The sequence below is a fragment of the Bactrocera dorsalis genome, unplaced genomic scaffold (genome assembly GCF_023373825.1).
Source record: "Bactrocera dorsalis isolate Fly_Bdor unplaced genomic scaffold, ASM2337382v1 BdCtg008, whole genome shotgun sequence".
Lineage (NCBI taxonomy): Eukaryota > Metazoa > Arthropoda > Insecta > Diptera > Tephritidae > Bactrocera > Bactrocera dorsalis.
Window position 1 is genome coordinate 247621 of NW_026038059.1, and position 72089 is coordinate 319709.

At 39.6% G+C, this 72089-nt stretch overlaps 1 protein-coding gene and 2 pseudogenes across 1 annotated transcript; all 3 read left to right on the forward strand.

Moving 5' to 3' along the window:
• Positions 1-22163: 22163 nt before the first annotated feature.
• Positions 22164-25754, forward strand: LOC125779930 (uncharacterized). Its single transcript, XM_049461131.1, has 2 exons — positions 22164-24725; positions 24817-25754. The coding sequence occupies exons 1-2, from the start codon at positions 24552-24554 to the stop codon at positions 25330-25332; spliced, it is 690 nt and encodes a 229-aa protein (XP_049317088.1). The 5' UTR covers positions 22164-24551; the 3' UTR covers positions 25333-25754.
• On the forward strand, positions 22229-22311 carry LOC125779934 (small nucleolar RNA U3; annotated as a pseudogene).
• Positions 22954-23156, forward strand: LOC125779933 (small nucleolar RNA U3; annotated as a pseudogene).
• Positions 25755-72089: the final 46335 nt, after the last annotated feature.

Here is a 72089-nt window from a genome sequence, read left to right on the forward strand (position 1 = left end):
AAGAAGACTTGACCGAATCTTTTCGTAAACTATTATTTCATCCTTAAGCTGTTCGATGTTTCTAGCTTGATACAAATTACTTTTCCCTACCCTGGTATCCGGTATACCTTCAATAAAATATTCCATTAGACTGGGTTCATCGAGGTCAGTTGGGGAACCTAGTTTCATTAACTTATACAAATATTCGCGGTAACCCCCATTACTTCGTTTGCGCCGGTTACGTAACTGTCTATGCACCTCCGCTGATGAAACCCTTTCTCCGAATTCTTTAAACAGTAGATCCTTTAAGGAAGACCAACTGCTGATACCCGTCTGACTTCTTACAAAAACTTTTGCCGCTCCTTTTAAAAGTTGCTTGGCATATAAAAACTTCTGAATATCCGACCATTTAACCGCGAGTGCATTTTCCTCAAATTCGGTAACCCAATCTTTTACTGTCGGCTGACCTACTCCACTGAAATGACTCAACGATTCCTCAATGTCACGTAACGTGAAAGACGTGTGATTCACTAGTGTCTGTCTTGCTCCACTGTCCACTACAGAGGATGCATCCTTAAAATCTGAAACGTCATCTACTCCCAATCCAAAATGTTCGCACAATCTGTCCTGTAAAGTGGCCTTGCGCCCTCTTGTAGGAAGCCCCAGCTCTACAAGCTTCTCCTTTAGTTCGTTCATTGTCCAACTAAAAATTTGTTCACGGTCCATGTTAGTCAGTTACGCGCGCAGCAATTACAAATTCAAAATATTTTATAAACGTATAAATACAAAATACGAGGGCTGTCCGATAAATAACCGACCTCAACGTGAAGCTAGCGGCACATCTGAAAAAAAAGTTTCTACTTCAAATTGTGCATATTATAATAGCTACTCGCCAAAATTTCAGAAATTTATCTTGCGCAATTATCTGTTGACAGTCGTTTTTGTGAGTCTATTTCGGTGATTTCCTCAAAATGGAAAAAAATTGAATATCGAGCTGTAATTAAATTTTTATTTTTGAAAGGCAATACGCCTTCACAAATCAAAGATGAGTTGGACTCTGTGTATGGTGGACTCTGCACCATCGTTTACCACCGTAAAATTTTGGGCAACTGAATTTAAACGTGGTCGCAGGAGCTTGGAAGATGATGAACGTCCTGGGCGTCCAAAAACTGTAACCACTAACGATAACATCGCTAAAGTTCATCAATTGGTACTAGACGACCGCCGGATTAAAGTTAGGGAAATAGCTGAGATTATGAAGATGTCAAAACAAACTGTTTGTCACATATTAAACCAAGATTTGGGCATGAGAAAGCTGTCCGCGCGTTGGGTGCCGCGTTTGCTTACGCTAGACCACAAACGTGCGCGCATGAACATTTCCAGCGCTCTGTTGGCTCAGTTTAGAGGCAATAAGACCAAGTTTTGGCGCCGATTGATAACTGTAGACGAAACTTGGATTCATCATTATACGCCCGAAACAAAAATCCAATCTAAACAGTGGATTGAAAAGGGGGAACCAGCCCCAAAAAAACCTAAAGCTGTGTATTCGGCTGGGAAAGTGATGGCGAGTGTTTTTTGGGACAGCCATGGAATTATTTTTATCGACTATCTTGAAAAAGGAAAAACTATAACTGGAGCATACTACGCATCATTATTGGACAAGCTAAAGGAAGAAATTTCGAAAAATCGGCCACATTTGCAAAAAAAGAAAGTCTTGTTCCACCAAGACAACGCACCATCTCACACCTCAACAGTCGCCATGGCGAAAATCCACGAATTGCGGTTCGAACTGCTTGACCATCCACCTTATTCACCGGATCTAGCACCAAGCGACCTTTTGTTGTTTCCTCAACTTAAAACTGCGCTCGGCGGCCAGAGATTTTCGTCAAATGAGGAGGAAATCTCTTTCGTGAACTCATATTTTGCAGACAAAGACGCCAAGTACTATTTGTAAGGGTTGCAGAGATGGGAGCATCGCTGGGAGAAGTGTGTGGAGTTACAAGGAGACTATGTAGAAAAAAAAAAAAAAAAATTGAAAAAGTCGCGTGCATCATGGTTAGGTCAGTTATTTATCGGACAGCCCTCGTATATACTTATGTGACTACTTTACAAAAAACTTTAAATTTAATTATTTAATGAAAATTATTTTACAGTATTTCATAAAGTTAAAGACTAACTACTCTTAGTAACTTATCTGTACAATGAACTCCAACGCTTAACGCCACCTCTGCTTGGTCTAAGTCCAACGATGTCCCTCGTAGTTACCACGTTGTCTGGATTTATTTGGCCGCCACTGTACGCACTTGTTGCCTTCACATATGCAGCCACCCCTGTTGTATACTCTGCTTCGCGCAGATTTTGCAGCCACAACTGCTTAACACTTCTGAGTCGCACTCAGATTACTCAAACTGAAGTTCTCTGTCACCACTGCATTGCGCTGTTCGGATCGCAAGCAGACTTTGCAGCCACCACTGCTTAACACTTCTGAGTCGCACTCAGATTACTCAAAATGAAGTTCTCTGTCATCACTGCAATGCGCTGTTCGGATCGCAAGCAGACTTTGCAGCCACCACTGCTTAACACTTCTGAGTCGCACTCAGATTACTCAAAATGAAACTCTCTGCCACCACTGCTCGCAAGCAGATTTTGCAGCCACCACTGCTTAACATTTCTGAGTCGCACTCAGATTATTGAAACTGAAGTTCTCTGTTACCACTGCTTTGCGCTGTTCGGATCGCAAGCAGACTTTGCAGCCACCACTGCTTAACACGTCTGAGTCGCACTCAGATTACTCAAACTGAAGTTCTCTGTCACCACTGCATTGCGCTGTTCGGATCGCAAGCAGACTTTGCAGCCACCACTGCTTAACACTTCTGAGTCGCACTCAGATAACTCAAAATGAAGTTCTCTGTCACCACTGCATTGCGCTGTTCGGATCGCAAGCAGACTTTGCAGCCACCACTGCTTAACACTTCTGAGTCGCACTCAGATTATTCAAACTGAAGTTCTCTGTTTTGCTGCTTCGCACTGTTCGAGTCGCGCGCAGCTTTTATGAAACGAATTTTCTGTCACTCTGCTTTGCGCTCTTCGAGTCGCACTCAGATTTTATAAAAACGAATTTGTAGTCACCACTTGCTTTGCATTTGTCTGAGTCGCACTCAGATTTTATAAAAACGAATTTTCTGCCACCACTTGCTTTGCGCTCTTCGAGTCGCATTCAGATTTTATAAAACGAATTTGTAGTCACCACTGCTTTGCGTTTGTCTGAGTCGCACTCAGATTTTATAAAAACGAATTTTCTGCCACCACTTGCTTTGCGCTCTTCGAGTCGCATTCAGATTTTATAAAACGAATTTGTAGTCACCACTGCTTTGCGTTTGTCTGAGTCGCACTCAGATTTTATAAAAACGAATTTTCTGTCACCACTTGCTTTGCGTTTGTCTGAGTCGCACTCAGATTTTATAAAACGAATTTGTAGTCACCACTGCTTTGCGTTTGTCTGAGTCGCACTCAGATTTTATAAAACGAATTTTCTGTCACCACTGCTTTGCGTTTGTCTTACTTTAAAGCGGTACTTAAATAACGGTTCTAACGGTCCACTGCGCGTCTGTACAGTTTTCCAGAAATTTCGGAACTTCTAAGGACTGTACTTTTCACCACGTGCTTGCACAACCGTTAGTCTTTGACGTACTTTTTAACACAATTTTTAACGCAATTACAGTTTTCCTTCAAAAGGAAAAACCCGCACTTTCCACTTCTGACACCAATTTGTGGGGTTCGCTACCCTCTTTAGTCCACTATGTTCAAAATAAATACGCTCTTTTAGTTTGAAAATTCATTAATTTAATTAAAACACTTCTTATTAATCGTTAGCGGTTTTTTACATATTAGTTTAAACACTTCTTTAGTTATAATTAAATTAATTCTTTAATTATAAAATATTACTTCTTAACTTTTTAATTGAAACACTTCTTATTAACACTCTTCAATAATACAACGTTAATTCTTTTCTTTGCCGCGCACGTCCGTTTGTTCGGTTTAGTGACCGGTGACTTTTAACTTCCGCGCACGTCCGGTCGGTTTGGTGACTCGTATCTGATTCCAACTCTTTTTGCTCATCGCAGTCGGAGCAACCCACGCTATATCGTTTCTATGTTGTCCCTTTTCCTATTTTTCCTTTTCTGCCAGGGATGCCATCCCACATATATATATATATGTTCAGGTGTGTTGTTAGTTTTGTTCCCGCGTTGATAATTGTTGTTTGTATGTTTTATGTTGGTTTAGTTTCGCGCCCGTTTTCTTTTATTATATTTTTTTTGTGTTTATCGCGACCGTTTTAAGTATTTGCTTTAATTTTTCTAACCCGTTTGTTAGTACTTATATATATTGTTACAAAAAGTAGTATTAAGTTTTATTTGTATTGCTATATGCATCCCTGATTATGAACAATAGCTGTAGGTATATAGAATAGCATTTGTCTTGTTGTAGACATCTGGCGCCGCACTGTCTGCTTGTCTAGTTAAACAATTGCTGAGTCTGGCGCCGCGACTGTCTGCTTGCGTCTGGCGCCGTATAGCCGTATGTTCTGGTAATTTCCAGACGCGATATTCTAGAAGGACACGTCGGCATCAGCGAGAAGTGCGTGGCTATAGCCGTATGTTCTGGTAATTTCCAGACGCGATATTCTAGAAGGACACGTCGGCATCAGCGAGAAGTGCGTGGCTATATAAGCCGTGGCAGCGCCAACGTAATCAATCAGTGCTAAGAGTAAACTGCTATAGTGTAGACGAGTCGTGAAATAAAGAGTTGTTGAATTAAATTAAATAGTGTTGATTTTATTTGTCAATCCAGAGATACGAACCTAACAAAGTAAACTAGCAAGAGTAAATTCGTAACAATATGTATGTATATATTTTTTTATTATGTAAATTTGCGCACTCCAATTTCACCTCACTTTACTTGTTTTTTTAGCTCACTTCACTATGTACATATACATACATACATATGTGCTTGTGTGCTATTTTCCGCCAATTTTTTTTTTCTTTTTGCACTTTTGTTCACTTTAATTATTGATTTATATATATATATATTTTTTGTTTTTGGCACTACCGGTACCTTGGTTTTGCCACCAACGGCTTTTGGTTTTCACTGACACCACCGTTGTTTTATGGTTTTGCTTTACAAAAATTTTTTTTTTTTGGTTTTTTTTTTCTTCCACTAACGGCCTTTTTTGTTCACTTTGCCACAACCAATTTTTTTTTTTTCCAAACAAATTTTTTCACATTTTATATTTTATATTTTATTTTGTTTTTTTTTTTCTTGCCACAAATGGTTTGTTTTCCTGTTTTTGTTCACTTAGTCACCTCCTTTTTTTTGTTTTTTCTTCACAAAAATTTTATTTTTATTTGTTTTATTAATTAGTATCACCACTTGTGCCGTCCGTTACGGCTCGAAGGACCATGATTTCTTTAGTTAGTTATGAAGCACTTTAAGCGGCACTTACCTTACACGGGAATAAATGCGTTCAAAAAGGCGAGTAACTCTGCGGGAAAACGTGGCGATGCTTGCGCGTTCGTAGCGATCATGCGAAAGAGGCTGGTGCCTTGTCCGTCCGTCCCTTTTGTTCCTTTTTTTTTTGGTATGTTGAAATCGTGATGTTGTAGTATTTGTGAGCGTGTGATGTGGAATGTAATGATGATGTGGTGTGTAATTAAGATATGGTGGTGAATGACGATGTGGTGTATGTAATGTGTGTGGTGTGGGAGTGTAATATTGTGAGGGGGTCGGTGACTCATTTAGCCATCCCGGCCACAATCGCCCATCCCGGCCCCACTAGGCAATCCGGCTCGAAGGACCATGATTTCTTTAGTTAGTTATGAAGCACTTTAAGCGGCACTTACTTTACACGGGAATAAATGCGTTCAAAAAGGCGGAACGAAAAAAGGCGAGTAACTCTGCGGGAAAACGTGGCGATGCTTACGCGTTCGTAGAGATCATGCGAAAGAGGCTGGTGCCTTGTCCGTCCGTCCCTTTTGTTCCTTTTTTTTTCAATAAAATTGTATAACTACAAAATTTTTTGCACTAAATTTTTGGGTCGTTAAAAAATAAAATAAATAGTCATTTTGTTGCCAGATCTCTCTGCCGTTTCTAAAACCTCCACATCAGTGACTATAGTGTTTTCTGTTTCAGCAGGTCAGTTACGCGCGCAGCAATTACAAATTCAAAATATTTTATAAACGTATAAATACAAAATACGAGGGCTGTCCGATAAATAACCGACCTCAACGTGAAGCTAGCGGCACATCTGAAAAAAAAGTTTCTACTTCAAATTGTGCATATTATAATAGCTACTCGCCAAAATTTCAGAAATTTATCTTGCGCAATTATCTGTTGACAGTCGTTTTTTTGAGTCTATTTCGGTGATTTCCTCAAAATGGAAAAAAATTGAATATCGAGCTGTAATTAAATTTTTATTTTTGAAAGGCAATACGCCTTCACAAATCAAAGATGAGTTGGACTCTGTGTATGGTGGACTCTGCACCATCGTTTACCACCGTAAAATTTTGGGCAACTGAATTTAAACGTGGTCGCAGGAGCTTGGAAGATGATGAACGTCCTGGGCGTCCAAAAACTGTAAACACTAACGATAACATCGCTAAAGTTCATCAATTGGTACTAGACGACCGCCGGATTAAAGTTAGGGAAATAGCTGAGATTATGAAGATGTCAAAACAAACTGTTTGTCACATATTAAACCAAGATTTGGGCATGAGAAAGCTGTCCGCGCGTTGGGTGCCGCGTTTGCTTACGCTACACCACAAACGTGCGCGCATGAACATTTCCAGCGCGCTGTTGGCTCAGTTTAGAGGCAATAAGACCAAGTTTTGGCGCCGATTGATAACTGTAGACGAAACTTGGATTCATCATTATACGCCCGAAACAAAAATCCAATCTAAACAGTGGATTGAAAAGGGGGAACCAGCGCCAAAAAAACCTAAAGCTGTGTATTCGGCTGGGAAAGTGATGGCGAGTGTTTTTTGGGACAGCCATGGAATTATTTTTATCGACTATCTTGAAAAAGGAAAAACTATAACTGGAGCATACTACGCATCATTATTGGACAAGCTAAAGGAAGAAATTTCGAAAAATCGGCCACATTTGCAAAAAAAGAAAGTCTTGTTCCACCAAGACAACGCACCATCTCACACCTCAACAGTCGCCATGGCGAAAATCCACGAATTGCGGTTCAAACTGCTTGACCATCCACCTTATTCACCGGATCTAGCACCAAGCGACCTTTTGTTGTTTCCTCAACTTAAAACTGCGCTCGGCGGCCAGAGATTTTCGTCAAATGAGGAGGAAATCTCTTTCGTGAACTCATATTTTGCAGACAAAGACGCCAAGTACTATTTGTAAGGGTTGCAGAGATGGGAGCATCGCTGGGAGAAGTGTGTGGAGTTACAAGGAGACTATGTAGAAAAAAAAAAAAAATTTGAAAAAGTCGCGTGCATCATGGTTAGGTCGGTTATTTATCGGACAGCCCTCGTATATACTTATGTGACTACTTTACAAAAAACTTTAAATTTAATTATTTAATGAAAATTATTTTACAGTATTTCATAAAGTTAAAGACTAACTACTCTTAGTAACTTATCTGTACAATGAACTCCAACGCTTAACGCCACCTCTGCTTGGTCTAAGTCCAACGATGTCCCTCGTAGTTACCACGTTGTCTGGATTTATTTGGCCGCCACTGTACGCACTTGTTGCCTTCACATATGCAGCCACCCCTGTTGTATACTCTGCTTCGCGCAGATTTTGCAGCCACAACTGCTTAACACTTCTGAGTCGCACTCAGATTACTCAAACTGAAGTTCTCTGTCACCACTGCATTGCGCTGTTCGGATCGCAAGCAGACTTTGCAGCCACCACTGCTTAACACTTCTGAGTCGCACTCAGATTACTCAAAATGAAGTTCTCTGTCACCACTGCATTGCGCTGTTCGGATCGCAAGCAGACTTTGCAGCCACCACTGCTTAACACTTCTGAGTCGCACTCAGATTATTCAAACTGAAGTTCTCTGTTTTGCTGCTTCGCACTGTTCGAGTCGCGCGCAGCTTTTATGAAACGAATTTTCTGTCACTCTGCTTTGCATTTGTCTGAGTCGCACTCAGATTTTATAAAAACGAATTTTCTGTCACCACTTGCTTTGCATTTGTCTGAGTCGCACTCAGATTTTATAAAACGAATTTGTAGTCACCACTGCTTTGCGTTTGTCTGAGTCGCACTCAGATTTTATAAAAACGAATTTTCTGTCACCACTTGCTTTGCGTTTGTCTGAGTCGCACTCAGATTTTATAAAACGAATTTGTAGTCACCACTGCTTTGCGTTTGTCTGAGTCGCACTCAGATTTTATAAAACGAATTTTCTGTCACCACTGCTTTACGTTTGTCTTACTTTAAAGCGGTACTTAAATAACGGTTCTAACGGTCCACTGCGCGTCTGTACAGTTTTCCAGAAATTTCGGAACTTCTAAGGACTGTACTTTTCACCACGTGCTTGCACAACCGTTAGTCTTTGACGTACTTTTTAACACAATTTTTAACGCAATTACAGTTTTCCTTCAAAAGGAAAAACCCGCACTTTCCACTTCTGACACCAATTTGTGGGGTTCGCTACCCTCTTTAGTCCACTATGTTCAAAATAAATACGCTCTTTTAGTTTAAAAATTCATTAATTTAATTAAAACACTTCTTATTAATCGTTAGCGGTTTTTTACATATTAGTTTAAACACTTCTTTAGTTATAATTAAATTAATTCTTTAATTATAAAATATTACTTCTTAACTTTTTAATTGAAACACTTCTTATTAACACTCTTCAATAATACAACGTTAATTCTTTTCTTTGCCGCGCACGTCCGTTTGTTCGGTTTAGTGACCGGTGACTTTTAACTTCCGCGCACGTCCGGTCGGTTTGGTGACTCGTATCTGATTCCAACTCTTTTTGCTCATCGCAGTCGGAGCAACCCACGCTATATCGTTTCTATGTTGTCCCTTTTCCTATTTTTCCTTTTCTGCCAGGGATGCCATCCCACATATATATATATATGTTCAGGTGTGTTGTTAGTTTTGTTCCCGCGTTGATAATTGTTGTTTGTATGTTTTATGTTGGTTTAGTTTCGCGCCCGTTTTCTTTTATTATATTTTTTTTGTGTTTATCGCGACCGTTTTAAGTATTTGCTTTAATTTTTCTAACCCGTTTGTTAGTACTTATATATATGTATGTATATATTTTTTTATTATGTAAATTTGCGCACTCCAATTTCACCTCACTTTACTTGTTTTTTAGCTCACTTCACTATGTACATATACATACATACATATGTGCTTGTGTGCTATTTTCCGCCAATTTTTTTTTTCTTTTTGCACTTTTGTTCACTTTAATTATTGATTTATATATATATATATTTTTTTTTTTGGCACTACCGGTACCTTGGTTTTGCCACCAACGGCTTTTAGTTTTCACTGACACCACCGTTGTTTTATGGTTTTGCTTTACAAATTTTTTTTTTTTTTGGTTTTTTTTTTCTTCCACTAACGGCCTTTTTTGTTCACTTTGCCACAACCAAATTTTTTTTTTTCCAAACAAATTTTTTCACATTTTATATTTTATATTTTATTTTGTTTTTTGTTTTTTTTTTTCTTGCCACAAATGGTTTGTTTTCCTGTTTTTGTTCACTTAGTCACCTCCTTTTTTTTGTTTTTTCTTCACAAAAATTTTATTTTTATTTGTTTTATTAATTAGTATCACCACTTGTGCCGTCCGTTACGGCTCGAAGGACCATGATTTCTTTAGTTAGTTATGAAGCACTTTAAGCGGCGCTTACCTTACACGGGAATAAATGCGTTCAAAAAGGCGAGTAACTCTGCGGGAAAACGTGGCGATGCTTGCGCGTTCGTAGCGATCATGCGAAAGAGGCTGGTGCCTTGTCCGTCCGTCCCTTTTGTTCCTTTTTTTTTTGGTATGTTGAAATCGTGATGTTGTAGTATTTGTGAGCGTGTGATGTGGAATGTAATGATGATGTAGTGTGTAATTAAGATATGGTGGTGAATGACGATGTGGTGTATGTAATGTGTGTGGTGTGGGAGTGTAATATTGTGAGGGGGGTCGGTGACTCATTTAGCCATCCCGGCCACAATCGCCCATCCCGGCCCCACTAGGCAATCCGGCTCGAAGGACCATGATTTCTTTAGTTAGTTATGAAGCACTTTAAGCGGCACTTACTTTACACGGGAATAAATGCGTTCAAAAAGGCGGAACGAAAAAAGGCGAGTAACTCTGCGGGAAAACGTGGCGATGCTTACGCGTTCGTAGAGATCATGCGAAAGAGGCTGGTGCCTTGTCCGTCCGTCCCTTTTGTTCCTTTTTTTTTCAATAAAATTGTATAACTACAAAATTTTTTGCACTAAATTTTTGGGTCGTTAAAAAATAAAATAAATAGTCATTTTGTTGCCAGATCTCTCTGCCGTTTCTAAAACCTCCACATCAGTGACTATAGTGTTTTCTGTTTCAGCAGGTTCCTGCATGCTAGCCGTTCGGTTCTCTAGGGGCTGTGCGGGGAATTACCAGCTTTAAGCATCACCCCATGGGTTTTCGTCGATTTTGCACAGAGTTTACTTTTTTTAATTGCTTTTTTAAGATCGCTTCGTTTGCTTTTAAAGTATGCGCGTAATTGCGTTTGTTCCGTGAGTCCCCGACTCTTTTCGCACCTCCTTCTCACTTTGTGGCATTCCTTCCTTAATATGTTGATCTCCTCACTCCATCAGTAAACAGGCTTTCTATGGGCGCCATTTTTTTTCCTACTCATAAAAGCGTCGCATGTTTCACTAATGTGCCTCATCAGGATCTCCGCTAGCCGATCTATGTTTTCCTGAAATGTTAGATTACCATCTAACAGGAGCTTAAAGTGTTCGACGTCAAGGGTTTCTATTTTCCACCCTCTCTTTTGTACCGTCTTAGCGGGCATACTCCTTCGGTTGTTCGCTGAGTGTTCGATTTCAAACATAATTGCTTAATGGTCACTATATATGTAAAGGGCGCACACCTGCCAATTTGTTGTCCGCGTCAGAGAGCTGGTAGCGAAGGTTATATCGATAACGGAACCCCGGCCGTTCTTCTCGAAGGTGTTCTGGTTACCGATGTTCAGTAACACAATGTCTAGCGACAAGAATGCCTTTAGGAGGGCATCTCCACGCCTATTTGTACAGATGCTACCCCACTCCATCGCCCATGCATTGAAATCGACTGCGACCCCATTCCTCGTAGTTGAGGACCAGCTCGTCCAGAATTTTATTAAAATCACTCTGCGATATGCTTGGTGGTACGTAACAACTGTAAAAATTGATTCCAGAGATTTTCGGTCGAGTGTAGGATTTCCCTAGTAGCGGTTCGTCTTGAAACATTTTCCCTCCACATGCCTATATGGCAGCTTTGTTCGTATTGTCAGAGATCCATGACGCTTGTATTTTTATACTGTTCACTTAGTATAGCTATGTCAACCTTTTCCTCATCTACCGTCTGCTTAAGAAGCTCTTGTGCAGCCTCACAGTGATTGAGGTTGAGTTGTATGACTCTCATTTTTTGGTGATTTTACATGCTTCTTGATACAACGGACACCTTTTACCACCAATTTGGTGGTCGGTATTTTCCCTGCCTTTTTTTTACATGCACTACACTACGGGTTCTTTTCGCATGACTTCGCAAAGTGTCCAGTTTCTCCACACTTGGCACAGCACTGGCTCCTATCATCGGGATTGTGGCATGTTTTCGCCAGATGGCCGTACTCAAGACATCTAAAACATCTCCTGAGACTTTTCTTCGCTCTTATTCTGCACACTACCCAATCTATTTTGATGTTGTGTGCACCCTGAAGTATTCTTGGCTCCAACGCGGGTAGGCTTACCACTGTAGTTTAGGTTCCTAAGTAGGCTGGCCTGATGCTCTTAATCGAATTTTCATCAAAATTACTCAATTCATTTATTTGTAGTCGTATAGCCTCGGCAATGTTCTCTTTAGTCGTGATTTCGTCAAGGTCTCGTATTTCTAGCATGACCTCGTGAGTTAAGGCTTTTATCTGCGCCTTTTCGCCTAGTACTCTGCTTATTTCGGTCTTGAAGGTGCCTCTGCTTTTCATTTGTGCCTCTTTCAACTCGAGCCGTCTTTCTGATCTTTGTTACGTTTTCCCCTAGTTTCTGCAGGGTATCATTTTTCCTCACAGTCCTTAGAATGTCGCTATATGACATGTCACCTGTTTTTTTTAATGACTATTGCATTAGGTCGAGGAGGCGGCCTATGTGGTGCCTTCTTTTGTGGCTTACGTTTGACTGCGATCCAACCACCTTGTTTTCCCATTTTTTATCATTGACTTTGATGAGATTATCACACTTTGCTTCTTTGTTTAGGGGAACTTCAGATCTGTTCAGTCATTCCCTATGGTTGGTTTTAGTCTTTTTCGGTGGTGTTCTTCGCTTTGGTTAAACTTCGTCGCGAGGCCTCTTTGGCGTATTCTCTCCAGCTGTTGGTATGACAAGAAAACTTCGTCGTGCTTCCTTATTGGCAGTGTGCTCTTCCTGAGCACTTACATGTAATTCCGCTATCACACCGAGAAGATCTCTCATGGTGTTGTTAATTGACCGCTGGGGTGGGCGCATTGCCTCAATCAGCATTCCCTAGTTCAGCCCTACAGTCTCCACTAGGTTGTATCGCATTTGCCAGGGGAGTGGTCTCGCCCAACGCTGGTGGTGATGGAATCCCTCTTATAGGTTTGATGCCCTCTTAAACGGATCTGCTTCCGCATAAGTCGTACTTCGGGAGAGTTTTGCACTATATTACTACCATCGCTCAGGCTTCCAGTGCTGCTGCCTCCTATAATTCCAAAAAATGTTGCTGCTGTTGTTATTAGTGTTTTTGTTTCTCGTGTTATTCTCCATATGTTTTGTTTTACCAGCGCATCGTGTGCAGGGGGGCGGGCCGAAATAAACAGGAACGGGTGTACCCTCGGGGACACTGCCCCTACCCCAGTTCCATGAAGCCAGTCCTTCGCTTTACCAGTCCCGGAAAACACGGACGAACCGGCGCTCGCCCGGGTCAACGTAGGCTACAACTCCTGCGTCCAATGCACACTTCTTGGCCCGAAGGGACACATCGGCAGAGCATGCTCACATCACGCTCTCCATCCCGCTAGCAGAGAAATCGCTGTCAGAACTTTGAGGGACACCCAGTGCGCCGCGCTGTGTATCGGTCGATTTTTGATGACAGCCGCACCTAACATGGTGAAACAGACGCTGACCAGGAAGCCGCCCATTGTGAGTCAGACGTGCCTGGATTTTTATTGTTTGAGGGGGACACGTATTTCTATGGGGCGGTGTCGATTCGCCGCAGTCACAGAAGCTTCAACGGATCTGCTAGCTTTTATGCCGCATCCTCCACTTCTGCCGCTCATCGTCGGGGATTGCTTATTCGTTTAAACTTGTTTCGCAACTGACCTGCTACTACAGGCCGTTCGGCTATCCGCGACCTGCCGACCCACCCGGTAGCTTAGAGCCCATCGCGGACGAACAATGGCAAGTGTTAAGGGGGGAGCCTGCTTTAGAGGCTTCAAAAATCGATTTTTTTTAAGATTTTTTTGGAAGGGAAAGAATTATTTAATTCAAGCAAAATTTCTAGGCTTTATAGTTATATATTTGAACATCTTTAACAAATTTTTACGTGAACCGTCTTTAAAATCGCGCCGAAACATACGGGTACCAGGTTTGAAAATTGGACCGTAACAAAAAGGTCTATATCATCGTACCTTAATAATTAAAAAACTATTAGTGTTAGAAACAAAGATGTGGTGTGAATGTTTCGCTCATATTGTCAGCTCGCTGTTGTGACATTGAGTTCGTGTCGCGGTCGAGCGGGGCGGCGGGGGAGGCATACGCCGTTAACTGTTCGAAACCGGCGCTCTCGCTTATTTCTATTCAGTGTAGCTCGTGACTCCGACTTTATAGCGCGTGATTCTTTCGTGTGTTTGTCAAGTTTATTTACACCGATTGATTTATACAAAAATAAGTGTAATTTGGACAGTATTTATATTTAAAATAACCAGAAAGTGATAATAAATTTATAAACTTTTGCTATGTCGGCCTCAGCTCGTGCAATAGCCAGCCAGAAATATAAATTACGGCTATCGTTACAAAGAGGGGGCTATGGGCCACGCATAGGTACCCAAATGCGAGTACCTCGCGACTACCACTGGAATACCTATACTTATGGACGTAACGAATGAACAGACGATCGATATATCTATTGGATCTGCCACGGAACTGAGAGATGTCAATATCAGTAGAAGTGAAGCAATGTAAAATCATTGGCATTTAGCGGACAAACGCTTTAAAACGGTATTTGAAGCCAATCCGTTTGGTTTATCTTGCAGCGTTTGTGATCGTTTTTGGTTTCGAAAGAGACTTAAAGAAAGTGAAACATCGCAACATTTATTTCCTTCAAACAAAATTACCCGATGAAAATGTAACGGAATTTCGCTTATGCAGTACCTGTAGCAAATCGATAGATGCCAATAAAATCCCAACGCTGTCGTGCTCAAACGGTTTCCGTTATCCTCCAAAGCCGAGCGGACTGCTGCTGCTTGACCCGATCAGCATTCGATTGATTTCACCACGGTTACCATTTATGCAAATTCGTCGATTACGCTACGAAGGTAACTATGCTATAGTCGGCCATTGGTTGCCCATGCAGGAGATATTGAAAACGATAATATGTATATTGATGAACTCTGATTATATGGCGAGACTTGGATGAAATGCGCGAACACCGTGATAATCAATGATTTCGAACTAAGAGGAAGTAATAACACCGCACTTGAACATCGTACAGATTGTCCGTCTACCTCATCTGAATTGTCGGTGCGAGTTTCTGCAGCCGGAGGTTCTGCAATCTACAGAAACCTACAAATCTCCACGAACTGTAGCAAAATCATCATACGAGTAAATGCTAACAAGTCATGCGGAAATTCAGTCTTGAGAAAACATAATGTTGGTGACATATGCCTGATGGACTTAAATGGATGGATTAAAATACTTAAAACAGCGTCAATCTTACATACACGTTTCACGTTAAAACCAACGGCGGAGTGCCCCGGCACAGCCCACGCGATTTTTTTGGATACGAAATCTTTGATAATCTGCCTTTGGGATGCAAATGCCCGATGAATCGGAAACAAAAAATTCAAAGAGATTCATATTTTTTAATAATTTGTCTTCTAGTTAAACTAAGAAAATTTCAAAAAAAGTGTCAAATTTAATTTTTTTTTTTAAATTGATAAAAGTGGTTTTTGACCAAAAAAATTTAACTTTATTGTGATTAAAAATATGTTCAAACTTGACTTTTCGTAGTTTTTTTTAGTTTAAATAGAAGATAATTTTATGCCAAAGATAATATACTTTGACGTTTAGGGTTTGCTTTTCTATACTGCCCGCCAATTAAGAAAAATCGTAAAAATGGAAAACCAAGAAATCGCGCTTCAAAGTTTTCGGTTTTTAACCAAGCGCTTGTATATCTGCTAGCTGCTCGGCCACTATTTCCTTTCTAGCTTTGATAATATTTCGAATTTCCATCTATAACTTTGTGGACATATTCTTAGACATTTTTTAAAGAGATAAAAGCAAAAAAAAAATCGATTGTTTGAAGCTTCTAAAACAGCCTCCCCCCTAAATAAAGATTTCGTATCAGAATTTATTGATTTTTCAAAAAATGAATTGGCATTTTGCCAAACGAAAATTGATAAATATAAAAATAAAATTGAGAAAAATAAAAGTTGGAATAACTTATTAACGAAATATAAAGAAATAGATAAAGATGCTACAGAAATTTATTCCAAGAAATGTTCCGCTTGCCTTTCGCACATGTTTACTATGTGAAGAACGAACGCAAAATGGATTTGTGTGTCGTGTATGGGCGAAACGAATTCACACAGATCGGCCGCACATGTGTGTCGTGTATGGGCCCTTTTAGCCATTTATGCAGATGAAACTTTAGAAATGGAAGGACCCTTCCATTCTACTTCTCCTGTGTTCACAACGGGTGTCTTCGTCGGAGCACTGACATTCTCCTCGACTGAATTACCATTCTTTTTATCTCTGTTTTTGTAGTTCTTTTGCGACGATGCAACCACGGTAACTTGCATAATGAGAATCGCTGCAGTAACAACATTTAGCATGTTCTTTTTCAGATTTTCTGCATTCAAGAGTAGGATGTTTGCCTCCACATTTTACACACCTCGATGGCTTACCACAGAAGTTTTTTGTATGTCTAAAAGCTTGACAGTTTTTGCACTGTGGAATTAATTTAGATGCTTTAATAGGCTCAACTTTGACAACGGTACTAAGAATGGTTTTGATCTGGTGAATTTTCTTAATGTCTTCGGTACTATCAAATACTACTAAAAACATATCTAACGGTTCTTTAGTGTTCCATTTAAGCTTATTAATTGCATTTATTACATTAAAACCTTGAAATTTTTGATCATTTAAAATGGATTGTGTATCGTATGGGTGGTGTCAATTTTTTATCATTACCTTTTATATGTTTACTCTCGTAGCTAAACCAAGGTATATTTTCATTAGATAAGTATTTTGTTATTGTGCGATAATTATTTGCATCGCAGACATTGAGTTTGGTGGCGCGTTGCTCAAAAACTTTTTTAAAAAGTTCTTAATTAGATCTGTAATATTACGCTTTTTCATTGAGGGTGTTTTTTACGTGGCGGGTCCCAAACCCAGCGCACAACCCTATGCAGGGGATGTTTCGCCTTCTCAATTTAGCTCGCCTTCAAACGGATGTTCTTAGGCTACCCAGGGGATACTTGGTCAAAGACCGGAAGTCATGAGCTGCTCGAGTCATATGTAAAAGAATCGCTTCTGGCCACTCCCAAGTGAATGGCGATCAGAGAACTTTCCTAACTTGCGTGAACTTCTACACATGATTCCATCCTCCAACTAACTAACTCTTGCCAACAGGTGCTACTTAGGACTAAGTAGGCAATTGAGAAGCAAAGTCCTCTCTCGACAAACAAAAACCAAACTCTATAAATCACTCATAATTCCCGTCCTGCTATATGGTGCAGAAGCTTGGACGATGTCAACAACGGATGAGTCGACGTTGCGAGTTTTCGAGAGAAAAGTTCTGCGAAAGATTTATGGTCCCCTGCGCGTTGGCCACGGCGAATGTCGCATTCGATGGAACGATGAGCTGTACGAGATATACAACGACATTGACATAGTTCAGCGAATTAAAAGACAGCGGCTACGCTGGCTAGGTCATGTTGTCCGGATGGGCGAAAACACTCCAGCTCTGAAAGTATTCGACGCAGTACCCACCGGGGGAAGCAGAGGAAGAGGAAGACCTCCACTCCGTTGGAGGTACCAAGTGGAGAAGGACCTAGCTTCGCTTGGAATATCCAATTGGCGCCACATTGCGAAAAGAAGAAACGACTGGCGTGCGGTTGTTAACTCGGCTATAATCGCGTAAGCGGTGTCTACGCCAATTAAGAAGAAGAATATTATAATGTAATTTATTAAAATCCGTTATGTCCTTTATTATAATAGGAGGTGGGCAGTGGGTTTTAGTATCATTGTTGGCCACCTGCTCATTATTTTTGTTGTGGAGGCGAAGTAGTTCGTAGTAAATATTATTAAATGAATATGTACTTTAAATTACAACCATGTACCTCTTGCAACTCTGTTTTACTTTTCTATATTCTCTTTTGTTATCTTTTATAAACTGTAGAGACATGTTTATCCATATTGAATAAATTCAGTCGTTATTTAACCTTAAACCTTCTCGGACCATTAGGTTATGGGCGCAGATTCCCATGTGATCGCGAACGACTGGGCGATTAGAATAAAAGTGCAAGTGCAATTGAAAAATATAATTTGAGACTTCAGCATAAGGGCTGGTATAGTAAGAATCGAGTCGCTAAACGCGGAAAATTATGATTCTTGGAAGCTGCAAATGCGGGCAATTTTAATAAAAAAATGATTTGTGGGAATACGCTGATGGCACTAAATTGTGTTCTACAGACGAGACAAAATTCTCCGAGTGGAAAAATGCTGACCAGAAGGCATCAGCGGACATTACGTTGGCGATAGCGCCATCAGAACTAGGGCTGATTTCGGAGTGCAGAAGTGCACGTGATATTTGGATAAGGTTGGAATCGACATTATAATCAAAGGGGTCAGCCAGGAAAGCAACGTTACTTAAACGTGTAGCGTTGTCGCGTATGTCAGAAGACGAGAAAGTTCGAGAACACCTTAACGGGTTCTTCGATGCAGTAGCGAAGCTTAAAGAAATAGGCGTCGAAATTGGCCACGAGCTACTGGCAAGTTTGCCGGCGTCATACGAGACATTTATATGTGCAGTTGAAACGCGAGATGAACTACCGAAACCGGGCATTCTTCGTGTTAAAATTCTCGAAGAACACGAGTCGCGAAAGTCAAAAGAAGACAAAGTGGAAGACAATAACGTGCTATACATAAAGAAAAAGCAACGCCAATCGTATGTTGATCGTAATTCGTCAAATTCAAAGGAAACAAAAAAGTGCTATTGGTGCGGTAAACCGGGACATTTCGCGAGAAATTGTATTGACAAACAACAAGAACAAAATACGTGTATGAGTGAAGAAACAAACGAAAAGGCAAAAGTGGCTTTATATTCAGTAGAAAAAGCATTTGCCGTCCCTATTGGAAATATGAGGTGGTGTTTGGACAGTGGCTGCACATCTCATATGAGTGCGAATAAAAACATTTTTGCAAGTGTTAAACTAGTAAATGACGAATTAAGTTTGGCAAATAATTGCTCAATGAAGATAACTGGTGTTGGTAAAGTGTGCTCCACAGCAAACGTTCGCGGAAAACAAATTGACTTAGACTTAGAAAACGTTTTACATGTGGCCGATTTACGTACGAATTTGTTGTCTGTTGCTAAAATTACCGACAGGGGTTACGCAGTTAAATTATGAACAGAGATAATGGAGTGGTATTGTAAGCCGAACGAATTGGCAATTTGTATTATTTAAAAACTTCGAAAGATTTCGCAAATTTGGCAAATTACAAAAACAATATTGATTTGTGGCATTACAGAATGGGACACGTTAACGAACGCGATTTGAAATCAATGGCAAACGGTTCGGTATATGGTTTAAAATTTAAACAAACTGAAATACTCTCTGATTGTGAAATTTGTGCAAGTGAAAAGCAAGTGCGTTCAACTTTTCCTAGATCAGATGGAAACAGAGTTGGCGATCTGCTAGAGATTGCGCACAGTGACGTGTGTGGACCAATGAGGCGTGATTTCTACGTATCATCATCATTTAAGGTCGAAGGCGCTGAAGACTGCACCCCTGCATGCCGCTCAGCATGCATACAGAGCTGGCAGATCAACAAACACGGCTCTGTACCAGTTGACCTCCGGGATAGAGAGTTTACTGGAGAAAGGGGAAGTTATGCTATGCGCTTTTTTGGATATCGATGGAGCTTTTGACAACACTTCTCATAAAAGTGTAGCAATGGCACTGGAGGGTAGGAATGTGGCAGCACCGGTGCGTAGATGGATAGAGGCGGTACTGCGCACCAGGATTGCTGAGACCACAGCAGGGGGCACAAAGATTCGTCTCGGCACAACAAGAGGCTGTTCGCAGGGTGGTGTATTATCGCCCTTGTTATGGAGCCTTGTCGTGGACGACCTGTTAACACTGCTAACCGCCAACGGCATCCGCTGCCAAGGATATGCGGACGATATAGTGATTATAGCGAAAGGCAAGTTCGAGAACACTCTCTGTGACCTAGTGCAACGAGGTCTAAACCTGGCAAAGGAGTGGTGCAGAGGAGTTGAACTGAGTATCAACCCCTCGAAGACTACCATCGTCCCGCTCACGAGGCGAAGAAACCTCACACTTGGGGGTGGAGTGATTGAGATGACCAGCAAGGTAAAATATCTCGTTCTCACTCTGGATTCCACTTTGCGGTGGAAGCAGTATGTGGACCAAACCCTGGTCAAGGCGACAAAGGCTCTAATGGTGTGCAATCGGCTGGCAGGAAAATCCTGGGGTTGCAAGCCAAGGATTGTCAGGTAGTTGTATACCATGATTGTGCGACCGATGGTCACATATGGAGCGGTGTCCTGGGCCTCTGTGGCGGCACAGGCCTCGGTGGTGATGAAACTATCGAGGCTTCAGCGGCTAGCATGCGTCTGCATGACAGGCGCTATGCGAACCTGCCCAACAGCGGCGCTGGAAGTCCTGCTGGAACTCTCGCCGCTCCACATAGTGATCGACCAAGTAGCCAAGCATTCACTTCTGCAAATAACGGCAGATGGATGCGGTAAAGGAAAAATAATCTCGTCCCAGAAGATAGAGTTGATAAGTGCCAACAATCCAATTGCCCTCCTCCCGAAGGACGGGATTACAAAAACAATAAACTTCACGGGGAAGTTCAAGGTTACACTTGGCAGCAAGAGCGAGTGGAATGACTCCACCCTTGAGCTGATGCTGAGGGATAGTACACTGAAGTGGTACACTGACGGCTCGAAGACGTCGGAAGGTATTGGTGCAGGGATCGCGGGCCCACGCACAAGGTTATCCATAGCGATGGGCAGATTCCCCAGTATCTTCCAGGCCGAAGTCTTAGCCATAAGTCGGTGTATAGAGATAAATCTCCATCGCGGCTATCGTAATGAGCGAATAACCATACTCAGCGATAGCCAAGCGGCACTAAAAGCGATCTCCGCCTACGAGATCAAATCGCTGCTAGTGCAGGAGTGTAGAGAACGCCTAAACAGCCTAGCGGAATTGAATCAGGTGCACCTAATTGGGGACCTGGTCATAGAGGCATAGCCGGAAATGAACTGGCTGACGAGCTCGCCCGCTCTGCAGCCTCCATAAATATGGTAGGGCCCGAACCGTTCACTGGGGTGGGCCCCACACTATAAAGGAGCTGCTCCGTAAGGAAGAAAGAGAGGGCAGAGAAGGTCATTGGCAACGGGCACATGGTATGCGGCATGCCAAGTTGCTGATAGGGGGGTACAACCTCAAAAGGTTTAGATCGATAATCAACCTCCCAAGGATCAAACTCAGGCTCTTGGTCGCATTCTACACCGGCCACTGCAAGTTGAAAAGGCACCTGTTCAACCTAGGACTTGCCTCTTGCTCTAACTGCCGGTTCTGCGACAGGGAACCTGAAACCCCGGAGCACCTGCTAATCGACTGCATCGCAGTCTGCAGACGTAGGTCTAAGGCCCTTGGAATTACATTTCCGGATAGGGATCACATCGACTCACTAGCTCCCAGCAAAATACTAGAATTTATCGATTTTTTGGGGCTTGGTGAGTCCCTGTGAGTTAGGAGAGGGCACAATAGACCCAAGGTCGCAGTGCATACCTCGATTAATTCTATTCTATTCTATTGGGCCTTATCGAATGCAATCAAGAAAAAGAAGAATAAGCTCTCTACTTCGAGAGGAGGTGTTGTGGAGGCGAAGTAGTTCGTAGTAAATATTATTAAATGAGTACGCTTTGCGTTTTTTTGAAGAGCGCTTCTTTTTGAGTATCCACTCAGTTTTTTTAGCTTGCATCTTCATCGGTTTCGTATATTTGATCTGAATTCATGCTAGAAGATTTTGCATCAACACTCACATCCTTGCTTTTACTACATTTTAGTTTTTTGGTTTCTCTTTTTAATTCTATGTTATCTTTATGCAACTGATTGCATATCGCTCCAAAGTTCTAAGCCTCTCATTTATAAGTGAGTTAGTTTTTGAAGTTATACTTCTTATACGAGTTCGGAAAAGGTTCCGTTAAATGCAAGTTGCAGAACCTTGTCTGCGAAGATGTTCGAGCAGCAAGCGAAGCGGTAACAATCGGCGATCGTTTGTTCGTTTCTGTTGGCACAGCTCGACTTTTCTACCAGCAACACAATGTTGGCATGTTTATGATATTGTTTTTTTTGTAGAACAATGTTTCAAATTTTGGTTGGTGACATATTCACATGTGTGCGCATATGTATGTTTGTATGATTGTGCATTATTGAAGTTATACTTCTTTTTCTTTTCTTTCGTTTGTCTTTGATTTTTGCGAATTCTCAACTATTTTGTGTGACTTTTGGTTGAAATACTCTGCGCTGGCCTTTGAAAAATTAAGACTATACTTGACAGGATCATTTCTGTAGTCAGTCCACAGAACTTAAAAGTATAGAGAAGGTGCAGGTTCGACTGCGAACATTTGATAGATTCACATTAGGGAATTCATCGCATTTGTTAACATTGTAGGTCGGAATTCGCCTCGTAATTTTAACATTTTTTACAATTCTCTCACATATTCTAACCGAGAATATGAAGAGACAGAAAAATATGTATCTACGGCATATGATGACAAGGCATACTATATGCCGAAGCATAGAATATGAAGAGACCGAAATACACTCCCAACGAAGAACTTCGTTTTGCTTTTCGTTTATATTTTATTCCATTTTGACAGCGAAAAATGTGTACAAAATACACCTCTCACACAGAGACCATAAACACATTTTTGAAGTTATACTTCTTATACGAGTTCGGAAAAGGTTGCGATAGATTCATATTGCGCAACCTTGTCTGCGAAGATGTTCGAGTAGCAAGGGAAGCGGATCGTTTCTTTCGGCACAGCTCGGCTTTTCTACCAGCAACACAATGTAGTCTGCTTATGCTATTGTTGTTTTTGTAGAACAATGTTTAACTTTTTGGTTTGTGACATATTCACATGTGTGCGCGTGTATGTTTGTATGCTTGTGCATTATATCTTTCGTTTGTGTTTCATTTCTGCGAATTCTCAACTATGTTGTGTGACTTTTGTTTGAAATACTCTGCGTTGGCCGTTGAAAAGTTAAGACTATACTTCACTGGATTATTTCTGTAGTCAGTCTTCATTTCCTTTCTTTGCAAATCGACCCGCGATGACGAGGTATGTCGTTTTATCCGACAGCGTGGGGTTTATGGACTTCATTTCTAATTTTATCTTGTGGCATATTAGAAATGATGTTTCTTCCATGATCGCTTGGTTACAACGGATAAAACGACTTCTGAGTGGTGATTTTAATGAATAAATTCCAAGGTTTTGTACAAATAATTATATATGCAGTCAATAAGTACAATATATATATATATAATAAGTACAGTACGCATATGTATGTTTGTATACTTGCGCAATATTTTTCTTTTTTTTCTGTTTCATTTATGCGAATTCTCAACTATTTTGTGTGACTTTTTGAAATTGCAACGCCAATAATGAATACAAGAAATTGACTAAACACCATGTTATAAGATATACAAATTATAATATGACAACCCAATTCGAAGAGTACAAAAGAGAGATAGTTACGCTGCATATTCCCTCCCGCAACGAAGAGACAGAACTACTTTCCGAGTCTAAATTCCTTCAATTAGACTTTGCTTTATAAAATGTGCATAATAAATTTATAAAATGTGAATTTAAGTTTTCTAGTTTTCTTTCATACAAAATGATATGCATTTCTGAATATCACTAAGAAGTATAACTTCTTCCGCGCGTAGGGACTCCACGCACCTTTTTTTTTCTAATTCTCTTATTTTAGTTACTCGAAATGAGCAGAGACTGCTTCTCGGCGGCACCTCATGAATAGGTTGTTCAAATATCATTGAACATGCATACTTATCAACAAAGCCGAAATACAATTAAAAATAAATATCTATTTTCAAACATACATACATATGTATGTATGTACATAAACAACCACACGTATTTAAATGCAATGTGCATCTAATAATATTAAAAATGCATGGGACAAAAATCATAAATTCAAAGAAGAGATAACATTAAACACACACACATATGTATTAAATTGTACTCTTGAAATAACCCCATGTCAAGCGACAATAAACAATATGCTGCAATACATAAAAACATACACACATACACATATTTTTAGTTATTTAAGATAGTTTTAAAATTTGTATATAAGCAAGAAAAATACGAAATAAAATGAATAAGCTCTCCCTAAATAAAAGTCTTGCATTGCCCCCCACCAGAGGTAAGGATTGTAAGAAACTATATTGAGGTATTAACAAGGTATTAGAAACCTCTCGTCTTTATTTGACCAGTATGGCAGTGCTAAGTGCAATTGGAGATTGTTACAACAGAACAGGGCCCGAATCGCGGCATTCGTAAACGAGTCAAATTGTTCGAAATTTCCAGTTTTCGGATTGCGGCACTCGTTATCGAGTACACTCGTTCGAAATTTGACATTCTGTCATTCGATAACGAGTTGTAATTCAAACGAACGTAACGAAATGTCATTCGATTGATAATTTGCAATCGTTAATTCAAAAGTTTTCAAACGTCGTGAGTCTACTCAGAAAAAATCAAATAAAATGTAAGTTAACGTTTATGTTATTGACTATTTTATGAATAGAATCATTTTTTTAGGACAAATGTTAATAAAATCAACATGAGACAAAAAAATTTAATGGTCGAATACATCCTTCGGCATCAAGACTTGGCCAAAAATATGCTGCCGAATTGTGGTCAGGGCAAAGCTGCTGCCAATAAATTGTGGGACTCCTTGGCGGTTCTGCTTAATGCGGCCGGTCCACCAATGAAGGATGCTAAGTCTTGGCGGAAAGTACGTAGATCTCCATCCATTTCCTCTTTTGATAAGTGTCTTAACAAATTTACTAATCCAAATGTTATTTTCTATATACATATACACTTAGGTATTTGCTGATCAAAAGCACAACGTCAAAAAGAAGTTGTCTTTCAACAAAGCGTCGAAGCAGCGAACTGGTGGTGGTCCTTACGAAGAAAAGTACCTAACAACAGCAGAGGAGCAACTGCTTCAGGCTACCGGCATGGACGTTGCGGTAGAAGGCCTGGGAGAAGTAAGAACTTTTGGCAACTCCACCCCTGAAAAAGAGCCTGTCGAAAAGCTTATGGCAGAGTTTTTATACAGTGGCGAAGACGACGTTCCACCGAAACCCTCAACTAGTCGCAGCGCTACGAAGAGGAGCAAACAGGATGCTGCCGATGAAAAGCTGGCCCTCATTAAAGAAAACATGATCGCGTTTGAAAGCTACCAGCAGAGTATAGGCGCAAAACTAGACAAGCTTATAGCTTTGAAGGAGAGGTCGATGGAAATGAAAAAGGAAGCTCACAAAGCTTATATGGAAGTCAAAGCAATAGAGCTGCAAATTAACCGAATACAATTAGAAGCCTTAAAAGAAAATAAATAAATATACAAACAAATAATAATAAACGTACATACACTTGTTTTATTCAAATTGTATTTTCTAGCGCCAACATTATATGGTTTCGAATTTTGTGTCCAATTTTGGTTAAATGAGTTTCGTTTCCTATATCCACTTCTGTGTTAATAGCTTCACTTGCATAATGTCTGCAATACGACGCATCTTTGAAATGTATGCAAATGTTATGCAACGCTGCACATACGTTCCCGAATTGTGCCATTTTTTCAGGTTGGTAACGGCTTCTCTTGTCATTGCTTAGAATTTTCCAACGGCCCTTTAGGATACCAATAGTTCTTTCAACCACACAGCGAGCTTTAGAATGAGCCTCATTGAACCGAGCTTGAGTAGACCCTTCTCAGGGTTCCTGAATGGTGTTAAACACCACGGCTCCAAGGGATAACCCGAATCTCCTATTGATTTACGTAAAATGTATTTTAAATTTAGGTACATATATGCATACCAGTACAATAAGAAATTATATTACCTAAAAGCCAAACATTTTTGAAGTTATTTTGGTTAAATTGCTCCTCCAAAAACTTTCGTTGTGCCGAATGCTTCCACACAAAGGAATCGTGTGCGGCTCCACCATACTTTGAGTCAATGGCCAAAATGCGGTATTCATGGTCACATATCTGTAATTAAATTAAAGTTTATAAGTATACGTATGTGTATGTGAATACATTTTATATGCAACCTACTATCATTGAGTTGAGGCTATGGTATCCTTTCCTGTTGAAAAACATGTGCTCATCTACTGTTGGTTTTTGCAGCCCAAAGTGCGTGCCATCAATACATCCAATAACTGCATGCATAAACACATATTTAAATATGCTAAGTATGCTTCAGCTTTAAAAGCGCTACATTTTACTCAAAATAAAAGCGCTAATCTTACCTCCAGAAATTTTGTATTTTTCAACAAACGATTTCGTGCATTCCGAAAGATTGTCGGGCACGAATTTAATAAATTGAGGGCACAACTTTGTTTCCATTTCGCTGACTACATTTTTTTATTATTTTGCAAATAGTGCTTTGACATATTCCCATCAAAAAGTCATTTCCTACCAAGTGCTGGTAGCCCCCACTGGCCAAAAGGGACAAAGTCGCTCCCAGTTGAATCATTGGTGCCACTGCGGTTGACAAATGCCCTTCAAATTTGAGTTCAGCCAATACGTAGTTAAATGCACTTTTAGAGAGTCTGAACCGTTTCTTGAAGCGTGTACACAATTCTAATTACTTACGCTGCCAAGGGATTGCTTTTGTCTCGCATTTAGAGAGTCTGAACCGTTTCTTGAAGCGTGTACACAATTCTAATTACTTACGCTGCCAAGGGATTGCTTTTGTCTCGCATTCGGTTCCTTATGACTTGCTGCACGTTTTCTTCCTCAGATTCCGAAGACGAATATAAAAAAATTATTGGATGCATCACTTTTGAGAAAAACAATAGTATTTCACCTTTATAAATAAAAAATATAGCACGGCTTCAACAACTTTCTTTGTTTTGATTTCTTTTGTTTTAATTTCTTTTGTTTTGATTTCACAATTTGACACTTCGTAAATGCCATTTGTAGAAAGGCCAGGCTTCGTATCGAGTGCGGCGATCCGGCTACTCGAAACGTCACGAAATTTGTTTCGATACAATAGCTGCTCGATCACGAATGCCGCGATTCGGGCTCAGATTTGTTATTGTTAAAAAAAATTTCGATTTGGTTAGAATGATTTTTATCAATTGCTACCACTAATCCAAGGAAATTTGTGTAAAACGTAATGACAGCATCAATGCCTCCTACGGCGCACACACCCACGATTTACCACAGATTGGATTATTTGCAAATTGTCGCAATTGCGGAGTACACTTGGATGTTGACCGCACTTAATGCTAGATAACTGGTAGTTTTGATACCGCAATGAAAATGCCGTCGACATATGTGTAAATGGGATGTGTTGCCTCTTCGAAATTTTCAAAGAAAAGAAAACTGCGCTGTCAAACTGCTGAAGTGACAGGTATTGCTTTCAATATATGGCATACTAATTACTATTTATATATTGCTTTCTATAAGCAATAGTGAGTCTCAACTGGCAATAGGCACGGCAAAACAGTTACTATAAAAGTGGCCATACACTACACACAAGTACGATCGGTGTGTGTGCGCATGCGATTTACACGTGTATGGGCTTGTTTGCATATCGATCCATGCTCGCGAAAATGGATTTTTTTGGATTTTGGAGGGGGGAATCTTCGAAAGATACCGTCATTTTTCCGGACGGTATGCACGATTCGTATTGGTCACTTAAACGGAGACCAGTACGCCTACGTACTAAACCCTTAACTCAATTGTCTTTGCTTGTTTATTTGCCCCACGGAACTGCCGTTAAGCATTACATCGTGAGGCCAAGCTTAGCCATTCGGCTCATCATTCACGCCATTCCGGCCTACTCCTCAGTCATCCTCCTTCTAATTTCATTGCGTTGCCACTCATTCCTTCTTAGCTCTTTCAGAACTATAGCACATCATGCTCTCACACTATCCCACACTTGTTTCGAGTCTATCATAAATCGTACTATGTTATCCGGTGTCACTCGTTCCGTTGTCAGTTTCTCTAGATCAGCTCTTCTCCCCGTCGTAGCTGAATCCCATCGTTTTTGCCACTCATTGAGGCTTGTTACCCTCTCATCCTTCCGTTCTTCAGCCGTTAGTCGCCTGCCAAGTCTCGTAGATCTTTCGTATACTCGTTTGAGTTCCATGGCCATTAACTCTGGTGGCATGATGCCCGCTAATATTCCAACCGCTTCGTAGGATACCGTACGAAATGCACATGTCACCCTAATGGCACTAAGCCGCATTGCTACCTTCGCTTTCTTAGCATACGTTTTTTGCTTTAATTCTGGTCCCCATATGGGAGCCGCATACATCAGAATTGATTGGCTCACCTTGGCCAATAGCGCACGCCTATTTTGGCTTGGTCCACCAATGTTGGCCATTATTCTCGCTAGTGCGGCCGTGGCACGTGCTGCTTTCTCACATGCCTTTTCAATGTGCGTCTTGTAGTTGAGTCTATTGTCTATCAGTACTCCTAGATACTTCAGCGACTTCTGTGTCATGATACTATGACCGTCTATGTTTAGTTTGATGTCTTCGGGTTTTTTTCTACTTGTGATCAGCACAGCTTCGGTTTTTTGTGCAGCGAGTTGGAGGTTTGTTGCCGTGAGCCAGTCTTTAATCGTCATCGCCGCATGATTGCAGAGGTTTTCAAGTTGGCCAAGTTCTTTTGCCACTACGGTAATAGCAATATCATCCGCATACCTGATGATCTGCACCTGTTTCGGGAGTGGGAGACGCAACACCCCGTCATACAGTACGTTCCACAACAATGGGCCAAGCACAGAACCTTGCGGAACTCCGCCCGTTACCACATACTTCTTTTGCCCGTCATCCGTATCGTACAGCTACAGCCGGTCCGAGAGGTAGCTGAATACAATCTTAATCAAGTATGCCGGTGTTTCGCAACGTTCTAGTGCTCTGATAATATGGGGCCAGTATGCCGAGTTAAACGTGTTTTTGACGTCCAAGGTGACTACTGCGCAGTATTCCTTTGTGCCATACAGCCATCTGGTACCCTCTATTGCCTTGTTGGCTATGTCCGTAAGCTTTTTGATCGCATCAGTGGTTGATCTCTGCTTGCGGAATCCATACTGGTTGTCGGACAAACCTTTCTTATCTTGTTTTTCTAAATGCAGCTCTATTCGTGCACAGATTATCCTCTCCAGAATCTTGCCAGTCGTATCCAGCATGCAGAGTGGTCGATATGAGCTGGGCTCTCCGGCTGGTTTATTAGGCTTCTGCAACAAGACCAGCCTCTGCTTTTTCCAAGATTTTGGGAATACTCCTTTTTGTAAACACAGCGTGAACAGTTCCGTGAAAGGTCTCGTATTCTGCTGAATGGCAATCTTTAGGGCTTTATTTGGAACACCATCTACGCCTGGTGCTTTGGCATTACCAAATCTCGCTGCCGTTTCTAAAACCTCCACATGAGTGACTGTGGTATTTTCTTTTTCAGCAGGTTCCTGTATGTTAACCGTTCAATTCTCCAGGGGCTGCGCGGGGAATAGAGTCTCCAAAACTCTTTTCAGTAGCGCTGGGCACGTTGGTGCTTGCCCTTTGCCACCTCTTATTTTTGCCATTACCAGCTTGTACGCATCACCCCATGGGTTTTCGTCGATTTTGCGCAGAGTTCTTTAAAGCAGCAGGATTTACTCTTTTTAATAGCTTTTTTAAGATCGCTTCGTTTGATTTTAAAGTATGCGCGTAGTTGCGTTTGTTCCGTGAGTCCCCGACTCCTTTGACACCTCCTTCTCGCTTTGTGGCATTCCTTCCTTAATTTGTCGATCTCCTCACTCCACCAGTAAACAGGCTTTCTATGGGCGCCATTTTTTTTCCTACACATAGAAGCGTCGCATGCTTTACTAATGTGCCTCATTAGGATCTCCGCTTGCCGATCTATGTTTTCCTGAAATGTTAGGTTACCGTCTAACAGGAGCTTAAAAAGTTCTACGTCAAGAGTTTCTATTTTCCACCCTTTCCTTTGTACCGTCTTATCGGGCATACTCCTTCGGTTGATCGCTGAGTGTTCAATTTCGAACATAATTGCATAATAGTCACTATGTGTGTAAAGGTCGCACACCTGCCAATTTGTTGTCCGCGCCAGTGAGCTGCTAGCGAAGGTATATCAATAACGGAGCCCCGGCCGTTTTTCTCGAAGGTGTTCTGATTTCCGGTGTTCAGCAACACAATGTCAAGCGACGAGAATGCTTTTAGTAGGGCATCTCCATTTGTACAGATGCTACCCCACTCCATCGCCCAAGCATTGAAATCGACTGCGACCACATTCCTCGTAGTTGATGAAATTTCTGTAACCAGCTCGTCCAGGATTTTATCAAACTCACTCTGCGATATGCTTGGTGGTACGTAACAACTGTAAAAATTGATTCCAGAGATTTTCGGTCGAGTGTAGGATTTCCCTAATAGCGGTTCGTCTTGAAACATTTTCCCTCCACATGCCCATATGGCAGCTTTGTTCGTATTGTCAGAGATCCATGACGCTTATATTTTTATACTGTTCACTTAGTATAGCTATGTCAACCTTTTCCTCATCTACCGTCTGCTTAAGAAGCTCTTGTGCAGCCTCACAGTGATTGAGGTTGAGTTGCATGACTCTCATTTTTTGGTGATTTTACATGCTTCTTGATACAACCGACACCTTTTACCACCAATTTGGTGGTCGGTATTTTCCCTGCCTTATTTTTATACATGCACAACACTACGGGATCTTTTCGCATGACTTCGCAAAGTGTCCAGTTTCTCCACACTTGACACAGCACTGGCTCCTATCATCGGGATTGTGGCATGTTTTCGCCAGATGGCCGTACTCAAGACATCTAAAACATCTCCTGAGACTTTTCTTCGCTCTTATTCTGCACACTACCCAACCTATTTTGATTTTGTTTGCACCCTGAAGTATTCTTGGCTCCAACGCGGGTAGGCTTACCACTGTAGTTTGGGTTCCTAAGTACGCTGGCCTGATGCTCTTAATCGAATTTTCATCAAAATTACTCAATTCATTTATTTGTAGTCGTATAGCCTCGGCAATGTTCTCTTTAGTCGTGATTTCGTCAAGGTCTCGTATTTCTAGCATGATCTCGTGAGTTAAGGCTTTTATCTGCGTCTTTTCTCTTAGTACTCTGCTTATTTCGGTCTTGAAGGTGCCTGTGCTTTTCATTTGTGCTTCTTTCAACTTTCCGTCTTTCTGATCTTTGTTACATTTTCCCCTAGTTTCTGCAGGGTATCATTTTTCCTCACAGTCCTTAGAATGTCGCTATATGACATGTCACCTGTTTTTTTAATGACTATTGCATTAGGTCGAGGAGGCGGCTTATGTGGTGCCTTCTTTTGTGTCTTACGCTTGACTGCGATCCAACCATCTTGCTTTCCCATTTCTTTATCATTGTCTTTGATGGGATTATCACGCTTTCCTTCTTTGTTTAGGGGAACTTCAGGTTTACTCGGCCATTCCCTATGGGTGGTTTTGTTCTTCTTCGGTGGTGTTCTTCGCTTTGGTTGAACTTCGTCGCGTGGCCTCTTTGGCGTATTCTCTCCAGCTGTTGGTATGACGAGAAAGCTTCGTCGTGCTTCCTTATTGGTGATGTACTCTTCCTGAGCACTTGCATGTAATTTTGCAATCACACCGAGAAGATCTCTCATGGTGTTGTTGATAGACCGCTGCGGTGGATGCATTGTTGCAATCAGCTTCTTGATCGCATTCCCTAGTTCAGCCATACAATCTCCATGAGGTTGTATCGCCTTTACCAGGGGAATGGTCTCGCCCAACGCTCGTGGTGATGACCTCGCTCTTATAGGTTTGTCAACACCAAGGTTTTTAAGGTTTTTTTTGTTACCACCATCGCTCAGGCTTCCAGTGCTGCTGCCTCCTATAATCCCAAAAATGTTGCTGCTGTTGTTATTAGTGTTTTTATTTCTCGTGCTGTTCTCCATATGTTTCGTTTTTCCAGCGCATCGTGTGCAGGGGGCGGGCTGAAATAAACAGGAACGGGTGTACCCTCGGGGACACTGCCCCTACCCCAGTTCCCTCAGGCCTGTCCTTCGCTTTACCAGTCACGGAAAACACGGACGGACCGGCGCTCGCCCGGAGCAACGTAGGCTACTACTCCTGCGTCCAATGCACACTCCTTGACCAGGGCCCGAAGGGGCTGGTTCTTGATACACACCGCTGCGGACACATCGGCAGAGCATGCTCACATCACCCTCTCCATTCCGCTAGCAGAGAAAACGCTGTCAGAATTTTGAGGGACTCCCAGTGCGTCGCGCTGTGTATCGGTCGATTTTTGTTGACAGTCGCACCTAAAATGGTGAAACAGACGCTGACCATGAAGCCGCCCATTGTGGGTCAGACGCGCCTGGATTTTTATTGTTTGAGGGGGGGACACGTATTTATATGGGTCGGTGTCGATTCGCCGCAGTCACAGAAGCTTCAACGGACCTGCTAGCTTTTATGCCGCATCCTCCACTCCGCTCATCGTCGGGGATTGCTTATTCGTTTAAACTTGTTTCGCAACTAACCTGCTACTTCAGGCCGTTCGGCTATCCGCGCCCTGCCGACCCCCCCGGTAGCTTAGAGCCCAGCTAGAAAGCTCATATTCGATTGAACAGAGCACTCCGTCCGGGATGCCTGTCGTGTGTGGCACTGTGTGCACACAAAACCTCATTTTTCTCGTATCGCCGAACAGTGAAGATAGCGGACGAACAATGGCAAGTGAAAAGGGGTGAGCCTGCTTTAAAGGCTTCAAAAAATCGATTTTTTGAGGATTTTTTTGAAAGGAAAAGAAATAATTCGTTCTAGGCTTTATAGTTATATATTTGAAAATCTTTCACAAATTTTTTGGACACGAAATCTTTAATATTCTGTCTTTGGGATGCAAATGTCCAATGCATCTCGCATGTGCTTTGTAGGACGACGGTCAGGATGCAGGTCACAATTTCTATCGGAAACAAAAAATTCAAAGTGATTCATATTTTTTAATAATTTGTCTTCTAGTTACACTAAGACAATTCCAAAAACAGTGTCGAATTTTTAAAATGAAAAAAAAAAAAAATGGTTTTTGACCAAAAAAAAAATGTATTTATGGTGATTAAAAATATGTTCAAACTTGACTTTTCGTAGTTTTTTTAGTTTAAATAGAAGATAATCTTATGCCAGAGATAATAAACTTTGACGTTTAGTTTTGCTTTTATATCCTGCCCGCCACTTAAGAAAAATCGTAAGAATGGAAAACCGAGAAATCGCGCCTCAAAGATTTCGGGTTTTACAAAAGCGCTTGTATATCTGTTAGAGGCTCGGTCACTATTTCTCTTCTAGCTTCGATAATATTTCGAATTCCCATCTATAACTTTGTGGACATATTCTTAGACATTTTTTATAGAGATTTAACCAAAAAAAAAAATCGATTGTTTGAAGCTTCTAAAGCAGCCTCTCCCCTAAATAAAGATTTCGTATCAGAATTTATTGATCTTTTAAAAAAAGAATTGGCAATTTGTCAAACGAAAAGTGATAAATATAAAAAAAAACTGAGAAAAATAAAAGCTGGAATAACTTATTAACGAAATACAAAGAAATAGATAAAAGTTCTACATTAGAAGAATTGAAGTGAAGAACGAACGCAAAATGGATTTGTGTGTCGTGTATGGACGAAACGAGTTCAGACAGATCGAACGCACATGTGTGTCGTGTATGGCCCCCTTAACATAAACTTTATTCTGTCGAGATGCGCCGTTAGTTATTTCGAGTACTAAAGCAAGGCATACATGCACCAATTATTGTATCAACTTCAACGAATTAAACAACTGGTCGCTACGTATATGGGGCAGTTGTATGAGTTGAATCAACTGGTTGGATGAAAATCAAAATTTTTTGATATTTGGTGAAGTTGGTTGTGTTAGTTGGATAGTGTTTGGGTTGGTCGTGCGATTTCAAACGATTTCGGCATTTTATTTCGGGGTCGGCTTTAGGATACCATCTCACGATTTCAGGGTTAAAAGTGGTATGGTTGGATAGAACTGCTGCTCCAAACTTATAGTTTTCGAGATATATGCATTTAAAGTTGAAAACTTTGCAAATTTTATCTTGCAATTTCTCGATTTCTAGTAATTATTTATTTCATATTATGCACTTTTTATGCACTTATACTTTATTACATTGTTTCTACATATTTATTTTTTAGTAATTATTTAGTTATTTGCTTAAAATAAGCATTTTATATTTTACACAATTTTCATTCCATGCAGTATTCCGTGTTGACAGATAATAAGTGTTGCCAAAATTACACATTTATCAAACGAATAAAAATGAATCAAAATGAATAAAAAATAAGATTATACCCCAAATACATAAATCATTGCCCCTTTTCTTCATACATCATGATTTTTGATCGGGCAGCACGCCAACGCAAAAAGGAGTTTTACTCAAAAAAAAATTCGACACACACCGGTGTTGGATCGGCAAGGGTTATTTTTTTTTTGAAGTGCGGCCGAAGGCCGCCAACGCAAAAAGGACTTTTACTCAAAATTTGGATCGGCCAGGGTTATTTTTTTAGAAGCGCGGCCGAAAGCCGCCAATGCAGAAAGAAGTGGGATGCGAATGGACTAATGTTTACCCTGTTTTACCTTTGTTGTATTGCAAATAATCATTATGATCCTTTTATTAAATTATTAGATTAAACATACTTATAAGCCTTAAAACTTTTTTATTACAAATTAAAATTTATTTCAGATGGTATTTGTTTTCTGTGTTTGAGTTTTTATATCCATTCTTACTCATTTGATAAATGTGTAATTATGGCTACACTTAATATCTGTAAACTCGGAATACTTTTGTTATTGTGCATGGAATGAAAATTGTGTAAAATATAAAATGCTTATTTTAAGCAAATAACTAAATAATTACTAAAAAATAAATATGTAGAAACAATGTAATAAAGTATAAGTGCATAAAAAGTGCATAATATGAAATAAATAATTACTAGAAATCGAGAAATTGCAAGATAAAATTTGCAAAGTTTTCAACTTTAAATGCAAATATCTCGAAAACTATAAGTTTGCGGCGGCAATAATTATATATTTTCATAATCTGGAGCAGCAGTTCTATCCAACCATACCACTTTTAACCCTGAAATCGTGGGATGGTATACTAAAGTTTCCTTTATTTCGGCTGTCGAAGAGAGCGCGTCATATGTAATAAGTAAAGCAACATCTTCCGAGCTTATGTTTAAGCAACGAAGTGAATATTCAAAATGAAGTTGGCCTCAAAATTGTATTAAAAGTTGTGTCGTGTGTAGCGACAAGGTCAATTTCTAGCCCAATTCAATCAAACTAATTGATGTGTGTATGCCTTGCATAATGATTAAATATATCGATAGCGCACAGTTATCGTGTGCGTAACCTAAGGAGAAATAACGTTAATATTTAGTAAAATTATAAATTGTTATTATGATTCGTAACTTAGGTAATGTTTTAGGTGCGTATCGACGCATACTACTGTGTCAACGTGAAAAGGCTGTAGCAGGGCTTCGATTGAGCCATGTGTAAGTTAATGGTTTAATAAATTTATTCTTCGTAATATTACGTAAATATATTTCAGAGTTTCGTACAGAGAAGTTCCATTGAAGCAATCTGCAATAACTAAAGTTGGTGCTGAAATGGTCGGTGCTGCAATGTGGTGGTGGATTTTATGGCATTTGTGGCACGAATCGGAGCATATTACGGTAATTACTAGTCCATCTACATATTTTGCCAAATATTTTATGAAATAGTCTGTTAAATGTCGGAAAACAGTCCCTTAGGTTAAAATAGAAATTGGTGAAAATAGAAAGAAAGAAAGAACCATGGTGTTGGGCTAACCTAGGTAATTTTTTGAAGCGCAGCCGAGGGTCAACGCAATAACGAGTTTTACGCGAAAAAAAACGACACCCATGTGTTTTTTAAGCGCGGCTAAAGTGAAAATTAAAATTTTGCTATATGTTAATTAGGTGTTATTGTTCGATTTCGCTTATTTTCACAACGTGACAGGAATATGAAAAGAATGCCTCGTACCAAATTTTGTCGAAATCGGTCTGTCGGGTGCCGAGATAGGGATTTCAACAAAAAGTCAGCCGTGCCACAGGCATTGTCTAATATCCTTTTTTTAGTTACTGATTTATCGCGCTTTTAGTAGTCCTCAACGCTGCCGTTATATAGCAGGGTGGGTTGAGTTTAATATCGCGCCCGTTAATTTGGCTCACTGTACCTAAACTGAGAATCAAATTAAAAATTTTGGCACGATTCCGATTACTTTGGCGGAGGGGTAAAAAACCGAATTTCCGTATAAATGGGGTATGTACGGATAGGGTGGCTTCTCCAGAGGAGGAATATCCATATACACGTTTAAAAATTCAAAAATTCATGGTATTTCTACATGTTTCACAGAATATTTTCACGTTTTTCACTCACTATATTTAAACAACCGATGAGTCGACGTTGCGAGTTTTCGAGAGAAAAGTCCTGCGAAAGATTTATAGTCCTTTGTGCGTTGGCCACGGCGAATATCGCATTCGATGGAACGATGAGCTGTACGAGATATACGACGACATTGACATAGTTCAGCGAATTAAAAGACAGCGGCTACGCTTGCTAGGTCATGTTGTTCGGATGGACGAAAACACTCCAGCTCTGAAAGTATTCGACGCAGTACCCGCCGCGGGAAGCAGAGGAAGAGGAAGACCTCCACTCCGTTGGAAGGACCAAGTGGAGAAGGACCTGGACTCGCTTGGAATATCCAATTGGCGCCACGTAGCGAAGAGAAGAAACGACTGGCGCGCTGTTGTTGGCTCGGCTATAATCGCGTAAGCGGTGTCCACGCCAGTAAAGAAGAAGAAAGATATTTAAATATACACTCTTAACATTGAAATAAGTTCACTTTTCACTTTTATTTTGTAATTTTTCAGCCAAATTTAGTAATTTTTAAATTTATCAAATTTAGGGCGAAAAGTTTAGAGTGTTTATATTTACGAGGAAAACCAGCATTGCCACACCTTAAAAACCAAAAGTGAAGGATTTTTTTTAGCGTTTCACAGCGTTTTCTTTGTTTGTACTTTCGAGTGATTCTTTTTTCTTTATTAACTATAAAAAAACTATAAAGAAGATTTTTCTAGCTAAAATTGAATATGTGAAAACTTTTCTAAATATATACATACATATAGGGTGATTTTTTAAGAGCTTGATAACTTTTTTTTAAAAAAAAACGCATAAAATTTGCAAAATCTCATCGGTTCTTTATTTGAAACGTTAGATTGGTTCATGACATTTACTTTTTGAAGATAATTTCATTTAAATGTTGACCGCGGCTGCGTCTTAGGTGGTCCATTCGGAAAGTCCAATTTTGGGCAACTTTTTCGAGCATTTCGGCCGGAATAGCCCGAATTTCTTCGGAAATGTTGTCTTCCAAAGCTGGAATAGTTGCTGGCTTATTTCTGTAGACTTTAGACTTGACGTAGCCCCACAAAAAATAGTCTAAAGGCGTTAAATCGCATGATCTTGGTGGCCAACTTACGGGTCCATTTCTTGAGATGAATTGTTGTCCGAAGTTTTCCCTCAAAATGGCCATAGAATCGCGAGCTGTGTGGCATGTAGCGCCATCTTGTTGAAACCACATGTCAACCAAGTTCAGTTCTTCCATTTTTGGCAACAAAAAGTTTGTTAGCATCGAACGATAGCGATCGCCATTCACCGTAACGTTGCGTCCAACAGCATCTTTGAAAAAATACGGTCCAATGATTCCACCAGCGTACAAACCACACCAAACAGTGCATTTTTCGGGATGCATGGGCAGTTCTTGAACGGCTTCTGGTTGCTCTTCACCCCAAATGCGGCAATTTTGCTTATTTACGTAGCCATTCAACCAGAAATGAGCCTCATCGCTGAACAAAATTTGTCGGACGTAAAACACATTTCGAACCGAACACTGATTTTGGTAATAAAATTCAATGATTTGCAAGCGTTGCTCGTTAGTAAGTCTATTCATGATGAAATGTCAAAGCATACTGAGCATCTTTCTCTTTGACACCATGTCTGAAATCCCACGTGATCTGTCAAATACTAATGCATGAAAATCCTAACCTCAAAAAAATCACCCGTTATATGAATATATGAATAATATGAGATTTATATTTAATAAATACAGATAAGTAAAATCGTGTGACAATATTATATTATATATATGATTGTAATATAACATTTTTATATACATATTACAATTTTATACTATAATAAAATCATCAGCGAATACCCGGGGTGACCGAAGTACTTTCGCGTAGTAAACCTTTCTGCGTTGGCGGCCTTCGGCCGTGCTCTAAAAAAATAACCTGGCCGAGCGAATACCCGGGGTGACTGAAGTACTTTCGCATAGTACTCCTTTTTGCGTTGGCGGCCTTCGGCCGCGCTCTAAAAAAATAACCCTGACCGAGCGAATACCCGGGGTGACTGAAGTACTTTCGCGTAGTACCCGTTTCTGCGTTGAAAATAAAAAATATATTGACTTTTTGTTTTAAAGTGGTTATAATTTATGGTTATCATGCACTCAAATTTTAAGTTTTCGTTATAAAATGGTAAATTTTGGTTATTATATCTGTCAGCGATTTCCATTTATTTTTGATGATACATTGGTTTGTATTTTAGGTGACAATATATATATTATTATATTTAAAATATGAGTTTTGGGCAGGGACCGTAACTCTTATGACTTTTATCAAAAAAATCAAAAAATAAGAATTATTTTTGATTTTTAAATATTTAGATCAAAAATAAAAATTATTTTTGATTTTTATATATTTAGATCAAAAATAAGAGTTATTTTTGATTTTTATATATTTAGATCAAAAATAAAAGTTATTTTTGATTTTAATTTTTTTTTATCAATAATAAAAATCAATTCAAAATTTGTATTTATTTATTTATGCCGTATGTATTACAATATGCTGCATCATTCCAATTTTTATATATGAATATATGCGACTTGTCCATTATCAAACGTCCAATAAACTCTTACGTAAATATATTCACGGTAGCAATGCTTTAATTATAACAGTATTCAGAAGAAACAAATTTAGGCGTAGTGATAAAGAAGAAACTGACAATTAAAATATAGAAAATTATGAAAATATCATTGATAATGTATCAGCTATAAAACGTGAATAGAGCGAAATAAAAAAATTCTAAAATTCTTAGCTTACGTAAAGCTTAAAAAGTAATGGTTACTACTGCGAGAGGCTTATAAGTTTTGGCTGCCATTCAAGTCAGTGTTAAGATGTTTTTTCAGGTGTTCAATTTTACCATCATAATCGATTCTAAATGTTCCTCAGATAAATTATATCTCAAATCTCCCAATATCAATCTGAGTGCCGAAAATGACCTTTCTACACTGACTTGAGTGGCAGGTACAGAATGAACAACTAAAGCTAATTTTCGAAGCCATGGATACGCAAATTTTGAATTGATTTTTATTATTGATTTAAAAATATAAAAATCAAAAATAATTCTTATTTTTTGATCTAAAAAAATAAAAATCAAAAATAACTTTTATTTTTGATCTGAAAAAATAAAAATCAAAAATAACTTTTATTTTTGATCTAAATATATAAAAATCAAAATTTAAAAATCATACAATATTTCGCATATAGTTCACCTAAAAATCATGATGGTGTAATCAAAACTTTTCTACGATGTTCCTTTATGTATGATTTTTTTCATTAAAAATTGTAAAATAACTCTTATTTCCGGTCCCTGGTTTTGGGTATGAAGATGTTATATTTTTCGGTTATCATGCACTCATATTGAAACAAAATTTGAGTTTTCGTACTGTACTGTATACTTTATAGTAGGGGAGCCCAAGAGGGGATTTTTGCAGTTACTTAAGCGTGTCAGAAAACTATATGGGGAGAAACATTGCACCCTTTTATGTACCCCTACCAAATATGAACCCTTAATATGGAGGCGTGCGTTGGGGGGGTTCGTCAGATTAGAGAAAAAAATCGATCCTTCTGGAAACTCGAGCGCGTCAGATTAAGAGATGGTATGTTAAATGCATGAAGACGAGTGTATATTTCAATATTCTGACAGTTTGAGGGTGGCTTAGAGAAATAGCAGGGTGACAAATCTGTAAAAAAAACGTCACCTTGAAATACTCGAGCGCGATAGATTTTTTTTTTTTCATTTTAAAGGTAATTCTGTCAGAATCACGAAAATCATATAATCTGACAATTTCCGTGGGGCGATACAGGTAAAATCGTCGATAAAAGGTCAAGCGTCCTAATCTCCATAGCGTGGTTGTTGTTAGTAAACGCTTGACACTTTTGTTTGTTTCGTTCGTTTACAGCGATCAGTTTTACATCCATTGTAAAAATGAGTGACGTTAGTGTCAAATGTGTTTACTGTGGCGAAGAAACGTATGAAAAAAAAGTTTATTCCACAAACTCTAAATTTTTTTTATTAATATTTAGATCTATTTTCATATTAATAAATTATTCAATTTTCTATACATATACATATGTATATGTATACAATATACATAATACATATATTGTATACATATACATATATACATATTTATATGTATACACTGTTTTTATTACATCCTGTAACAAAAACAAGAACCAAACAGAATTCTTCCACTTTTAAATCGTCAGATTAACGATATGCCTCTATATAATTGTCAGATTATCTTTTGGGAAGATTCTGACATCAAGTTCATCCCACTGTATAAAAATCTGACGCGCTCGAGTATCTCAAGGTCACCTTTTTTTTACAAGTTTTAAAATCAATAAATGACTTTTGTCCACGTCGAAATTGTCAGAATATTAAATGGTACACTTTTTAGAGGTTCACTAACATTCGCTTAGAAAATCTGACGCGCTCGAGTAACTAATTTTTTTTTTTTAACCTGTCATTCCTTCAACCCTGACTTGATTGTCGGATTAATATATATCGACTATCAGAAATACAATGCGCGTATATACCATAAATGACTGACGCGCTTGAGTATTTTCATGTGACTGTTTTTTTTTTTTTTTTACATTTTTGACACCAATTTCCCGCTCTTCTCCCCACTAAAATGGAAAACTTCACCAAGACTTTCTTTTTATTTAAACGTTTTCTTGACAATCTAGTAAGTCTCAATGACGCTCCAGTAACTGCAAATTTAGCACTCCGGGCTCCCCTACTATTACACTTTATTACGTAATATCTTATGTATATATAAAAATGAATCGCAAAATGTGTTGGTAAGCGCATAACTCAAAACCGCCTGGACCAATTTTGCTAATTCTTTTTTTAAAATGTTCGTTGAGGCTCAAGGATGGTTTTTACGGCAAGAAAAATTCGAATAATTGCCGGAAAACCCCTGAAAACAGCCCTTTTCTTTTTCTCTTACAAACGAATGAATGTTTGTTCGTTAGTAACGCTAAGAGAACGGCTGAACCAATATTGATGAAATTTTAAGAGGTTAGAAATAAAAAAACCTGTATACTTTTTGTGAGGAAAAGTCGGAAAATTGGATGATTCCAAAAAGTTAACTTTTTCCATACAAATTTTTTTTAATTTTTTTGTTTTGTTTTTCAATTATTTGAATCGTTCAAATTTGTCGTTTGCTTCAAAAATTTTTAAAACTATTTAGTTATGTTGTGTTATGTGTGTTGCACACAAAGTGATGAATTACAGATTGAAATTTGTTACGATGCCACGAAGAGGTCGCGCTAATATCGGTCGGCGTTCTTTTTGACATCAACGTTTGCGAGAATATTGCTCTATTCGGAAATACCTTGATATAATATTATACATGGAATGCATCGTCGAAGAAATAGTTAAGCAGAAAGCAAAGTCAACCAGTAGATGGACATCCAGGTGTGTTATCAATTAATGCATTAGGACGAATTTACACAATCCACCCGTAAAACGACGATTGTTTCTACCTTCGGTTACTATTGATAAATGTAAGCGGTTCAACTTCATTTGAGTTATTGCATACTGTGAATGATACGGTGTGTGCAACTTTTTGAGAAGCAAGCCAGCAATTACAATTGCTGGAAAATGAGAATCACTGGAATTCAAATGAAGTTCGCACGCTTTTCGCGATAATCATTTTGACATATCAGCCTTCTAATCCGCGTCTATTATGGGATACGAACAAGAATGTCATTGTCGAAGACATTTTACATCGTCTTCGCTAAAAATTGGAAAGGGATCAATTCCGGTGGTTTGATATCAATTCCATTCGCGGAACATTGGCCAAATTATCGTAAGTACGAATCCTTGAGTGTACGGGCAATCTTAGCTGCCACAAATACCTATGTTGTTGACTTAAACTGGAAAATTCAAAGTCAAATTCCAGGAGACTTGCGGTAATACAAATCAATCGATCGTGTTGACAATGAAGACGACACCGTGAATTACCAGTGGAATTTCTAAATTCTTTGGAGAGGCCTGGTATGCCACCGCATCATCGCAATCTGATTGTGACGCACCTATCAAATATAAGGGGCAGAATGCTTGATTCTACAGATTTTTTTTGAGTTCTAACGATTTGCCATTTCATTTCAAAAGTATTCCGTTTCCAGTGAAAATTGAATTTGAAATGACGATCAACAGGATAGTCGCATAGTGGGTGGCATACATTTGGAAATGCTATGTTTTTCACGCAGGCGTGCTGAAGAGTTGGACACATTTACATGTACATTTACGCACCGGAACAGAAACCAAAAAATTTTGTTTATCAAGCTGCGTTACATTGAAGAAAAATGTAGACATATAGCAAATAAATGATTATCAATACAATATTAATTTTTGTCTTTTCATTTCAAAAGACATAATTTCACGCAGGACAACGGCTGCGGGGTCAGCTAGTTATTATATAATATTACTTATACATACATATGTATATATAATATTACTAATACATGTATATAATATTACTTATTTGTTTAATAAATTTAAAAAAGAAAATATCCATATGCATGGATAGAGGAATTTTTGCGAAAAAGAGGAATTTCAGCGAATTGCCTTATCATCACATGGCAGCGCTCCATTTCGCCGTAATTTTTGGTAAACAAATGAGGTTCAAACAAGTGTAAAATGTGATTTTTAAAATAAAGATTTTTTAGGTAAAAAACCTGTTAAAAGTGTAAAATGTAGATTTATTTTAAAGATTATAGTGCAATTTAATTAATTCCAAGTGAAAAATGTGAAAAAAGTGTGTTTAATGTGGTGAAAAAGTCCTTGAAATGGTCCAATTTTGCGAATTTTTGAACTTTAAGGCCGAATATCTCCTAAACTAAGTGTTTGCGGACCTTCCTCTTTCCAACGGTATCTTCAAATCGCGGCGCCAAAGAAATCGGAATTGTGCCTTGGACCGGCCAGGGTTATTTTTTTAGAGGGCGGCCGCAGGCCGCCAATGCAGAAAGGAGTACTACACGAAAGTACTTCGGTCACCCCGGATCCCTTTGCATCATTAATAGATGCAACATTTTGGTTTTCTTTATTTTGATTTCTTGTCCATACAAAAATGTTGGCTAGGTTGCATTGGTTTCAGTTTGTATGGAAAAATGAGCAAAAACACTAATTTTTGGCCATTTTCAAAGGGCTCCCTACAGGTCTATTGGGGCTCTAGGGGGGGTTTATTAAAAGTTCGATCCTTCCTCTTTCCAATAAGAGGGCGTGAGGGGGTAGCGCCCCCCGGTTTTTCTCCATAAACGATACTTAACCGGCGCGATACTAAATAAACATTCCTCAGCAGGGTTACCCTTCGTTTTCATTAATTTTCACACTGTCGGTAGAAGTTCTTATAATATTTGTACTGAGCAAATTTGGTTGTTGTAGTACTTCTTTGTTGTTGTTGTTTTAACGGTATATCTAATCCCAGTTAGGATGGTAAGAGTCACTTGTGTTGTCGTCGACGTCATCTAGCGAAAGGCCCAAGAAACGTTTGCGCTAGGGTCACTCGCGTTTCTCGCGGCAGCTGGAGCTCTTCGTGGTGGCTATGGGTGGTGATTTGACTCCAAGTACGCCATTCACGGGAAGGGAGTCGCGTCCGACTTGAGGATTTTGTTGCGGCTCTGTACCTTGGCGATAATAGGGAGAGAAGCAGCATAGACTATAGAATGTTACACCTAAAATCTTAGGATTATTGACAGCCGGAATTTTGACGTCGTCGACTGCAATATTAAGCTCAAATCTATACTCCTTCGTCCAGTTTTTAAATATGGTCGCTGTGGATTTGGTGGGGAAAAGTGTGAAGTTCCGTGCAGTGCGGAAACGAGAAAGGTCGGTGAGGTAGTTGTTTACCTTCGAACACATGCCATCGATTCCATTGCCTGACGTCAATATCGTGCAGTCATCAGCGTACGAGGTTATGGAAACCCAATGGATTTGGAGGAGTTGTAGTACTTCTTTCTTCGGTCGCGCTTACAAAAAGGGTAAACTTAATAAATAGCATCGAGCAGGTCCTCTAGATAAAGAAAAAATATTACTTTAAGTTTAGTATATATTTTCATTTAAAATTCAAAAATCACACTATTTAAAACGGGTGTTGTTACGATTTTAAATTAAATTTTACACTTACATTTTTAACTTTTATATCCACTAACATTTCACTAATTCGTTCCTAACCATTTATTTTATATTCTTCTTCTTCTTTACTGGCGTAGACACCGCTTACGCGCGTAGCCGCTGTCTTTTAATTCGCTGAACTATGTCAATGTCGTCGTATATCTCGTACAGCTCATCGTTCCATCGAATGCAATATTCGCTACGGCGAAGGATCATAAATCTTTCGCAGAACTTTTCTCTCAAAAACTCGCAACGTCGACTCATCGGTTGTTGTCATCGTCCAAGCCTCTGCACCATAGAGCAGGACGGGAATTATGAGCGACTTATAGAGTTTGGCTTTTGTTCGTCGAGAGAGGACTTTACTTTTCAATTGCCTACTCAGTCCGAAGTAGCACCTGTTGGCAAGAGTAATCCTGCGTTGGATTTCCAGGCTGATTATGTTGGAGGTGTTAATGCTGGTTCCTACATAGACGAAATTATCTACAACTTCAAAGTTATGACTGTCAACAGTGACGTGAGAGCCAAGTCGCGAGTGCGACGACTGTTTGTTTGATGACAGGAGATATTTCGTCTTGCCCTCGTTCACTGCCAGAACCATTCGTTTTGCTTCCTTGTCCAGCCTGGAGAAAGCAGAACTAACGACGCGGGTGTTGAGGCCGATGATATCAATATCATCGGCATACGCCAGCAGCTGTACACTTTTATAAAAGATTGTACCTGCTCGATTAAGTTCTGCAGTTCGAACAATTTCACCAGCAGCAGATTGAAGAAGTCGGACGATAGGGAGCCGCCTTGTCTGAACCCTCGTTTGGTATCTAACGACTCAGAGAGGTCCTACCCGATTCTGACGAAGCTTTTTGTGTTGCTCAACGTCAGTTTACACAGCCGTAATAGTTTTGCGGGGATACAAAATTCAGACATCGCGGTATAAAGGCAGTGGTGTGTGTCCTTTCACGGGTCTTTTCCAAGATTTGGCGTATGGTGAATATCTGGTCGGTTGTTGATTTGTCAGGTCTAAAGCCACACTGATAAGTTCCAATCAGTTTGACGGTGGGCTTTAGTCTTTCACAAAATATGCTCGATAGAAACTTATGTGCGATGTAGAGGAGGTTTATCTCACGGTAGTTGGCGCAGATTGTGGGATCTCCCTTTTTATGGATTGGGCATAGCACACTTAAATTCCAATGGTTGAGCATACTTTCGTCCGACCATATTTTGCAAAGAAGCTGATGCATGCACCTTATCAGCTCTTCGCCGCCGTGTTTGAATAGCTCGGCCGGCAATCCATCGGCCCCCCACCGCTTTGTTGTTTTTCAGGTGGGTAATTGCTATTCGAACTTCTTCATGGTCGGACAATGGAACGTCTGCTCCATCGTCACTGATTGGGGTATCGGGCTCGCCTTCTCCTGGTGTTGTGCGTTCACTGCCATTCAGCAGGCAGGAGAAGTGTTCCCTCCATAATTTAAGTATGCTCTGGGCATTGGTGGCTAGATCACCTTTGGGGGTTCTACAAGATTATGCTCCGGTCTTGAAACCTTGTGTAAGTCCCGCATCTTTTCGTAGAATTTTCGAGCATTACCCCTATCGGCCAGCTTATCAAGCTCTTCGTACTCACGCATTTCGGCCTCTTTCTTTTTCTGTCTACAAATGCGTCTCGCTTCCCTCTTCAACTCTCGGTATCTATCCCATCCCGCACGTGTTGTGGTCGATCGTAACGTTGCGAGGTAGGCAGCCAGTTTTCTCTCCGCTGCGACACGGCACTCCTCGTCGTACCAGCTGTTCTTTTGCACTTTCCGAAAACCAATGGTTTCGGTTGCAGCTGTACGTAAGGAGTTTGAAATGCCGTCCCACAGTTCCCTTACACCGAGTTGTTGACAAGTGCTCTCAGAGAGCAGGAATGCAAGCCGAGTAGAAAATCGTTCGGCTGTCTGTTGTGATTGCAGCTTCTCGACGTCGAACCTTCCTTTTGTTTGTTGGCGTGCGTTTCTTGCTGCACAGAGGCGGGTGCGAATTTTGGCTGCAACAATATAATGGTCCGAGTCGATGTTAGGACCTCGGAGCGCATGCACTTCTAAAACACTGGAGGCGTGTCTTCCGTCTATCACAACATGATCGATCTTGGTGGTTTTTCGATCCGAAGACAGCCAGGTAGCTTGATGTATCTTATGCTGGAATCTAGTACTACAGATAACCATATTTCGGGCCTCGGCAAAGTCGATCAGCCTCAACCCATTTAGGGATGTTTCCTCGTGGAGGCTGAATTTACCGACCGTAGTGCCAAAGATACCTTCTTTGCCCACCCTGGCGTTGAAGTCGCCAAGCACGATTTTAACATCGTGGCGGGGGCATCTCTCATAAGTGCGCTCCAAGCACTCATAAAAGGCATCTTTGGTCACATCGTCCTCCTCTTCCGTCAGGGCGTGGGCGCAAATCAGCGATATGTTGAAGAACCTCGCTTTGATGCGGATTGTGGCTAGACGTTCATTCTCCGGAGTGAACGATAGTACTCGGCGACGAAGTCTCTCTCTCACCACGAATCCAACACCAAACTTGCGCTCCTTTATATGGCCATGGTAGTAAATGTCACAAGGACCTACTCGTCTCTATCCTTGTCCCGTCCATCGCATTTCTTGGACGGCGGTGATGTCAGCATTTATTTTCACGAGGACATCAATCAGCTGGGCAGCGGCACCTTCCCAATTAAGGGACCGGACATTCCAGGTGCATGCCCTCAATTCATAGTCCTTAATTCGTTTGCCATGGTCGTCATCAAAAGTGGGGTCTCTCATCCGAGGCTGTTGGTGGTTTTTCATTGGGGGTGTTTTTTTACGTGGCGGGTCCCAAACCCAGCGCACAACCCTATGCAGGGGATGTTTCGTCTTCTCACTTAAGCTCGCCTTCGAACGGATGTTCTTAGGCTACCCAGGGGATACTTGGTCAAAGACCGGAAGTCATGAGCTGCTCGAGTCATATGTAAAAGAATCGCTTCTGGCCACTCCCAAGTGAATGGCGATCAGAGAACTTTCCTAACTTGCGTGAACTTCTACACATGACTCCATCCTCTTATATTACATAGTGCAAAAAGAACTTTTATCCAATATTTAACTTTTGTTCTTATATTCTTGTTCACACAATAACAAAAGGGTTGCTTTCTAACTAATCATCAGTGTTACCTGACGTACCAATTTCACATAAGAACCAAAAGAAAAAAGAAAACCAATAATACCCCATTGACACGAAATAAATAACACATTAGTTTTTCGCTTAGATTTCCCTTCTACATTGGCGGCCTGTTCGGACCAACACCTAGGCGTTATCAGTTCTTTCGCGTTGAACTCCTTTCCGCATTGGCTGCCTTCGGCCGCGTTAAAAAAAAATAATCTTGGTCAGACCAACACCTACGCTTGATCAGTTCTTTCGCGTTGAACTCCTTTCAGCACTGGCAGCCTTTGGCCGCGCTTCAAAAAAATAACCTTGGTCGGATCAGCACCTGGATGTGATCAGTTCTTTCGCGTTGAACTCCTTTTTGCGTTGGCGGCCTTCGGCCGCGCTTCAAAAAAATAACCCTGGGCGTGCTTAGTTCTTTCGCGTTGAACTTTTTTTTTTGCTTCGAAGGACGCGCTTCAAAAAAAAAAAAAAATAATAACCCTGGCCGATCCAACACCGAAAGAGGTGAAAGATTTTACTCTACTCTTTACACGATAATGAATTTTGTAATGACGTCATAATCACTCTGTTATCTTATTTGTATTCCATTACAAAATATGGCAACAAAAATTGTTTGCTTCTTTGCAACCATTTTCTTTTATTTTTACACTATTTAATATAAAATAAGTGGAATAAGTGAAGTGTTAGTGGATAAAAAAGTTAAAAATATAAGTGTAAAATTAATTATAAATGGAAGAAACACGCGTTTTAAATAAGTGAATTTTTGAACTTTAATCGCAAATATCTCAAAACCCCCAAGTCAGTAGCAAATATACATATATTTATATTTTCTTGGTCTGGAGGACCTCCTCTATCCATACATACCCATTTTAACCCCGAAAGCGGGGGATGCTATTTTAAATCCCAGTCCAACCATTTTCTCATTGTATGAATAAATGGATTTCCACTGAAGTTAAATATGGAATTAAAGTTATTTTTGCACAATTTTATACAAAACTATTAATATGTTGAACCGAATTAGTGGAGAGTCAGTGGATATAAAAGTTAAAAATATTGGTGTAAAGTGTATTATAAATCGGATAAACACGCATTTTAAATCTAGCCAAATTGTGTTTATGATTAAAACCCAAAACGTTATTCCCGGTGTAAGAATGACTCCGTGGATTACTTCAAATTTTTTTATTTCATTTTATTTTTTTTTATTTAATAATTCATGTATGCGCAAATTGCAGTACTTTTACAGTAGCTATGTGTTATTAGTTTTTTTGTTTTTGAACTAAAAAAAATTTAAATGATTTTTACAAACATCAATTTTGAACTATGATTTGTTATATAATTTTTGTATTTATTAATTGCATTGAATTTTAACATAAAGAGATAAAAAGTATCCTGGTTATAAGCTACTTCGCCACCACTTTTCAGTCAAATCGGTTCAGCCGTTCTTGAGTTATAAAGAGTGTAACTAACATGACCTTCTTTTATATATACAGTGGCGGACAAAAGTCTACATACACCCCCTATTTTCATTGATATGAGAGTACAAAAAGTTTTTACAGTATTGTTACGAATTTACTCTTGCTAGTTTACTTTGTTAGGTTCGTATCTCTGGATTGACAAATAAAATCAACACTGTTTAATTTAATTCAACAACTCTTTATTTCACAACTCGTCTACACTATAGCAGTTTACTCTTAGCACTGATTGATTACGTTGGCGCTGCCACGGCTTATATAGCCACGCACTTCTCGCTGATGCCGACGTGTCCTTCTAGAATATAGCGTATGGAAATTACCAGAACATACGGCTATACGGCGCCAGACGTAAGCAGACAGTCGCGGCGCCAGACTCAGCAATTGTTTACCTAGACAAGCAGACAGTGCGGCGCCAGATGTCTATTGTTTCGACAAGCAGACAGCCGTGGCGCCAGATGTCTACAACAAGACAAATGCTATTCCATATACCTACAGCTATTGTTCATAATCAGGGATGCATATAGAAATACAAATAAAACTTAATACTACTTTTTGTAACACTGCCCTCCACTAAAGCCTAATCGTCCCGATTAGGCACAAATCCTCTTGAACCAAATGGGGCGAGCCTCTCCAAATGTACTACTTTCATTTTACATCGTGCTTTTCCATTTCTTTGTATGCGGTATACCACGTCATTAAGTCGTTTCATCACCATATAGGGTCCTTCCCAGGCTGTCTGTAGTTTCGGGGACAAGCCTTTCTTTCGAAGTGGATTGTACAACAGGACCAGATCACCTTCTTCGAAACCTTTTGAATTTGCCGCTTGATCGAGCCGGTCCTTCATCTTATTGCTCATCAGATGCGTATGCTGTCTTACCATTAGATGCAATTCATTCATTTCTTCCTTTAAGGCAGAACAATAATCTCCATCATTTCTTACAGCTGTAGGATTCGTTCCAAACTTAAGATCAGCAGGGAGTCGCAGATCAGATCCGAAAATAATCTTTGCCGGCGTGTAACCAGTTGTCTCGTGCTTCGCTGAACGATACGCCAGCAGGAACATCTGGATGCACTTGTCCCAATTCCGTTGGTCTTTATCAACGATTTTCCGCAGATGTTCTTCGAGCGTTCGGTTGAATCTCTCTACCATCCCATCTGATTGTGGGTGTAACGCTGTTGTCCGTGTCTTGTGGATGCCCAATAATGTACAGACTTCTTGGAAAATGGAAGATTCGAAATTCCTGCCTTGATCTGAGTGTAATTCGACGGGCACTCCGAACCTTGTTATCCAATTTTCTACAAACGCTTCGGCTACTGTCTTCGCTTCATGGTTTGGTAAGGCATATACTTCTGGCCATTTACTGAAATAATCCATGACAACCAGTAGATATTTGTTTCCGGCCGTACTGGTTGGGAACGGACCTGCAACATCCATTGCGACTCGTTCAAATGGTGATCCCACGTTGTACTGTTGTAGCCTACCGCGACTTTTGGCTTTAGGACCTTTAGCTGCCATGCACTCTACGCAATTACTTATCCATTCTGCTATGGAATCTCGACAACCGATCCAGTAGAACCGTTGTTTAATCTTCTCTATAGTTTTTGTAATTCCAAGGTGCCCTCCACTAGGTCCATTGTGATATTCTTTCAATACTTTCGGGATCATGGACTTCGGTACTATGATCAGCAGACGAGACTGTTTGCCATCTTCGCTTTCCCAGGTACGATGAAGGTATCCATTAACGAGGTTTATGCTGTTCCATTGGGCCCAATATGCTTTTGCCGTTGGACTCTCGCTACTTATTTGTTCCTTTGGTGGTCGTACCCCATTTTCTTTGGCTATTATCAGCTTTGCAAGATCAGGGTCCTCCAGCTGATTGATTCTGATGCGGTGAGGAGTCCAATCATCTTCAGGTTCTATATTCAGTAATCGCACGTCGATTATACCTTCTTTTCCTTCTGATTTGGAGCAATGTTTACATTCCAGTGGACAAGGGCGACGTGATAATGCATCCGCATTTTTGTGGTGAATCCCCTTTCGATGTTCCGTTTCGAAGTCGTAATTCTGTAATCTTTCGATCCATCGTGCAATTTGGCCTTCCGGATTCTTAAACTGTAATAACCATTTTAATGCTGCATGATCAGTCCTCAGCAAGAATCGTTGTCCATACAAATACTTGTGGAAATGTTTTACACATTCCACCACAGCTAGTAGTTCTTTTCGCGTCACACAGTAGTTTTTCTCTGGTTTCCCGAGCACGCTGTAATACCCAATTACTCTTTCTTGTCCGTCGATGAGCTGAGACAGGACACCTCCAATTCAATAAGCTCTCGCATCTGTATCCAGGATGAATTTCTTTCCAGGTATTGGATAAGCCAACATCGGCGCCGTACAAAGTAGTTCCTTAAGCTGCTCAAACGCTTTTTCTTGTTCCAACTGCCATACAAACGGGCGATTCTTCTTTGTTAAATCATGTAAACTTCTAGCCACGTTCGCAAATCCAGGTACGAAACGGCGATAATACGTGCATAAGCCGAGGAAGCTGCGGAGTTCATGAATGTTGGTGGGTCGAGGCCAATCTTTCACTGCTTTTATTTTTCCTTCCTCGGTGTGAATTCCCTCAGTTGACACTTTATGTCCGAGATATGTGACCTGCTTCTTCCATAATGAACACTTTTTGGGATTCAAGCGTAATCCGACTGATGCTATTCGCTGAAATACTTCCTCTAGATTTTTCAGATGATCATCAAAACTTTTTCCCATGATGATAATGTCATCAAGATACACCAAACATGTCTTCCAGTTGAGTCCTTTTAACACATGTTCCATCAGTCGCTCGAACGTTGCAGGCGCATTACATAACCCAAATGGCATCACAGAGAATTCCCATAACCCGTCGCCCATACTGAAAGCGGTCTTTTCACGGTCAAATTCATCAATCTCGACTTGCCAATATCCACTTTGTAGATCTAATGTAGAAAACCATTTCGCTCCAGACAAGGTGTCTAATGTATCGTCGATTCTTGGTAGAGGATAACTGTCTTTCTTTGTGACATCATTCAACTTCCTATAATCTACGCAGAAACGGGTGCTACCATCTTTCTTTTTAACTAAGACGATAGGTGAGCTCCATGGACTTATTGAAGGTTCTATTACACCGTTTTTGTGCATGTCTTCGATAATTTTGTTAGCATCCTCACGTGGAACCCTACGCGGAGCTTGTCGGATTGGTTTAGCGTCTCCAGTATTTATGCGATGTTTGACAATGCCGGTTCTTCCTGTGTTTCCTTCGTTTGCAAATATGGATGCGTATTTTTCTAATAGTTTTTCTGCTTTTAATTTTTCATTTCCATGCAGTTCGTTCAGTAAATTATTTAGGAGTGTAGGACTTATCTGCTGTGGCTCAATAGTAGGCTTCTGTTCTGACCGTTCGCATCGTGCTATTGCACTTACATTCTGGCACTGTCCAATTACTGCTCCTTTCTTCAGCCTTATAGGCGTGTTGAATTCATTCACTACTCTGACCGGAATGGTGGCGTCTTCTCTAGTTTTCACAAGCGTTCTTCCTACCAATATGGGTGTATCTATTTTTGTTGGTTCCACAATCCACAACTCTTCAGTCCCACCTCCTCCATTCACTTTAGCCCATACAATCGCCTCAGATTTTAGTGGAGTACTCTGGTTATCATCAACAATCACCCTCTTACTTTCAACGTTGGTCACATATTCGGTGTTTATAGGCATCTCCATGTTCTGGCAAAACAGCATTTGCTTGTTTAAATCCAAAGTAACCCCGTGATCAATCATGAAATCTACTCCCATTATAATTTCATCCGTGATTTCTGCTACGATGAAGGTGTGATTAACTTCCAGGGTACCAATCATCACTTCGCAAAACACTTTTCCCGCGACAGCTGCTTCCTCCCCGGTGGCCGTTCGAAGCTTGCAACCGACTAATGGTTCAACCGTTCCTCTTACCACATCCGGTCGGATAATTGAATGTGTGGCACCAGTATCCAAAGTAAGCGTTGACAGTCGTCCATTTACGATGCCGTTGATAGTAAGATTGTTGTCATGGCGACCTATTTGTGATATCGAGATGGCGGGGCAAATAGTTGTGGGAACCAGCTCACGCCCCTTTGAACTGTTCCGTTTTAGTTTAACGACTTGTGAGATGTGGATGCCTCGTCCTCGTTATCTGTTGGTTGTTTCCGTTTTGATGGGCTTACTTTTATATTGCAATTTCGGGCAAAGTGACCCGCTTTTCCACAGTTGAAACATCTTCCTGTTGTATTTACTCGCGGTGTAGCAATTGCCTTCAGAGTCTTCAATATTTCTTCCATCAGCGCCGGTTGTTCCATTTCAACCCTTTGTACTTTGTGTGCTGGTTTACTTAGTAGAGAAGCTGTTTCCTGTGTGAGGGCGTGCGAAACCGTTTCAGCAAACGTTCTTTTTGGCAATGCATATGTGGCGCGTTTGGTGTCCACATCACGAATTCCATTTATGAAGCTTTGAATTTTTACCCTCTCAATGTAATCCACAGGTGCATCTGCATTTGCCAAATGAGCCAGTCGTTCTATTTCAGTTGCGAACTCTTGCAATGACTCGTTCATTTTCTGACCCCTATTTTGCAGTTCGATCTGGTATATTTGTTTCCGGTGCTCACTACCATATCGTCTTTCTATCGCACTCATCAATGCCTCATAGTTGTCCCGTTCACAGTCTGGAATAGTCTGAAGGATTTCTGCCGCAGGTCCTTTCAATGATACAAACAAGGACGCTACTTTGTCCGCTGCATTCCAATTATTGGCCATTGCTGTCTTTTCAAACTGAAGTTTGAAAATTTGAAATGGAATACTTCCATCGAATGTGGGCGCCTTCAATCTTGGATTATTTGTTGATGGTGCAGGGCCATGCAGTTGCAGTTCTCGCATCCGATTACTCAAATGAAGAACTTCTGATTTCAAATTTTCTTCGTCATTTTTTAACGTGCTTAATTCGTCTTCCAATTTTGAAACTTTCTCTTGCACTTGTGTATTACTTTCTGTAATCTGTTGTACCAAACGCTTTTCTAACTGCGTATTATTTTCAGTTATTTGTTGTGTAAGGCGAGACTCTAACTGTGATGTATTTTCAGCTATTTGCGTCATTTGCTGTGCCAGACGATTTTCTGTTTGCACTGCCTTTTCTGCATTTTCAGCTATTTGCTGTGCCAGACGATTTCCTGTTTGCACTGCATTTTCTGTATTTTCAGCTATTTTCTGTATAGCCACTAACAGCATGTTCATGTCCACACTCGATGATGTTCGTTGTTCTTCTACTTTTTCTTCTACCTTTGTAGAAGTTTCTGGCCCAACAAATTCGAACTCGTCCACATTAATTCCATCCGCTTCCATTGCTTCACGTAATCGTGCCTGCAGATCCGCCTTTTGCCCGCTTATCGGCAAATTACGCTCCTCCAGTTCCTTTTTTAATTGCTGAATTCTCAATTCTCCGAATTTAACCATCTTGAAATTGGATTATTTGACAATCCCACTTCTGACACCAATTGTTACGAATTTACTGCTTGCTAGTTCACTTTATTAGGTTCGTATCTCTGGATTGACAAATAAAATCGACACTGTTTAATTTAATTCAACAACTCTTTATTTCACAACTCGTCTACACTATAGCAGTTTACTCTTAGCACTGATTGATTACGTTGGCGCTGCCACGGCTTATATAGCCACGCACTTCTCGCTGATGCCGACGTGTCCTTCTAGAATATCGCGTCTGGAAATTACCAGAACATACGGCTATACGGCGCCAGACGCAAGCAGACAGTCGCGGCGCCAGACTCAGCAATTGTTTAACTAGACAAGCAGACAGTGCGGCGCCAGATGTCTATTGTTTCGACAAGCAGACAGCCGTGGCGCCAGATGTCTACAACAAGACAAATGCTATTCCATATACCTACAGCTATTGTTCATAATCAGGGATGCATATAGTAATACAAATACAACTTAATACTACTTTTGTAACAATATCATCCTATGCCAATTATGCTTATATTTCTATTAATCCAATATTTAAGAACGGAAAGAAAAACAGCATTGATATCTTTGCAAATTTGTAATTCGTGAACTATATCTGTGTTGTTTAAATTTGTTGTTAAATTAAATATTTGGTCTAATACTTATTAACTAACAGACTGATCAACCGTGTCCAAACTTGTTTATAGTTAGCATGTTGATACTTCTAGGTAGCCTTCGATACGGTCATTAACTAATTAGTAATGCAGGTATTTTTCCTTCATTATTGTTGTTAGTTTATACAAAGAATTATTTTTCACTTTTTAGCTTGATATGCTTTAAAAGCGTGTTTTTTTAGTTTTTTTTTAACTATATTTATTTCATTCTGAATACGATTACGATGATTGCACCTTGAACTTTTTCCTTGTTTTCTTTTCGAAAATATTTTTCTATATCAACTGTGTTTTGTTGATATTCCTTAGTTCGTTTAAAAAAGTTTTTAAAATTTAAATAGTTAATAAAGTATGCTTATATTTTATTGATAGTAGTTCCCCACTATTAATTTTGTACTACGATTAAAACATTTTTTAGAATATCTCCCAGATTCTGAAGTTACCGATCAGTAAAACACAAATTTGTGCATTTTTCCATTGGAAATGGCATTGAAATTAAGTTAACAATGAAACTGGTTATGTTTTATGAAGATGCGGTTTTGATTTTTAAGTTTTTATTAAGTTAACTTTTAAGACAAACATTACAGAACTAGCGAAATAAACAATTTATGTATATTTCAGGGTGAATTTCCATACCCTAGTACTTCTTCATGGACTAATTCTGAGTTGGGCATACCCGCAGTTAAAGAATGAAGGTAATTTTTGTTTTAACATCAACTACTTTTCATGTATATAAATATATAACAAATAATAAGTTATTGTTTTTTAATTGCTTTATATTTCAGGGTAGCATCTTCGTACTTCAAGAGTTTCGTTAAGTTAAATATTTTGATGGAATGTTAAATGGAAAATGTATACAACTTCAAAAATAACAAATTATTTTATTTTCTTAGTCGCCGTGTACGAAATGGGTTATAATGTCATGTTACTACGTAATCATGCCCGGCATGACATCTTTTAGTTATTTTAGTCAACAAAGTATTTATCCTTTAAATTAAACGTTTTTTTTAACAGTTGAGTTGTGCTATTTTTCGGAAGTTTATTGCATTTTTTATATTACTCTAGTTAACGAAGTTGTTTTTCCTTTGAATGAAAACTCTGTTTTCTTAACAATGGAGGTGTACTGTTTGTCGGAATAAATATATATCTAAATGCGTTTTCCTCCAGCGCTTTGAAGATCTACTGAATCGCACACGTTAAATGGGGGAAACGTTAACAAGTAAGGATCAGGGATAAAGGGATGCCTAACGTATTCCAGTGTGAAAGCGCCTCAAAATAAGCAGTTTTTATATAATATTCCTTTGTAGCCAGATCGGGAAAATAATGATTTTTGAACATTTATATTGAAACGCCCAACATTTATTACAATTAAAAGTTTGTTTATATTAGACTTCTAATATACCGCAAAACTATTTGAATGTTATTCAAATGGGTTCAATGTTATGGGTTTCCTCGGGCAAAAAACGGTCTTTTTTCAATAATTTTTTTTACATATAAAAAATGAAATATTTTAATGAAATTTTTTCGGAAAAAAGGTGCATCCGCGTTGTCAGCAGAACTTCTTTCAGGATCATCTGAAATAAAAATAAAAAATACGTGTTTTAGTTAAGACAATAAACTAGGTATTGGACGAAGGAAAAAAAATTAAAATTGGCTTTTTGCGGACGTTTTTATAAAAAAATGCAAATTTCGATGAAAATTTCTGGACATTTTTTTTAAATAGTTGTAATTAAAAAAAATCCTTCGTTCAAGACCTTGTAATTCTTGTCCCTTTTTTTCTTTATATAAGGTAAACTACTGGAAAATATTTAATTTGGTGATTTCTCGTTAAACTACGAAGTTCATTTTGAGGTTATAAGTGTTTGTTGTGAATTTTATTCGATAAAAAATGCCTTTTAAAGTGTCTAGAACACAGATAACGGAAGGTATTCGTAGAAAAGATAGACCTAAGAAGAGGAAACAATCATTTAATCCAAAAAATCCTGGGATGATATTTCTTTCACACGTACGTCGGCAAAAAAATTAAAAGGCGATGACAAACAGCACGCTCCAGAGGAAGCCACGCTACAATATTCGATCATTGACTTTGCTCTGGTTTTTTCTACACTTTCGTGTTTTGTATGGTGTTTAAATATTATTGAAAGTGGAGGTGAAGAAAAATTTGGCAATGGAAAAGTAAATTTTAATTCGGTCTGGGATTTAAACTTTTGGTAGAATGTGAACGATGTATGCCAAAATATATTTTATCATGTCAAAAAATTGGCAGAATGTATGAACTAAATCGGCGGTTCGTTTTTATTATGCGAGTATTGGGTTTGGATGCAAGAAGTTTTGCGGTTTGATGGATCTAAGCAGCTCCTTTTTGAATCAATCAACATACGACTTTTATATTAATAAAATACATGAATGGAATACCATAGTTACTGAGAAACTGTTCTCCTCTACTGCTACAGAGGAAAAGCAATTGGCAAGTTTAGCAAACAACATGGAAGATACGACAGATGGGACGCGGAAAAACCGTGGTTTTGCATCACTTTATGGTGTCAGTTCTCTAATCGGATATCAATCAGGAAAAGTCTTGGATGTCATTGTTAAATGTTCATACTGTAAACTATGCGAGTCTTGGAAAAAAAATTAGATAGGGCAGAATTTAAAGAGTGGAAAGAAGAACACATCGAAAATGAATAATGTACCGCCAATCACGCTGGAGCATCTGGAAGCATGGAAGTATCTTCAATTATTGAAATGTTTAAACGTTCTATTGTAAAACATGGCTTGAGGTACGTAAATTATATAGGAGATGGAGATTCTAAAACATACTCTGGTATTCTCAAAGCTAAACCTTGTGATGAAAATTTTGTTGTCAATAAGAAAGAATGCGATGGCCACGTACAGAAGAGGATGGGAACTCGGCTGCGTGATTTAGCGAAGAAAACTGTTGAGGAGTCAAACTAAAAAAAAATTCTTGCTGGTAAAGGTAAATTGACTAGTAAATTGATTGACAAATTAACTGTATATTATGGCTTAGCGATAAGAAGAAACAATGATTCAGCTGATAAAATGAGGGATGCGATATGGGCAATTTACTACCACTACAGTTCTACAGACAAAAACCCGCAGCATAAAAATTGACCTGAAGATCCAGACACGTGGTGCACCTGGCAGCGAGTCTCAGCAACAGGTACTCTCTCATCGTTCAAACACCAATATACTCTATTACCAGATGATTTTTTGACTGCAATGAAACCAATTTATGAAGATCTGCGTAAGGATGAGCTTTTGGAGCGGTGTGTTGGAGGATTTACACAAGATCGATAGATTAATGCTTACCGATCCAAACGGGGTTAGATCGCCGAAAGGACAGCCCTTGGTCGGATAAAGTCCGAGTCAATTCCGGTGCGTAGAACCGGCTGTCGTGGTAATTGAACGGACTTGGGTCGGACTTTATCCGACCAAGGGCTGTCCTTTCGGCGATCTAACCCCGTTTGGATCGGTAAGCATTAATCTATGTTTGTCGTCATTAGAGCAACGCCTTGCAGCAGGGTTGCTCCGTATCCTCCTGACTCGTGCTGGCATTGAGTCCAACCCGGGCCCGGAGGAATTTTTCTGCTGCGTCTGCGCTAAAAGGCTCCATCCAAACTCCACCTCGGTCAGGTGCAATACATGCAATGGATGGAGCCATCTTAAGACCTGCTCAGGCCTTAAGACCCACAGGGAGTGGACCACGCGTTACGTGGCCCCGTGTTGTCTGCGCAATACTGCGACACAAGCCTCCACGGCTGTGCAACCTGCACACTGTTCGCGCGCCGCGCCGCCACTCAATCAGAGTGGCCAACAAAGGACCTCTACGGTCAGGAGCTCAAACAGGCAACACAGCTCCCACTCTGACTTGTCCCCCCCCCCCCAACCTTCATCCCGCTCCAATCCTCGTGCGAGAACCAATCAGCAACTCTTGGTTCCTCGCACAGTTTGCTCCGTGTGTCAGGCTGTCATACGTCGGAACGTCGCATCAGTTAAGTGCAATTCCTGCACCGGCTGGTGCCACTTCCCGACGTGTTCCGGCCTGCGCACCACACGTGAGTGAAGTGTCACCTACGTTGCCCCATGCTGCAGGAGTCTGCCCCCGCAACTCACAACAGTGGCGTCGCCAACCAACACCCCAGTGCGACAACCGCCCCCGCGGGTTCTGCAACTGCAACAAATACCACCAACACGTCACTCCCTCACCCCCAGGATCACCCACGGACACCCGCGACAAACCCGACTCCTTCAATTTAACTGCAACGGACTCCAGAGCAAGATCGAGGAGATAGTTGCACTTATGAATCGGGAACGTGTATCGATAGCTGCGGTCCAAGAAACCAAGCTAAACAGCCGCTCAGATCTTCTGAGTTGTGCAGGTTTCAACGTTTTACGTAAAGATCGCGAGCGAGATGGTGGTGGTGGCCTAGCCTTCATATTGCACAACACCGCGCAGTATCGTTTAATCGAAGAAGACATCGACCCCAGGGATACTACCCTAGAATGTCAGGGCATAGCTATCCGGTCAGGCGATGTCGAGCTCGAAATATTTAATATATACATCCCCCCAGTTACATGTTGCCCTACAGGATATCACCCGAATATAGGTGCGCTACTTCGTGGTGAAAACCGTATGGTACTAGGCGACTTTAACGCGCACCACGATCTTTGGCATTCCTGCCTGTCAAATGATCGTAGGGGGATGGAGCTGGCGGAACAGATTGACGATTCGACATTCTGCACAATGAATGACGAAGCCCCCACCAGAGTTATGGGCACCTGTAATAGCTCGCCGGATATTACCATTGCTAGCGGTGGCCTGATAAACAGCATAACCTGGCGACCTATGCTAACTCTTGCATCAGACCATCTGCCCATAATTATCTCGATCGAGAAGCCTCCCGATTTCGTTTCTGTGGACAACCGTACCTTCATTAACTTCAAAAAAGCTAATTGGGTCGGCTTCACAGAATTCACTGAGAGCACCTTCAACGCTCTACCCATTCCTACGGACGTATGCGTTGGCGAACGTCAATTCCGCAAGGTGATCGCAGCAGCTACTGCTCGCTTCATCCCGGCTGGAAGAATAGCGGAAATCCGCCCCAATTTCCCAGCCGAAGCAGCTGTCTTAGCTAATGAGCGCGACACCTTACGCCATGCCGATCCCGGGGATCCCCGAATAAGGGATCTCAATTTGGAGATTCGGCGAGTGGTAAATCAACATAAGCGGACGAAATGGATAGAGCACCTGAAGTCCTGCAACCTCTCCACCGGTGTGAGTAAGCTTTGGGCTACTGTCAAAGCTCTGTCTAATCCGAAGAGACACGACGACCGAGTTGAAGTTCAATTCAATGGTCATGCCTCTTCGGACCCGAAGAAGTGCGCGAGCTATTTTAGCCGGCAGTTTACACTGCACCCTTCGGTAGACAAAGCTAAGAGATGTGTTAACCGGCGGCTGCGCAAAATGCCAAACAACTGCGCGCCACTTACTTTCACCGGCGAGGAGGTTCAGAGTGTCATCACAAAAGCTAAATCATCCAAATCCATTGGCCCTGATGGAATCAACATGCTAATGCTAAAGCATCTAGGCTCGGCGGGAGTAGGTTATCTCACCAGTGTCCTCAACTTGTCACTTACCACCCTTCAAATACCCGATGTGTGGAAAATCGGAAGGGTGGTGCCACTACTGAAACCTGGGAAACCCGCCAACAAAGGGGAATCTTATCGCCCGATAACTCTCCTCTCCCCAGTAGTGAAGACACTTGAGGCCCTGCTACTCCCGACTTTCACTCACCACCTGAGCCTAGCCAGCCACCAGCATGGATTCCGAAAAGTGCACAGCACCACCACAGCACTTAGCGTCATAAACACCCAAATAGTTCGTGGCCTCAACCAGAAGCCACCCTGTGAGAGAACGATCCTCGTAGCGTTGGACTTGTCAAAAGCCTTTGACACAGTCAACCACACAACGCTATTGCAGGACATTGAAAAAACAACGCTTCCTCCAGGGTTAAAGAGGTGGACCATGAACTACCTGAGTGGTCGCCAGTCATCCGTACTATTTCGAGGCGAAACATCTAAACTGAGAAGAATTAAACAGGGGGTTCCGCAGGGTGGTGTCCTCTCCCCACTACTGTTTAACTTCTATATCTCGAAACTCCCACAACCACCAGAGGGGGTCTCCATAACCTCGTACGCTGATGACTGCACGATATTGACGTCGGGCAATGGAATCGATGGCATGTGTTCGAAAGTGAACAGCTACCTCTCCGACCTTTCTCGTTTCCTCACTGCACGGAATCTCCAACTTTCCCCCACCAAATCCACAGCGACTATATTTACAAACTGGACGAAGGAGTATAGACTTGAGCTTGATATTGCAGTCGATGGCGTCAAAATTCCGACTGTCAATAACCCTAAAATTTTAGGCGTAACTTTTGATAGTCTATGCTCCTTCACTCCTCATACGACCGCGATTATCGCCAAAGTACAGAGCCGCAACAAGATCCTCAAGTCGCTAGCCGGCAGCACATGGGGAAAAGACAAAGAAACGTTGTTGGCAACTTACAAGGCAATCGGCCGGCCGGTCCTCAACTACGCAGCACCGATATGGTCGCCTGGATGCAGTGGCACGCAGATGAGGAAACTACAGACCTGCCAGAACACAGCACTCCGGACTACGACGGGATGTCTCTTGATGTCTCCCATCGAACACCTCCATAGTGAGACGCGCATGCTTCCTGTAAAGGAGCATAATGAACTTCTCTCCAGGCAGTTCCTGCTGGGGTGTTTCCGTAGGAATCACCCTTGCAGCCATCTGCTTGGAGCGGAGCCGCCTCCTAGGAGCATCAAGAGGTCATTCCTCGACTACGTCGACGACGTCGTACAGTACGCCGACCGAACTTCGGACGCTACAGACTTCAGACAGGTACTGACCGCCATTCACAGTGGAGCCATTAACACCTTCACCGACTCCCTTCCCGTGAATGGCGTTCTTGGAGTCAAAGCACCACCTATTGCAGATGAAGAGCTCCAGTTGCCGCGAGAAACGCGAGTGACCCTAGCGCAACTTCGTTCTGGGTATTGTAGCAGGTTAAACTCCTACTTATCCAGAGTCGACCCCGACATATCCAATATATGTCCTGCATGCAACGAGTCTCCGCATGACACTGGCCACCTCTTTGCATGCCCCACAAACCCAACTCATCTAACACCTTCCTCCCTTTGGTCCGACCCCGTCGAAACAGCGCGTTTCCTGGGCCTACCGTTAGATGACCTCGACGACAACACAGATGACCCTTACCACCCTAACGGGGATTAGCATATCCGTTAAAACAACAACAACAACAGGATTTACACAAAATAAGAATGAAAGTTTCAATCAGTTGATTTGGAAAATTACTCCCCAAAATACTTCCAGCTGGGTCGATAATCGTTCAAATTGCTGTATTAATCGCTGCTTGTATTTTCAACGAAGGGATATCAGCATTATTATGAATTATGTACGGTATGTACGTGAAACTTGGTCCAAATTCCCATGAATATGCCCGAAACATGGATGAAAACCGGGTGACCGCAGCTGAAAAGAAATCTATCAGCGAGACTCGTGAAGCCTGTGTTTGTCATAGACTGGAGCAAAAGGATGCCCTGGACATTGCAGCTGCAGTAGGTTCTCTACTTTATGGCCCAGAAATCTACGATTCAATGTAAGTTTAAAAAAAAAAAACACTTTTATTGTCTCTTAAAACTTTAAACGCGTTTTTCTCAAAGCTTAATTTTCAAAGTCGGTTGTCAAGATTTCTCGCGAACTACTCGACCGATCTTGATGAAATTTTACACAGGTCTTCGAGATATCATTTACAAGGTCTTGAACGAAGGATTTTTTTATTTACAACTATTTAAAAAAAAGTCCAGAAATTTTCATCGAAATTTACATTTTTTTTTTATAAAAACGTCTGCCAAAAATCCAATTTTCATTTTTTTTCTTCGTCCAATACCTAGTTTACTGTCTTTACTAAAACTCGTTTTTTTATTTTTATTTCATATGATTTTGAAAGAAATTCTGCTAACAACGCGGATGCACCTTTTTTCAGAGGGACTGCCGGAAATGGCGTCGTAATGACTGTCATTTTGATTTTTTTTTTTTTGAAAATTTTACAAAATGTTTATTAAATATGAGTCTTTTAAATAAAAAAAAATCATTAAAATATTTTTGTCCGAGGGAAACCCATGTAACCCCTTAAATAAAAAATGCAGCAATTGTGGAGGAAATCACACTGTTAACTACAGGGGTTGTCCTGTATATAAAGATTTGAAATCGAAGTTTTCACAGGGTATTCAAGCATGTCGTAACCACATGTAACAAACACCCCGTAATGAAATTATGGCAACGTCAGAGAAAAGTTCAATCAATAATAATATACATGGAAGCTATGCAAATGTGGTGAAAGGCAACACTGTTCAAATGCAACTGCCGCAAAATCTTCCAAAAGGACGTATTGACACTATGATTTTAAATCTTACACAGTTTATATCTAGTATGAAAAACATGATCCAAGATTTAATAAAATCACAAAATCAAATGCTGCAAAATTTATTAAGTAAAAAATGAGCTTATTAAATATCTGTATATGGAATGCTAATGTGTTAACCAACATAAATTGGAACTTATTGGATTTCTGGATGAAAATAATATTGATGTAATGCTATTTTCAGAAACTCATCTTGCGAACAAAAGCAATTTTTTTACACCGGGCTTTAGACTCTATGTTACAAACCACCCAGATGGAAAGGTACATGGAGGAACAGCAGTGTTGGTTAGAAAACTATTAAATTACCACGCACTAAGATCTTATGCCACAGCGCAATTACAAGCTACGACAACAACAATAAAAAGTCGCGGTCGGGACTTAAACTTGACGACCATATACTGCCCCCCTCGGTTTAAAATTACACACATCCAATTTAAAGACTTTTGGAAAACTAAGCCATAGATTCCTAGCAGGTGGAGATTACAATGCAAAACACACGTACTGGGGCTCATGTCTTATTAATCGGAAATGACGACACCTGTATCAAACTGTTATAAATAGGCACAATAACCTTAAAATAATATCTCCTGGTAAACCGACATATTGGCCTAGTGATCGTAACAAAATACCAGATTTAATAGATTTTGCTGTAATCAAAAATTTATATACATAAATCGTTACTAAATTTGTGTGAACTACCCATATTCGTTAATCCAAAAGTGGGTCTAACTTATAAAACGAATTGGCTAAAATATAAAAAATACTTGAGTAGCCACATTAACATTGAGTACAAAATAAATACAAGAAGAGATTGACGAAAGCATAAGAGAACTCAATGATATAATAACTAACACAGCAGCAAACAAAAACTATAAGCCGCTTGGTCCCAGAAAAATCACTAATAGAGAAATAGAAAAGCTTGTAAATGAAAAAAGGCGTGTAAGACGTGAATGGCAGGTAAATCGTTCCCCTTCCACTCAGCTTTAATTAAAATCTGCTGTTCGTAAATTAAAAAAGCGCTTAAACGTGAGGAAGAATTGAACACCGAAATGTATATAAGGAAACTGTGACCAAATTTAAGCAAGCAAAATTTCCTTTGGAAAGTTCAAAAGTCCATGAAGCCACCAACTGACTCCAACATGCCTATACGAGACATGGGTGGAAATTGGCCTCGAAGTGACGAGGAAAAGGCTAATTGTTTTGCAATTCACCTAGAAAAGGTATTTCAACCTAACATGCCAAAGAACAACTTTATGCTGTCAATCTTACCCAACACAGCTAAAGAATCACTCGAGCCTTAAGACTTCACCTTCTGAAATTATTGGAATCATCAAAGAACTTAATCCAAAAAAGTCGCCGGGACTTGATAATATTTCCCCAAAAATGTTAATTGAGTTACCAATTATTGCTACAGAAGTGCTCGCTTTGCAATTCTTAGCTTCGAATACTATCCAATTTCATGGAAAAAGTCGCAGATTATCTTGATAGATAAACCTGGGAAAGGTTTAGCTTGAAATATTATAACTGAAAAAAGAAATAGGCTCGGCATATCTTTGATAATTTATTGTTTTTAAATTAATTTTTTAAAAGTTTTAGCGATTAAGAAACCAAGTTTATTACCTTCTTTTAAATTTAAGTTTTTGTTGATCTCAATGAAGAAGTGATAAAAATTTGAAATTTGTGTTCCCTAATATAACCTTTGTTTATTAATTTTAAGTATTAATTGAATTTTAGTTTTAAGCGTTAAAAATGAAGAAATATATGCAGTAATATTTTGGTTAATTTTATGCATCGCAACTTGTTTCCGTTAAAACACACAAATATGTACATACAAACTATGTATATACATATTCGCAGGGCAATTCTCGATCTGATTGGTCTAATCACAATCAATTCAAACGCAACTTGATCGATGTCTGAGTTTTCGTGCATCGTTGGACTTGATCGTCTTTTTCTGTACAATCATTTCCAATCATCATACCGGAACCAACCAATCAGTTTCAATCAGTAAGCAGAGCAATCCAATCAACTGATCGAACTCCTTCGTTTTGTGCACGAAACTCGATCGAACAATTTTGTTGCGACCGCTGTGTTGAGTTGTGACCGTTTTGAGCGAGGCTGATCAAACCGGATCGATCATACTCAATGCAGGTCTCTGATACCAATGCATCAAATCGGATTTCGTGCGAAACATGTCACAATAGAGCAAGTAAATAGAATTACTAACGAAATAAGGAAAGCATTTAAGCACAGAAAATACTGTTCAGCAATATTTCTAGATGTAGCTCGGGCGTTTGATAAGGTGTAGCATGATGAACGCCTTTTATATACAAGGTCTGTCGCAAAAGAAACAGAACTTTTAAATATAACTGTTTCTGGTGGCGCCACCTATTGGTGGGTATATGAAATAAAAAGTTTGATCTCTTGTTGACATTTCGTAAAATTTTTAAGACAATTGGATAACCACAATCGATGTTATCGATCAAAAAGTGACAGCAGCTTTTGGTTATCGGTCGTAAAATACATTTTGAACAAAGAGCAAATATTAAATTTTGTTTTAAACTTGGGAAAACGTTTACTGAAACATTTCAAATGATGAAAAAACTTTATGGTGATCAGTGCCTATCTCATGAGTGGTTTAAGCGATTCCAAGAAGGTCGTGAGGACCTCTGTGACGATCAGAAGTCACCGCAAAAGAGTCGTCTTCAGAAGTCAAAAATAAAGACAACGCTGATTTTTTTTATGATTCCGAGGGTATTGTACACCGAGAGTTCGTCCCACTAACTCCATATTAACCATTAATCACTCACCCTACTCACCTGATCTGGCACCCTGTGATTTTTACCTATCTGGAAAACCTCATTTGCCCATGAAACGGTTTCAGGGCATTTCAGCTATCCAAAAGGCGACGACCGATATTCTCAAGAGCATTCCGGAAAATGACCTTAACCCTCTCAAGCCCGAATTAAAATGGGCGAGGCTAAAAAATATTTGAGTACAGATATGCTTTAATCGCGACCTGAATATGAACTGACCAAAATTTCAAAGTCCTAGGAGTCCTGGTTTGGGAGTTACAGGATGTTGCCTATAGGCAACATTGGGCAATAGTGAACAATTTTGAAATTCAGATAAATTTTGAATAGTATATATGTTTTTATTTGAAAATTTTCGTACATTTAGGTATGAAAAGATACAAAACAATTTTTTTGCGGGTTGCAACATAAACACCTTACATTTGCTGCACCTTGATCGAGGACATCCAGTTTGACATAGTCTGCAGCGTCCTTTTGAACCCCATTCCACCCAATGTCCCGTTTGGTCATACTTTTTACTTTTTTCCGGGTTTGGAACATACGCTCTTTTACGGGAGCTTGTAGAGGCAGCTGATGATGATGGAGATGAGAATATAGCTGATGGTGATCTAGCTGGTGAAGTTGGAGCTGGCCAACTCAAGGAAAGTAACGATGGGCGACCTCTTTTGCGTGGTATAAACGTTATATTTGTTGCGTGCATTAGCTCAATCAAGCGATATCAAGCTGAAAATCGAGCAGTGAATTTCTTTTCACCCGTATTATTTGCTATGTCTCTTCGGTACAAAAGCCAGCTGTTGACTACCGCAGAGTTTATGCACCAGTAGACAATTCGCATATACCACTTTTTTGAACGGTGGTTGATTTTATATAGTTCTAGTAACATGTCAGCAAGGTCAACTCCTCCCATATTTCTATTATAGCAATCAACTATACCCGGACGAGGGATAGTCACATATTTTTTTCTTTTCGGCACCATCGTTTACATTCACTCATCGGACTCTCGCCTATGTAGTTCGAAAGAAGTTGTACAATCTTGTTATCGTACCACCGACAAATAATTAAATTGTGAGCAATCTCAAATTTGAAGTCACTTGATTCTCGTCCGCTTTTCTTCAACTCCTTTTCGGATTTCAGTTCGCAATTTTTTATCCGGTTTGCTCTCAATGTTCCAACTGCTAAAATTCCTCTTTCTTTCAAAGTAATCATCAAACTAACCGAGGTGAACCAATTGTCGAAAAACAATTTGAAATTTTCATTATTAGGAATTTTTGAAGACAAAAAAAGTACTATGGCTGAGGATATCCTTAATCCATATGAGGGGCAAGTTCCCTCGCCAACATAGAGCGCAAAATCATACATAATTCCCGAAGCTCCAGCGCGAGTAAACATTTTGAAACCCCACTTGTGCGGCTTTTTTGGCAAATACTGCTTCATACTATTGTGACCTTGCAAATAATAAAAAAATGATAAAATATAAAATGCACAATCTATTTATATATTGTTTATATTACCTTTATAAGCAATAATTTGCTCATCAATACTTTGATATTCCTCTTGGGCTATTTGATTGCACTTTTCTTTGAGTTTATCTAATAGTGGACGTACTTTATGTAGTTTGTCGTAATTACTATCTCCTTTTTGAGGTTGTGTAGAATTATCATTGATGTGGAAATATTGCTTTACTTTTTCAAAACGATTTCTTGCAAATGATTCTGTTATCGCTGTAAGTCGGAAATTTTGCGCCTATGCCATTCTCATTTGAGGTATCTTTACTGCACTTAGGTACAGTAATACACCGATAAATCTCTTTATTTCGTAAGGTTCACATTTCAGTTCAAGTCCACTTGTTTGCATCGCGTAGATATTCGTCTCAGCACAAATCTTTTGAATAATTTCATCATCAAAAAAGTCGACAAAATATGCTAGTGGATCTTTACATTTACCGCAGATGACTTTGTTTTTCCATGAAGTATCGCAATCATTCAATCCAATAATTCTCCATCTCAAACTATCTAAGTTAATTTTTTCAACTACCTGTGCTGTTTCTTCGTTTATAGTTTCGCTACTTAGTTCTATCCCATCTTCAACAACGTTCTCAATCAACTCAATATCAATGTCATTTTCATCCATTTTATGCAGTGTCTGCTGTATTACATTTTCCAAAAAATCGCCCTCATCGATATCTTCATTTTCGCTGTCCATATCAGAATCATCCCAGTCAAAATTGAGAAATTTTTCAACCTCTTTTACATTCAAACCCTTAGACGTCATTGCTGGTAAAGAAAATACACTTACATAGAATTAGCATATAATAGACCAATGTTGCCTATAGGTACGGTGACCATATTTTCAAAATGAAAATACAGTACACCTTTTCGAACCCTCATTTTATAAAAAACAAAAAACAGATACATTAGTTTATGTTCATTTATTTTGAGAAATACATGTACATATGTTGTTTCCATTTACATTATACATAAATAAAAAACATAAAAAAGTCTTCAAACATAACAGAAGTCTTCGTGACTAGATAGTAAATAATAATTTACTCAGTTTATACATACTTTTCAGCGGAATGTATTTTTTTAATCAAATCAAAATTATTTTTTAAATACTCTTTGAATTCTAGGCAGCTTAACTCGTATTTGACTTTGGTAATTAAAATCGATTTTATTGTTTCGGTTTCAATTTTGGTTTTTTCACTTGTCCACATATTGTTAAGAATTGAAAACAGCCTTTCCGTAGGGGCATTAGACCCGGGCAAGCGCAAACAAAACTGAACAACTTTTATAATATTAGAAAAAGAAATTTTATTTTTTTCAAAATGTTTGAAAATTTCCAACCACCTGTTTTGAACATTGGTTTCATTTTCGTTCCATTCATTAAACTTGCTAGGTGTTGCATAACTTTTAACGCAAGAAAATTCATTAAATAATTCGTTATCTTTTATATTGATACCATTTCTTTTTTCTAAAATATATGAAAAACTGGCCTCCACTTCATTCCATGACGGTACTCTCTGGAGTAGTATCCATTTTAAAACCTGAACTTCTATGAATGCACTGTCCCACAGGCTTAGGTAGTCAACACAATTGATATAAAAGTTTTTTGTGCATGTTTGGAATTGATTTACATCAATTAAACCTTTCTGTTGTAAGACTGTAATAGAGTTTTTAACTTCTAATGGTACAAAGTTTTCTTCTTTACGTGCAATAACTTTGTTTTTTAGTTCATTTATGAGGAAAGCTGTTTCTATCATTGAAATTGTTTGCGACTCAATTTTTAAAATATAGCTGTGAAAGAGACATGCTTGGTAATGCCCGAATAAAAGCCAAACTTCAGCGCAAGGATTTTCAAAAAATTGTTTTAAGACAGTTGGACACTTTGGTTGTAACAAAAAATATTTTTTGAGAGGATCGAAAAGTTTCAGAATCCTCTCTATTGATGGCTTCAAAGTGAGTCACCTAGTTTTACTAAATCCCATTAGTTTACAATATTCGAAGTTTAAGTTTTTACAAATATCTTTAAATTCTGGCACACGGACTGTGTAAATATAAAAGAAAGAGTAGATCTTTACAACAATGACTTCGATGTCAATTGGAAGACATTCCACAGAACATTGTATGCAATTATTTAAAATGTGGGCAGCACAATTAATTCCAATTAATGTTTTACCAGTGGCCTGTTGAAGTTTTGTGAAAAGGTTGTTTTTACCCCGCCTGGGTGCACCACCAAAATTTGCGTTCGTATTGTCTGCACATAAAGCTAGCAATTTTCTTTCCAATTTAAATTTGTTTAACAGCTTTAGAATATATTCACTCAATATGTCAGACGTTTCGCCAGGAATCTCATCAACTTCCAGAATTTTTACTTGAATTCCTTTGTATTGAGTGAAGTATCAAACAAGAATTGGACATATTTTTGTACTTCCATGGTTTGAGCAGTCAGAATATATTGAAATGAAATGTACCCCTTACAAATCCTTCTCCAATTCCTTAATGCCGTTAGGTGCAAGCACATTGCAAATAATGGCTTCGCACTTGGTGCGTGCGCATGAATATTTTTCATCAAAACAGCTTTTGATAAGTTTATTTGTGCAATCATTTGAGCGAAAAGAATAGTTGTGTTGAATCGTATGGTACGCCCATGTTCCTTCTGTGATGCATGTCACTTTTCGACAACCATCAAGCGATTCAGATAAGTAAGATGCAGAAATGGTTTTACTACTGGCTGCAGAAATATCAGCGCGTTTGTGTTTATTAGTCTTTAAATGTTGCAGGATATCCAGTTTGCCTCTATTTGCAATGGAAAAAACTGCCATACATTTAATGCACTTTACTTCACTGGCTCTTGTTGCTTCTATTAAGAAGTTGAATTCTTTTCGAAGTTCTGTATTAAAAACACACTTTCTCCTGGGCGCCATTAAGCTAATAAACAATTACATAAATTTGATAAGTCCACAGTTACAAAGGCATTTTTATTTCAACAAATTTACCTAAAATTTGTGCAGATTGCATGTGCTTGAAGCCAGCTTTAAATTAAGCATTGCCAATTTCTTTTTAGTTGTGGGATTTCCATGATAATGTGGGCACTCAGATATGGCAACTCTGTTTTGTCAGTTATTCATTCTCTGTACATTCTTGGAATTTCAATTTCCACTGAATTCCTATTTCTTAGTTTTGAATTTTTAGAAGCGTCACTCTTTATCCAGACGCCAACGAGAATACAAGCGTTATTACAATAAATAGTTTTAGATTTTAAATAATTGTGGTGTTTCATTCCCCACAATCAGTTTTCAATAAACAGCTGCTTTTGTTTACGTTTTGCATGCAACGCATTGCCAACCATAGTCACCACACCAACGTAGTGCATTCTAATTTTGGCCTTGCCATAATTTCGAAATAATGAATATATTTTTACAAATTTTAAATGGCACTTTAAAGTGAGGAGCAATTTATCAGACAAGTTAGTACAGGCAACTTACTTGCTTAGAAAACGACCTTAAGAGTGTTAGCAGGTTTAAATGCGCAAGAAAATTTACAAACTACAGTACAAAAACAGTAAATTTTTCAAAAAAAGAGTACTTTTTCGCATTTTATCGTACAAAATAATTTACACAGAGCAAAGCTTCCAAAAACAGTACTGTCCTGTATAATACAGTACGTATGGTCACCGTACCTATAGGCAATGTGGTGTTTGACAAAATACTGAGGTCAAACTTGAATTAATTTGTTACCTATTTTTGTTTTATTATAATCTCTTACCTGTATTTAGTTATAAAAATCACTAATAACACAAGAACTTTTTTATTCAACTTTTTATTTTATTATTTTGCAAAGGCAACTTTTTTTTTAAAT

What these genes read in the sequence shown, in the direction of transcription:
- LOC125779930 (XM_049461131.1), top strand. Translation starts at nt 24,552, where the DNA reads ATGAGACAAAAAAATTTAATGGTCGAATACATCCTTCGGCATCAAGAC. An exon ending in ATGCTAAGTCTTGGCGGAAA is followed by an intron (nt 24,726 to 24,816) that starts GTACGTAGATCT and finishes ATATACACTTAG; the next exon opens with GTATTTGCTGATCAAAAGCA.